Source organism: Arachis ipaensis, chromosome B4, assembly GCF_059453495.1.
Source record: "Arachis ipaensis isolate K30076 ecotype BB chromosome B4, ASM5945349v1, whole genome shotgun sequence".
NCBI classification, from domain to species: Eukaryota; Viridiplantae; Streptophyta; class Magnoliopsida; order Fabales; family Fabaceae; genus Arachis; species Arachis ipaensis.
Window position 1 is genome coordinate 66,394,247 of NC_142439.1, and position 67,949 is coordinate 66,462,195.

Here is a 67,949-nt window from a genome sequence, read left to right on the forward strand (position 1 = left end):
CAGCCAGCCAGGCTTCAACATGCTTCATGAAACTCTAGAATTCATTCTTAAAAATTCTGAAATAATTTTCAAAAATAGATGAGAAATTTTTGAAAGAATTTTGAAAAATGTTTGAAAATAAAACAAAAAGAAAATTACCTAATCTGAGCAACAAGATGGACCGTCAGTTGTCCAAACTCGAACAATCCCCGGCAACGGCGCCAAAAACTTGGTATGCGAAATTGTTACTCTGAGGTTGTAAAATTTGTTGTTCGTTCTCTCCCTAGCAATGGCGCCAATAACTGGTGCACAATACCATGGTCCAAACATAACTTTACAACTTCGCACAACTAACCAGCAAGTGCACTAGGTCGTCTAAGTAATAAAACCTTACGTGAGTAAGGGTCGATCCCACGGAGATTGTTGGTATGAAGCAAGCTATGGTCATCTAGTTAATCTCAGTCAGGCGGATATCAAATGGTTATGGAGTTTTCAAATAATAATAATAAATAAACAGAAAATAAAGATAGAAATACTTATGTAATTCATTGGTGAGAATTTCAGATAAGCGTATAGAGATGCTTTCGTTCCTCTGAATCTCTGCTTTCCCGCTGTCTTCATCCAATCAGTCTTACTCCTTTCCATGGCAAGCTTTCTATAAGGGCATCACCATTGTAAATGGCTACATCCCATCCTCTCTGTGAAAATGGTCCAAATGCTCTGTCACGGCATGGCTAATCATCTGGAGGTTCTCGATCATACTGGAATAGGATTTACTATCCTTTTGCGTCTGTCACTATGCCCAGCACTCGCGAGTTTGAAGTTCGTCATAGCCATCCCTTCCCAGATCCTACTCAGAATATCATAGACAAGGTTTAGACTTTCTGGATCTCAGGAATGGCCATCCATGGGTTCTAGCTTATACCACAAAGATACTAATAACTCGGACTCGGTCCCCTGTATTAGATATCTAAGAGATACTCATTCTAGCTTAGTTGCATGTAGAACGGAAGTGTTTGTCAGGCACGCGTTCATAAGTGAGAATGATGATGAGCGTCACATAATCATCACATTAATAATGTTCTTGGGTGTGAATGGATATCTTAGAAGCGGAATAAGTTGAATTGAATAGAAAATAGTTGTACTTTGCATTAAATCATGAGGAACAGCAGAGCTCCACACCTTAATCTATGGAGTGCAGAAACTCTACCGTTTGAAAATACATAAGTGATAATGGTCCAGGCATGGCCAAATGGCCAGCCCCCATGAAAGTCTAAGATAGCATAAAACTGATCAAAGGTCTCTAATACAATAGTAAAAAGTCCTATTTATACTAAACTAGTTACTAGGGTTTACAGAAGTAAGTAATTGATGCATAAATCCACTTCCAGGGCCCACTTGGTGTGTGCTTGGGCTGAGCTTGAAGTTTACACGTGGAGAGGTCATTCTTGGAGTTGAACGACAGTTTGTAACGTGTTTCTGGCGTTCAACTCTGGTTTGTAACGTGTTTCTGGCGTTTAACTCCAGACTGCAGCGTAGAACTGGCGTTCAATGCCCTTTTGCGTCATCTAAACTCGGCCAAAGTATGAACTATTATATATTGCTGGAAAGCCCTGGATATCTACTTTCTAACGCAATTTGAAGCGCGCCATTTTGAGTTTTGTAGCTCTAGAAAATCCAGTTTGAGTGCAGGGAGGTCAGAATCCAACAGCATCAGCAGTCCTTCTTCTACCTCTGAATCTGATTTTTGCTCAAGTCCCTCAATTTCAGCCAGAAAATACCTGAAATCACAGAAAAATACACAAACTCATAGTAAAGTCCAGAAATGTGAATTTAACATAAAAACTAATGAAAACATCCCTAAAAGTAACTAGATCCTACTAAAAACATACTAAAATCAATGCCAAAAAGCGTATAAATTATCCGCTCATCACATATATATAGGATTGCATTGCATTGCATGAGTTTCTGCATGTTCATACTTGTTTACTTTATCTCCTTCAATTAAGCATGAGGACATGCTAATGTTTAAGTGTGGGGAGGTTGATAAATCACTATTTTATGGTTTATATTGTGTTTAATTGTGTGGTTTTATCATGATCCTTACCCACTTATTCATTAAAATAGCATGCATTTATATTTCCTTCCTGAAATTATTACATGATTAAAAACTGCTTCCTAGAGACTTTTAATTATGCATTTTAATTCTCCTTTATTCCATTCGATGCCATGATCTGTGTGTTAAGCGTTTCAGGCTTTATAGGGCGTGAATGAGTTGGAGATTGGAAAGGAAGCTAGCCAAAAAATGGAAGGAACACAAGAAATTGAGGAGATAACCAGCGAGAAGTGACGCGGCCGCATGGCTCATGCGACCGCGCGAAAGAGGAGAAATCGCAGTGATGTGGCCGCATGGCTCACGCGACCACGCAGACTGAAAAAGCACGAGCGACGCGGAGGCGTGGACGACGCGAACGCGTGGCGAGGTAAAGCGCGAATGACGCGTCCGCATGGATGACGCGATCGCGTGGCATGCCCGATCTGCATAATTTGCAGAATCGCTGAGGGCGATTTTGGACCCTATTTTGACCCAATTTTCGGCCCAGAACAGCAGATTAGAGCCAGAGAACATGCAGAAACCAAGGACAACATTCATTCTACACAGTTTTTAGTTTTTAGATCTAGTTTTTTACTCCTCCTCTAGGTTTTCTCTCTACACATTCATAGTTCTTAGGATTTTAGTTTTTCTTATTTTTTTTGGCATTGGAACACTGAGAAGAGTTATTACCTCATCAAGACTTCGTCATTCTAGTTTGTTTTCTTTACTTGGTTACTTTTCCATGTTCTTTGCTCTGTTAATTTTACCATTGGAATATTCTTAGGATTATTTAATACAAGGATCACTTTTATTTTTAATTGACTATTTTAATTTTTATTTACAATGTCTTTCTTTAATTCCTTTTCATATGCTATGAATTTTACCTTTACAATGAGTGAGTAGTTCCCTAACTTGATGGGGAATTGATTGAAAGGAACCTTTGAGTTGGAAGGCTTGAAAGAAAAATTGTAATTGGGTTTATGGTTGGATTGCCTCCTAATCACTAACACCAATCCCTTTTAATTAAGTGGATTGCAACTTGTGAACGGACGTAGCATTCCAACTTGTTTGACTTTCCTTCACCTAGTGAAGGATAACTAAACAGGATAACCTTTAATTTTCAATTAATCCTGAGAGCATTCCAACAATAATAGGGATTCCAACTAATCAATTCCCAGTCAAGGCTTTTATTTACATTATTCAAATTCATCAATTTAAATTCCTGTTTGCCCAATTCAAATCTTTTTGAAAACCTCTGATTAATAGAATAGCACACTTTTCTGCAACTCGTTGGGAGACGACTTGGGATTCATACTCCCAGTATTTTAATTTCCATTTTCTGTGACACCTTTCTAAATTGATAGGCAGATTTCTGGCAAATTAAGAACTATACTTGCAACGTATATATTTTAACAATTTTTAATTTGCTAATTTCTGCTCGCATCAGGGCAGCAGCCTATCTACTTTGTCAACAAAGCCCTACAAGGGGCAGAGCTGAATTATCAAAAGATAGAGAAGTTCGCATATGCCCTTATCCTCACTTCTTGAAGGCTTCGACCTTATTTTCAAGCCTATACTATAAAGATCCGTAGAAACCAACCAATGAAACATATCTTGCAAAAGACGGATCTGGTAGGGTGGATGTTGTAATGGGTTGTAGAACTGTCTGAGTTCGACTTAAAGTATGAAACCTAGATAGCCAGCAAGTCCCAGTATCTCACCGATTTTGTTGCTGAATATACGGAAACTCAGGGAAGCCCAACTACATGGAGCCTATATGTAGACGGGTCATCAAATAAAGCTGGTACTGGGGCAGTAGTTATCCTGGAAAACGACCAAGGAACTCGGATAGAACTCTCATTAAGGCTCGAGTTCCAAGCTTCTAATAACCAAGTAGAATATGAAGTCTTACTTGCTAGCTTAAAGCTGGCCAAAGAAGTGGGGGTAGAAAAGCTGATAGTGTTTAGTGACTCTCAAGTGGTAACTTCACAAATCAATGGTACCTATCAAGCCAAAGACCGCACCATGAAGGAGTAGTCTGGCATATAACTCAAGAAACAAATGCCCGAGCTGATGCCGTCTCCAAACTAGCCAGCACCAAGTCAGGGGACCATAATAAAAGTCTCACTCAGGAAACTCTACGTGCACCGTCAGTATTAAAGGTAGACGACAACTCGAATATAATGACAATATCCAATCAAAATTTAGGATCGATGAACCACATAGTCAACTATCTTAAATTTGATGTCTTCCTTGAGAATGAAAAAGAGTCCCAAAGAATTACAAAGGAAGCACAAAACAACACGCTGGTCCACAATATTCTATACAAAAGAGGAATATCCATGCCCCCACCACAAGGGGGCGGAGAATATCGGCGGCTTTTTTTTATGATTAGCGATGGTTTTAAACCGCAGCAAAACTAAAGACCGGCGGCTTATTGGACCGCCATAGTTTTGGGCGCGGGCATTAGGTTTGACGGCGGTTTCCAGAAACCGCTGGTATAACCGCCGCTAAATAGGTATTTTGCGGCAATCGTACAGAAAACTGCCACCAAATGCGGGCGACACAATTTTCAGAATATTTACTGACATTTCTAAAACTGCCACTATTCACCTAGGCATTTTCAAGCTGACACATAATTTGCGGCGGTTTTAAAATCGCCGCAAATCTAAACTAACGTTTCGGACACAGTTACCGGCGGTTCCTAACCGCCGCAATATCAAACAGATTTTTAAATTTTGAGACACTTTGCGGCGGTTTAAGACCGCCGCTAAATTATGAAAAATTATAAAAAAAGGAAATTTGGGTTTTCTTAAAAAATCATATAATATTTTTAAATTATTATAGAACTATTTATTTTTTTTTATATTTTTTTATTATTTTAAGAGTTAATATTTTCAACCTTAGAATCTAAACTTGTAGCAAGAAAAAAAAATATCTACAAAACAAAATAATATATTCATGAAAATACGAAGAAAACAAATCTCTTGCAAAGAGTTGCAAAGTCTAATTTAAAAAAATGTTTGCTTCTATCCAAACTATCTCCAATCCTATTCTACTATTTTTCACTCTATCATTCTACAAAACTCATCCCTGTAGTGATGTCTGGTGGTAGCTCCTTACCCTGCCATTGAAATAGAAAAATCAGAGCACTCTCCATCGGCTTCATCTTTTTCTTCCCTGCTGCTGCCTCATCCTCCATCGCCTTCTTCTTCAACTTTTCGCCTTCCAGCTCTTCCTGCAGTTCAATAAGCTTCCTCTGCATCTCCTCTAATTGGACTCCGGTGCCCGGTGTATGTGAATTCGGACCAAAGAGTTGACTAGGAGTCAGTCTGAAACCCACACCACGTACTCTACTTGGTTTCTCTTTTCCGAAAATCTGAGCAATGGAACCATTTTGAGACAATACTCTAGAAGACTCATCCTGTTGCTCAATCTCCTAAAGTCTTTCCTACAGATACAAATTAGCAAATTTAATCATTTTGTTGATGAGTCCATCTCATGTCAAGAACACGCCAAACAGATTGATTAACTGTATCACTTTCATCACAGTAAAAAGACACACAAATATGAATGAAAAAATTGGTATTAAAAGGAAGCTGAATTGGAAATTGTAAAGTTCTTTTAGTCCATTTTGACTTGGGAGAGTAAACCATTCAGTAAAGAAATAAAAAACAAAATAATCGCTGAGGTAAACTATCATCCTATTTGAGATCATAATTTTATCCATCAATCATAATAAGTAGTACTTACACCAATTGCTCTTACTTCATCATTGATATAGGAGCCAACTTTTTTTTGTGCACTTTGATCCATAACTCTCCTCTTCCGACTGTCCTCCCTTGTTATTCCGACTGTAATAACAAAGTTTAAAAGAATACCGTATTCCATACAATCAAGGAAACTTAAGTCATAGAGATAGTCCATAGAGTGAATAAAAAGTTAAAGTACCTCTTCTTTTATCCGCCGTGCGAAGCTTTTTGAACAACCAGTGTGGGTATATAGTTTTGATCGATTAATCGCATTTTTCCTGCACTTCTCCTATTGGTCCATCAGAGACAATGGGAGATTAGAATCTGAGTTAAAAAGACACAATGCAACATAAAGGGTATTGTTGTGTACACCAATAATATACTATATTACCTTCGTCTCATCTTTGGCGCGATAGTCAAGGAACGATCTCCAATGCTCTCGATCAATTTTCAGTGGACGATGCTCAATATTTTGTTCAATCGTGAATATTGGCTTGTAAAAATCATTATACAACCTCAGCCTTGTTTCCTTCCAAGACCTCCCCATACTTTTCAAAATATTTTTCTTGATAGTTCCGTCACCGTCTTCATCAAAGTGGAAAATTTGCTACACAGATAATACAATTTGTCAATTATTATAAGAATAAGCACATTTAATTGAAAGGGGATATGAACTTTTACCTTGACACATTCGTTATAAACCTTGTCTTTAGTGGTAATCTTATGCAAACTTTCCCTACTAATAGAAAATTTTCCATAGTCAGATCCTAGCATATCAAGCACGCCACTCAACAGTCCAGCTTCGTTTCCGATTGCTTGCTTTGGGTTGTTGAACCTAAGCATGATCTTTCTACCATTAGGCCATTCCAGCCTCCCTCACTCTTAGTTTTGCTGGCTTGATTGTGCCGTCGAAATCTATAAGCCAGGTATAATACCTTATTTGTGTATCTATTGTGGACAGCATGCGAGAAAATTAATATATAACAGGGAGTCTAAATCATGTTGAACAAATAAAAATTATTAAATACATTACCGATGATCTCAACAAATGGGTCATCAGCTTCTTGATCAAGAGAATCTACATCATTTGCATTAGCTGCCAAGTTTACGTGGCCTGACTCTGAGTTCTGAACGCTATTTGTGCTTGTCTGTGGAGCAGGCATTGATACATTGCGCGGTAGAAGGAATGGGCGTGAAGTTGCAGGGACACTATCACCACTGTCCGGGAGAGTTTGAGACTCATCGCAGTGGGAAGCCGAAGCCGGAGGCAGAGCCATTTGAGATTGCTGACATCCTGGTCCTAATTTTGGTTTTTTCTTGTATAGACCTTTCCTAGCCATCTTAAAAGATAAACGTCACCTGTTTCCCAGAAAAAACGAAATAGAATCAAGAAGATTCAAAGCATGGTGTATTCTTTCGTAATTTATAATCTTGGAGGTATTCGACGAAGATGGCAAGAAATCAAATTCTTGAGCCCAAACAAGAAAATTGAGAAGCCTACTTAGTATAAATACAAATAAAAAAAAGAAAACTTGACATACTATTTATGTACTCATTCATCAAACTCTTTTTCTTTCTTATATATACCTTCTCTCTCAAACAAAAAAATACGTAATTATGGTGATTTAATGTGTGATTTGATGTAGTTTTGTTAGAAAAAAATCAAATAAATAATTATTAAATAGAAGAGATTAATAATAGATAAAGTTTTGAGAAAAATACTTTTATTATTGATAAATAAATAATACAAAAACTAAAAAAACGTGTGATGATAATAGAGTTAATTGTCAAAACGTTTATTAATGTCACAAAATGATGAATGAATATTTTAAACCAAAAGAAATTTAAGTATGGTAATATTCTAATTAAACACAAAGAAGATTAACTTTTTGAGTACTCTCTATATTAAATTATTTTAGTAAAGATGGTGAAAGAAGAGAAATTAATCTCCACGAGTTAAAGAAACAATTCTAATATTGTTCGACTATTCTTTTCAAGGAGTGTTCAACAAAAAAAAATGAGTACTTATAACATGTAATATTAGTTGAAAAGAAATCTAATGAGTACTTATATATAATGATTATTTCACACAATATCTTTATTTTGTTAGAGTACAATCAACGTGAAATGCAAATCATATGTGCAGACATCCAGTAATTAAATTGTTTAGTAATGTTATTAAATAAGTGGTATGTCTAATTAGTATAATACAGTTACATACAACACGTTGAGGTAAACGAGAACACTATAAAGAAGGATTGTTGCAGATAAACTAAGCATTCAATGAATACAATGCTAGCTAATAATAAAAATTAGATTTCCATGACATTGGATTCCATAGAAAATACTAACTTACATACACAAATGTCAATGTATATATAAGCATTATTGTGCACATACCTTTAGAAGAAATCAAAAGTAGTCCACTATAAAAGTCTGCAAGATATAAAACTATAAGTTTATATGATTAATGAACCACCTACAAAATTTTGAGCGAAGTCTCTAAACAAACATTAAAAACAATTATTATCTTCCATGGTCTAACAAAAAGAAATAAGTAAAAGAAAAAACCACTTGTCCCTACTTCTTCACGTATATAGCATATGCAAAAAAAATAGAAGGGGAAACCCATTCACAGTATTAACTGATAAACAATTAGACAGGTCCAAAACTTGTAATTCAAATAGTTAGCTATTGGAAATCTGAAGATATGATAAAAAAATATGAATTGACAATACATGCCTACAACAACAATATACTCCAATAAATCACATAATTCTATGGACATTGGACAGTAACCAACAAATAATATTATTTGTCTGGCATACCAAGGCCTCCACCTGTTTCACCTGGTTCCCTGTAAATGCACAGCATATTAGATTACTAGAGCATTAAGCCAGCAACAATAAGAAACGAAATAAAATACAACAAGTTTATAAAAATTCATAAGTACTTATTTTATAACAAGGGAAATTCATATTCAAAGTTACTTGCAATTGTGTACAATTCTTTCCTCAGAGATAAAAAAAAGTTTAGGGTGAAAGGAAACTCCTCTATTATTGGCATGTTTCAACAAAAAGTTGACAATAATTAGTGAGTTCTTTTTTTTTTCTTGGGGTAAAATAAATTTGAAATTTGGCATTTGAGAATGGAAATACCAACTTTTCTCCATTATTTACGGTGTTGATTGTTGCTGATCAAACCAACGACAACCATGCGGGCAGAGACAGTGAGGTGACACGCAACTTCAAGAGAGAGAGACTGCAATGCGAGTTGAGCAGTCCTCGTCGGCGAACGCAACGACAAGCCAGAGCGCGAGAGGAGAGTGCTTCTCTTAGTGGGTGGAGGCTTGGTTCAATGTATTTAGAGCTGTGAGGTAGGACTTGGTTAAATATATAAGGATGTTTAAGCATTAAGGATTTAGAAGTTGCGATTGGGGCGCGCATATTGCTTTTATAGCACAAAGGCGGTTCTTTCAAATTTTGATAAACCAAATTTTTAATTTTCTTTAATTCTGAATTAATAATAATAATAATAATAATAATAATAATAATAATAATAATAATAATAATAATAATAATAATAATAATAATAATTATGGATAGCGTACTAAAAAAAATAAGGGGTACCGGTATTGATAATATAGTAATCACAATGGCAATAATAACAAAGGGAACAATAATAAAAGTGAGTATAATAACTTTTATTATAATGAATTATCCTTTTCTAGTATCTCACCCAACCAGACGTCAATTACGGAAAAAATATACTTACCATGATTCATGTATACTTACTTAAATAAATTATTTGAAAATAAATGTGTGCTAAAAAATTAGCCAAAATTCCTAAGACATACCGGGTAAAAAAAACAAAGAATGGGGCTTTAGTGTACCTATTCATAGTTTCTTCTTTAGTATATCTTCCTTGTGAATTGAGTGTACAGTGCAACTAAAATATATATTAAGCAACTAAAGCAATCTATCGTTGTTCTCCCAACATACAGGAATGATGGGAAATACCAGCACGTTATTGGGAGGCCAATATTTAGACCAAGTCCAATGCTAGCCTTCATTTCAATTTCACTTTAAGTCCTACAAAATGCGACCTGGATATCATAAGTTCCTCCCAAGAGGATTTGTGATTCATGCCCTGTGATTCTAAATTTTACTATCCATCATTTATTTTTTAGTATTCACGAGCTCTAACACATATCAAACCAAAAAAGACTGGAATAACAGGTACGAAAAACCACAAGAAATCAAGTCCCAATGTTAAGATAGATCAGAAGTTAAAAGTGTTTTTTAACTGCAACTTTCAAAGGAGAAAATACTGTCACCTAGGTACCTAGAGATGGTTGGGAGAAGGAGAAAAAGGCCTCAAAATACGACAGGTTTCATAGAACAAAATCACAATGTGGAGTCGACTCATACTTCACATAATCCACCCTTCCAAGTTCACACTTCTATGCTGTAGCAATAAGAATCACCTACTTTATAGCCTAAGTAAAAAAAAAACTATTTAAATGTGATAAGACAGATTGAGGAAAACTACTATAAAACGATGTTCATATCATCTGTGTGATTCATTTAGCAAATGGGGCAGGTTGAACAGTCCTAAACTGAAGCACTGTCCTCAAGGATTCAAGTATTGTGTTAAACACGTAGCCAAGTGCCATGCATTCTTCTTCCCAAGAGACATTCCATTATAAGGATATTCATTCTCTTCTAGCATTTTATTGAGGTCATATGACAGCATGCCAACCTTTCGTCCAGCAGAATTAGCCTCATCAGATGTATTGAAGGAGACAACATCATCTTTTTCCATTGAATCTGGAACCACCTCCCCCGGTTCTTCAGATTCTCTTTGACACTTGTCTCGAGACATTCTTGAGAGTTGCGTCATAGCCAAACAAGCCCAGAATAGGAGGAATTAGTGTGTGAACATAATCAAATTACATAAACGTGCTAAAGGTCGAGTCTTTCTTACTTTCCGATAGTCATTCAAGGCCATGTTCTATGAGTTTGAATTCCTCCCATGCTGCAATATCCTATTCAACGACAAGAGAATTTTCATAGCGTGCCTGTATAACATACCAAAATTAATGATAATAAGAAGAAGGAAAACACACAGAGACCAATTACCAAATAAAAAGATATTACTCTTTTTTTTTGGCCCAAAGGATTAAGAAACTGCTTAGTGACAACTACATAGTTTTAGATGCCTTTAAGATACAAGAACAATGTTATACTCCAAGGCTAGATTGAATATGTAATTCTAGGCAGCTATGAAGGTCGAGTCACTGCTTGCTATGTTGAATAAACAAAAGATAAATAACAATAAACTTCAATAACGAAAAAAATGCACAACAATCAATCCACTAAAGCCCCTTAGCAAGGATATGTTGCTTATCTTTCACAATTCTTTATGATTAAAAAAGTCACCGTCAATGAAGAATGGGAAGTTTTCTTGAGCCTGGTCACAGCATGTCAATACAAGCAATTTAAATAGAGTATATTTAAAAACCCCCAGATTTGTAGAAGGTAGAGACAAGCAGGCACTTTAAAGGAGCACAGACCAACCATTTTTGAGTTCCACAAAAGGGTCTCTATTATATGCTATTAAGTTTCTTCTAGCAAACGTAAATAAAGTTTATCTTGCTCTACAAAATACAATTAAATTTTGTACCCTCAATGGTGATTCGGCTTGTTTTAGTATTATCAATATTTGTTGATCCTTTTGCACATAAACATAGATAAATGAATCTAATGTATTAATTTTACAAAACAAATAATAGAGTTTAGCTATCTAGATATAGAACTAATATAAACGTTAGATAAATACAAAAGTAAAACAAGAATATTTACCTCCACCTCGTCAAGTATTTTCTATGAGCACCATGTTTCCGTACTTGTTATAAACTCAAACCTAAATTTAGCCCGATACCTTCGGTCCCATTGAAGTAATTCCTAAGATTTTAACATAACTACCTGAAATGGGTTTCATCCATGAATATGAAAAGGATTTTGATAATTAAATTTGGCAGCAGCAAACAAACCCTCATGATTGAAGCCGGCGCATGACCAATGGCTTGATAGAGGTGACTGTGTCCAGAGAAGGCATCCTGCCATGATTGTATACGAGACTCTTTGAACCACAACTGCCTTGCAAAGGATGTTGCGTGGTCCAACGAAGAGAATGGAGATGCATCTATCATCTTCTCTATGAACCAACGGCTTCTGCAAATGAGAAAGAAGTCTCGGCTCTCCAATTTCCTTGATAGGCCATGGAAATAGAAAGAATGCACAAGGAAAACTTAAAAATGTGATATAAGAAGTCTTGAAGGAGAGGTAAGCATTGTAAAAACCAGTTAAATAAAAGAGCTTTATTTGAGAGGATAAGTTTTAAAAAATCTAGTTTGGAAACTCAATCAATTCAACCTATTATCTAATGATATGACTAAAATACAATCCACTATCTATCATAGGTGAATCATGACAGTAGTATATATCCAGAACTGCCATGAATATGAGCTACATGCATGATGGAGAAATGTATTTTAGGAATCGGTGGCCTCATCACAATCTTCAACCTTTTCATTAGTGGATTCCTCTAAATCTCTGTCTCTTGTCAACCGCAGGCCTTCGACATCAAATTCAGGCAATCTAGTCATACAAGACTGCGGATGAAGGTCGACCTCACAATGTTTATAATCTTCTCCCATGTCAAACAAATCTCTTGGCTTCACATGGACTACTACACTCCATTCATTGTCCACCTCATCCTCTATGTAGAACACAAGACGCGCCTCAGATGCTAGGATGTACGGCTCATCATCTTCTCGACAGTTGCAAAATTGACACAGGTGTGGCCCAAAACGTCTTGCCGTATGCCTCTGCCTGATGTGGTGTCTGCCCAAAGACACTTGAATAATACTACAGTGAATTGACCACTGTAATTTAGCTTGATGATGTCTACTAATCTCCCGTAATACGAGACACCGCCAATAGCAACATTGGCATCCTGTTTACTTGCATAACTTCTAGTATCCGAAGTGACATAAACCCCGCTATTCTGTGTTTTTATCCCTTCCTCCCTAGACATGGTTCTAAATTTAAATCCATTTACATTGTAATCCTGAAAGTGTCTGGCCTGAGCAAGGAGACTGCAGGCGAGCCACTGCAACTCGTTCGAATGATTGGTGCTTCCAAATGGGACCTGGCTTTAAACCATTAGAGGTAGGCAAGCATCAAAGGGTAGTAGGATCCTAAGATATTAAGGATTACCTCATGCTGGAACCAGTTAGGAAATTTTCTGTGCACAACACTATCTATGTGAGACTGAGACCTTGTTTTATTTCACAGTTTTCTCTTTGTGATGGCTCTGTACTCACTATGCATACAAAAAGTTTGTTCAAGTTCAATACTATCTTAAACATATTGGTCACTGTATAATTTTAGAACTCAGTTTTTATACTTACTCCAAGAATTTCTCTACGACAATGCAATTGACCAGTACATGACGATGTGCTTGAAGCTTTTCGGTTGCTGTTAGAGTAAAAAATGAAGCTGCCCTGACCGCCTTTCCAACCTTTGGGAACATGCTGGCAATCTCGCTCGACGGAGCATCGCTCGGCCGGTCATCAATGCGCATCGTTCGGTTGATCTTAGTCTCGACATTATCTAGGTATCTTGAACAGAATGTGAAAATCTCCTTGGATAAGTAGCCCTCTACAATCGATCCTTCCGGTTGTGCCCTGTTACGCACGTGTTGCTTAAGATGACATAGGTACCTTCGAGAACGTAACATATAAATTACTAGATGACAGCTATCCAAATAAAACAGGTCGAGAAAGCTTAAGTAGATCTTTACCTCTCATTTGGGTACATCCACCAGTAATGCACTGGGCCACCGAGACGTACCTCTTCGACCAAATGCACCGTTAGATGAACCATGGGTGTGAAGAAGGAAGGTGGAAATATCATCTCCATGTGGCACAAAGTATGGACTACACGATCCTGAAGGAGAGGAAGTTATTGAGGATCTATGGATTTACTGCATATTAGTCAAAAAAGGCTGATAACTCAGCCAAGACGACAGACACTGGGGTGGGCAATACGTGTTTTGAAGTAATTGGCAATAGATATTCTATTAGAATATGGCAGTCATGACTCTTCAAGTCGAATAACTTGCGCTGTTTTAGATCAACAGAGCGAGAGATATTGCTAGAGTACCCGTCTGGAAAGACCACATTCTTAATGGTCCTAAGGAAGACATTCTTCTGTTGATTCGACATGGTAAAGACTGCAGCGGGATACTTTCCACCTTCAAGTGGCCACATATCATGCCCGATTCCCATCAACTGGAGATCTTTTCGAGCTTTTAGGTGGTCTTTGGATTTACCGCTCTCGTTCAACAGGGTGAAGACAATATTGTCGCATACATTCTTTTCTATGTGCATCACGTCAAGGTTGTGATGTAATTCGTTGTTCTCCCAGTATGGCAGATCAAAGAATACCCTCCTCTTTTTCCAGGGAGAATCGTTTTGCACCATAGTCTACTGTCCGTGCCTTCTTTTACCGCCCACCACTTGCACCTTGCCCTGTGAGACGGGCACACCCTCCAATTGTCTCAAGACATCCCTGCCAGTCAATTTGGTAGGTGGGGATCTATCCTCTACCTTGCCATCAAATCTACCCCGGTCCTGTCTATATCTGTGATCGCCATTCAAGAAGCGATGATGACCCATATAACACCATTTTTGACTGAAGGTGAGTCGCCTAATCTCGGCGTCCAAATTGCACGTGGGGCAAGCTCTCCCGCCGTACGTATTCCAACCAGATAAATTGCCCAAGCCAGGAAAATCGCTGATAGTCCACATCAATGCAGCATGCATCTTGAATATTTTCTTCTCACTAGCGTCATACATATCAACACCAGCCCACACTGCTTCAAGTCATTGATCAGGGGCTGTAGGTAGACATCTATGTCATTGCCAGGCATTTTAGGACCAGGAATAATCATAGAGAGAATAAAGTTGGTTTGTTTCATGCAAATTCATGGGGGTAAGTTGTACAGAATAAGAATCACTGTCCATATTGAGTATTTTAAACTGAGGTTTCCATAAGGATTGAAGCCATCACTGGCCAGGGCCAAGCGAACATTGCGTGGATCGCCAGAAAAGTCAGTATTTCTCCTATCAAATGCTTTCCAACCTCGCCACCCCTGGGATGCCTCAAGGAACCGTCAGAGTTGGTTCTTCTCTTGGGCCAGAACATGTCCACGGATGTCTTACTGCACATGAATAATCGCTGCAACCGTGGAATCAGAGGAAAATAACGAAGAAATTTCGCCGCCTGAGGTTTCCTATTCTTCTTGACAATGGCGTTGATCCTTAATAAAGAATTCTTCCTAGTCTTTTTCTTCCACCTGGATGCTCCACACCATTTGCATCTAGACAGGTCTTGGTCAAAACCCTGGTATAGTATGCAGTCATTTGGACATGCATCTATCTTCTTGTACTCAATACCAAGCTTCCTTATGATCCTCTTGGCATCGTGCAAGGTCTTCGGAATTCGAGCATGCTCAAAGCCATCCCCCAATAGCTCTAGAATCAATCCGAAAGCCTTGTTGCTCACTCTACACATGAACTTTACATCGTGCAAGGTCTTCGGAATTCATGCATGCTCAAAGGCATCCCCCAATAGCTCTAGAATCAATCTGAAAGCCTTGTTGCTCACTCTGCACATGCACTTTATATGGTACAGCCTCACCAAGAAAGAGAGCTTCGAGAATCTTGAGGATCCCGGATATAATCCCTAGTCGCCGTCCTCAAGCAAGTCGTGAAAGGCACGAGCCTCGCGGCTAGGTTCATCAGATAAGTACGGTAACCCCTCCGCAACGTCTCCAACATGCCCATTCATCGAGTTTTCATCATCACTCTGCCGTCCCGGCAAGTTAAATGCGTCGTGGACAATGTCACGCATTTGATCTCCTGAATTTACAGTGGGTTCTAGTTCTTCCCTACCGCTAGATCTCTCATCTATGATCCTCTCACCGTGATGTAACCAAAAGGTATAGTTAGGGGGAAAGGGTTTCATCAGAAGATGATCGTAGCCATTGATGAGCGGATAATTTATACGCTTTTTGGCATTGTTTTTACATAGTTTTTAGTATATTTTTATTAGTTTTTAAATAAAAATCACATTTTTGGACTTTACTATGAGTTTGTGTGTTTTTCTGTGATTTCAGGTAATTTCTGGCTGAAATTGAGGACCTGAGCAAAATTCTGATTCAGAGGCTGAAAAAGGACTGCAGATGCTGTTGGATTCTGACCTCCCTGCACTCAAAGTGGATTTTCTGAAGCTACAGAAACCCAAATGGCGTGCTCTCAATTGCGTTGGAAAGTAGACATCCAAGGATTTCCAGAAATATATAATAGTCTATACTTTGCCAAAGTTTAGATGACGCAAACAGGCATTCAACGCCAGTTCCATGTTACATTCTGGCGTTAAACGCCAGAAACAGGTTACAAGTTGGAGTTAAACGCCCAAAACAGGCTACAACCTGGCGTTTAACTCCAGAAACAGCCTAGGCATGTGTAAAGCTCAAGTCTCAGCCCCAGCACACACCAAGTGGGCCCCGGAAGTGGATTTCTGCACTATCTGTCGTAGTTTACTCATTTTCTGTAAACCTAGGTTACTAGTTTAGTATTTAAACAAATTTTAGAGATTTATTTTGCACCTCATGACATTTTCACGTTTTACATTGTATCTCTACGGCATGAGTCTCTGATGAGATATTTTGGTGGAAAAATGAATTTCTCCCAAAACACACAAATCTAACCGGCAAGTGCACCGGGTCGCATCAAGTAATAATAACTCACGGGAGTGAGGTCGATCCCACAGGGATTGAAGGATTGAGCAATTTTTAGTTTAGTGGTTGATTTAGTCAAGCGAATCAAGATTTGGTTGAGTGATTTGTGATTTGCATAAATTAAATTGCATGGAAAGTAAAGGGAATGGGTAAATTGCATGAAGTTAAAGAGAACATGAAATTAAATTGCTGAATCTTAAAGAACAAGAAATGTAAATGGCTCGAAATGTAAAGGGGATTGGGAGTTGGATTTGCAGAAATTAAACAAAGAAAAGTAACTTGCATCAAACAAAAGAGTAAAAGAGGGTTTGGGTTGAATCGGATCTTGAAGCAGTAAAGTAAATGAACATTAAAAGCAAGAAACAAAATGTAAATTGGGAATTCAGATCTCAGGACCCAGAGACTAGAAAACCAGGTCTAGATCTCACTACCTTCCTTGATCCAACAAGAACAATTGCAAGGGAAAAGTAAATTGCAAAGAAAGTAGATGAAGAGCAATTAACAGAAATTAAATTCAATCAAGTAGTAAATAAAGAGAGAGATCCAAGGATGAGATTGAAACAGAATTTCTTCAATTCTCCAACCCAAGATCCAAGACAATTGTAATTGAAATTGAAAGCAATAAAACTAAGAGGAAGAGAAGTGAATTCTCTTTCCCCAAGACTAAGAAATTAAAGATCACTCAATATCCAAAGCTCTCCGAAAACTATTATGAAAATTCAAAAGGAAAGCTCCAAGCAAAACCGAAAAGAAAAGCTATTCTAAAAAACTAAAAGGGGAGCTCCTCGAAGAACTTGAATTCTATCCTATTTATACACTTTCTTCAAATGATCTTCAAGCCTTGAGTTGGGCCTTTGCTCTTGGTGGAATTGGGTTGAAAGAGGCCTTGGTTGATTGCTCTTGGAGTTTGGAGAAGAACCAAAGTGAACCAAATGAACCGGGTTGGAGTTTTGCAAAAGTTGGACCAAAAGTTGGAGCAAAAGTTAGGGTCTAACTTTTGGTCCAACTTTTCATATCAGCTCCCATATCTTGCTGATACTCACGTTGGTGCAAAAGTTAGGGGTCTAACTTTTGCACCAACGTTAGCCTTCCTTGGTGCACTTGTGGCGCCAACGTTAGCCCAAAAGTTAGGGGCTAACGTTGGCGCAAAATTTTGCTCCTCCCCTTGTAGTTTTCATGTGCCAACGTTAGCCTCAAAGTTAGGGGCTAACGTTGGCGCAAACTTTTGGTGCCCAGGGGTGATTTTCATGTGCCAACGTTAGCCTCAAAGTTAGGGGCTAACGTTGGCGCAAACTTTTGGTTCCCAGGGATTGATTTTCAAGTTCCAGCGTTAGCCCAAAAGTTAGGGGCTAACGTTGGGGCTAACTTTTCACCCAAAAGTTTGTGCAAAAGTTTGAGGCTAACTTTAGGTCCAGCTTTTTGTTTCCTGGTTCAATTTCACTTATTCCATTGTCTTCTCTTTACTCCTAGCTATTCCTTCTTGCTTCAACCTTTCTCCAAGCTTTCTTCACCTATCATTAATCAACCAAACACATCAAAGCTATGCTTAAAATCATGAGATATTCATTCTTTCATAATATGTGACAATTATAGTATAAAACCTCATGAAATAGCATGAATTCATACATGGTTGATTCAATCAAAGGAAGCATGAAAATCTACCCATATTAGCTTACTTGTAGCCAAAGAAAGTGCACAATTCAAGTGAAAACTAAAGAAAAGGGCTAGTGAAACTAGGCTAAGATGACTTGTCATCAGTCTCTAAACTCCATGAATGGGGGTGAGGAGCTCTGTTGTGTCTCGATGAATTAATGCAATTACTTCTGTTTTCTATTCAACACGCTTGTCTCTGTTCTAAGATATTCACTCGAACTTAACCATGATGAATGTGATGATCCGTGACACTCATCACCATTCTCAACCCATGAACGCGTGCCTGACAACTGATGCCAGGGTATTTTGGCCAGTTTCACTGACCTTTTCTTTACTGTTTTAGGGTAGTTTCATGCATTTTCTTAGGAAATAAGCAAGTTTTGGGTAGAATTTCACTTACATCTTGATTCAAGCAAACATTGTGCACTTTACATGATTTCATGAAAATTATGCATGAATTAAATGACAAATTAAATGATGCATGTCTCTTGACTTGGATTAGAACTTTGATGCACTCTACTGCTTAATTTCAGGACAAAGGAAGCAAGGAAGAACCACGTTAACAGCTACGTTAGTCTAACTAACGTGACCACTAACGTGGAAAGGGAGCTAGCTTGCAACGTTAATGAGAAAAGTAATTGCCAATAACGTCCTCGAAGCCATCATAGCCCACGTTAAGAGTCACGTTAACTAAGTTAACGTGAACTCTAACGTGGAAGAAGAAAATGAAGCCAACGTTAGTGACACTCACCTTTGTCACTAACGTTGGACCAAGCTCATATTGGCCACGTTAAGAGCCACGTTAACTCAGTTAACGTGGACTCTAACGTGGGGAAGCAAAAGAATGGCCAACGTTAGTGACACTCACCTTTGTCACTAATGTTGGACTAAGCCACTTTGAGCCACGTTAGTTGCCACGTTAACTTAGTTAACGTGGAAGCTAACGTGGAGGGAGCAAGAATCGCCAACGTTAGTGACACTCACCTTTGTCACTAACGTTGGAATGAGCCACTATGAGCAACGTTAACTCCCACGTTAACTTAGTTAACGTGGAAGCTAACGTGGATGAAAGAATGATGAGCCAACGTTAGTGACACTCACCTTTGTCACTAACGTTGGAGATGGCTATCACCACCACGTTAGAAGCCACGTTAACCTAGTTAACGTGAACTCTTACATGGGAAGTAGGGGCGTTTTGAAACGTTAGTGACAAAGGTAAGTGTCACTAACGTTTTCGAAGATTTGGCAAGCCTACGTTAAAGGTCACGTTAGCCACACTAACGTGAACTCTAACGTAGGGAAGGGAGGATTCTCAATGTTATTGGAAAAGGTAAGTCCCAATAACGTGTGCGAAGGATCAAGAGGCAACGTTAATGGTCACGTTGGTGCCACTAACGTTGAAGTTAACGTGGATCACCCTTGGGTTCGGAACGTTAGTGAAAAAGGTGACTGCCACAAACGTTCTCGAACCCACACTTTCACTTAATGTTAACGCCACTAACGTCCTAAGCTAAAAGTTCCTGCCTACTTCACACTTTCTCTCTGCAAGTAAAGCTAAGCCCACTGAAGAGGATAACTGCTTCAAACTAAAGATCCAAAGGCCCATATCCAAGATTTGAAGAACCAACTAGAAGATCAGAAGAGTAGTATATATAGGGGTAGTTTTGAATCAAAAAGGGGGGTTGGAAATTAGAGAACTACTCTCTGTATTTTACTTTCTCTGCAACTTTTAGTTTAATTCTGAGAATGTACTCTCCATCTATGCTTTTCATTCCCAGAGCTATGAACAACTAAACCCCTTTCATTGGGTTAGGGAGCTCTGTTGTAATTTGATGGATCAATATTAGTTTTCATTATTCTTCTTCTCTCTTTTCTCTTGATTTTACTAGAAAGCTTTCAATCTTCATTCAATTGCGTAGCTATCTTGGAAAAGAAGCTATTCATACTTGGATCTCTTCGGAACTTTGGAAGAGGAATGAAGAGACCATACTAGAAATGCTTTCTCATGTTGGACCAAATTGAGGTTTGGATGGATATAGTGACATATAATCCTACCAACACTTTGATTTAGAAATACATGTAGTATAATCAGTGACCATACTTCATCTCTTCTCATGAGTAATTGACCAAGAAATTGGCTATTGATCAAGATTTGAGAGATTGAATTACCAAGAAATTGGAATTCGATCACTTAAGATTGCCAAGGAGATCAATGAATGCATTGATTGAGGAAGAGATGAAAATGAACTTGATCCAGAGAATGCAACATCTCCTAAGCCCAATGAATTCCCCATTTCTGATCTTACACATTCTCTTTAAATGCTGCAATCTACTTTTATGAGCATCTTCTCCATTCCCATTTAAGATTCTGCAATTTACTTTCCGCTATTTACATTCAGCTCTTTATTTCCAGCATTTACGTTTTCTGCTATTTACTTTTCCGCCATTTAATTTTCTACAAATCTCAAATCTAATTCTGCTTAGTTCAACTAGAACATTCCTCTAATTAAAGTTGCTTGACCAATCAATCCCTGTGGGATTCGACCTCACTCTATTTTGAGTTTTACTTGACGACAATTCGGTATACTTGCCGAAGGAAAATTGTTGAGAGACAAGTTTCCGTGCATCAAGTTTATGGCGCCGTTGCCGGGGATTGATTTTGTATCAACAATGATTAAATTGGAGGATAACTAGATTGAGCATTTTTCTTTTGTTTGATTTAAAATTCTGTTTGAGTAATTTACTTTCAGTTTTAGTTATTTTCTGCCCTTTCCCCTACCCATTTTCTTAGTTGTTAACAATTCAGTCCACTAACCTACTAACTGTTTGATATATTGCATCACTCACACTAACAGCAATTCTAACGGAAATACTTTCTGCATCTATTTCCTTACTTGTGCCTTGTTGGTTGTATGACAGGTAGAAGAAGCGGGGCTTCAACTTCCTTTGATTCTAAACCTGAGAGGACCTTCCTTAGATTAAGGAGGGAAGCAAGAGGAAAGAGAGTAGTTGGTACGGAGGAAGAAGAGGAGTATTTTGAACCAAACATGGATGAAAATATGGAGAACCATCATGAAGAAGAGGCTCACAACCATGGCAGAGAAGGTCTAGCAAATCATGCTGGGCAGGAGAGAAGAGTTTTAGGCTCTTATATCAACCCAAACCCAGGAAGCTATGGGAGTAGCATTCAAAAGCCAACCATACATGCCAACAACTTTGAACTAAAGCCACAGCTCATCACCCTTGTTCAGAACAACTGTTCGTTTGGAGGAGGTTTCCAAGAAGACCCCAACCAACATTTAACCACCTTCCTGAGGATATGTGATACTGTGAAGTCTAACGGTGTTCATCCTGACACCTATAGACTACTCTTATTTCCCTTCTCACTCAAGGACAAGGCATCTAAATGGTTGGAGTCTTTTCCGAAGGAGAGCTTAACAACCTGGGAAGATGTGGTGAACAAATTCTTGGCAAGATTCTATCCTCCTCAAAGAATCAACAGGTTGAGGGCTGAGGTTTAAACTTTCAGGCAACAAGATGGTGAGACTCTCTATGAAGCATGGGAGAGGTTTAAGGACCTGACAAGAAGGTGTCCACTAGATATGTTCAATGAATGGGTGCAGCTACATATTTTCTATGAAGGCCTCTCCTATGAATCAAAGAAGGCAGTAGACCACTCATCCGGGGGATCTCTGAACAAAAAGAAGACCATTGAGGAGGCCATAGATGTCATTAAGACTGTAGCAGAGAATGACTACTTCTATGCTTCTAAGAAAGGCAACACTAAAGGAGTGATGGAGCTAAACAATGTGGATGCACTGCTGGCCCAAAACAAGCTTATTACCAAGCAGCTGGCTGACCTCACCAAGAAGATGGAGAGGAACCAAGTAGCAGCAATCACCACCTCATCAACAACCCAAGAGGGGGTGAATGCAGAGGCAGAAGGTGAGCATGAACAAGCCAACTACATTGGAAATTCACCCAGGCAGACCCATGATCCATACTCTAAGACCTACAACCCTGGTTGGAGGAATCACCCAAACTTTGGGTGGGGAAATCAACAAGATCAAGGCCAAGATCAGAGACGTCACAACCCCAACAACCATGCAGCTCACCAACATTCCACACAGAGATCATATCAATACCACCCTCATAACACCTCTCCACATCCATACCAAAACCAAGATAACCCTTTTCATCTATCCAATCCCAACCCACCATCATCTGATGATAGACTCTCAAGGATTGAGAAACTACATGAAGGCATATGCAAAGAGATTCAAGACAGTAAGGCATTCCGAGAAGAAGTGCGGTCCAATATGTAGAATTAAGATGCTGCCATCAAGAAACTTGAGACACAAATTGGCTACCTATTCAAGCAAATTCCCAGCCACAACCCTCGCAGCTATACTGACTCAAACCAAAGGGAGGAGTGTCAGGCTATCACCCTCAGGAGTGGGGAGGAACTGAAAGAAGCTTCCCAGAAACCACAAGAAAATGGCTCAAATGAAAAGGAAGAAGAGCAAGATGGAGTTCGAGTTTCCACTTCGAGTCCGCAAAAACAAGAAGAAATGATGAAGCCAGACGTCCCAAGAGTCCCATACCCTCAGCAATTGAAGAAGAAGGCGGATGACAATCAGTTCTTAAGATTTTTGGAAATCTTCAAGAAACTACAGATCAACATACCCTTTGCTGAAGCAATAGAGCAAATGCTGCTCTATGCCAAGTTCTTGAAGGAATTGATGACCAAAAAGAGAAGTTGGAAGAATAACGAAACGGTGATACTAACCGAGGAATGTAGTGCCATCATTCAGCACAAGCTACCCCAGAAATTAAAGGATCCTGGGAGCTTCCAGATCCCTTGTATTATAGGGGAGATCACAGTGGAGAAAGCTCTATATGACTTAGGAGCCAGCATAAATCTGATGTTAGTAGCTATGATGAGAAAAATGAAGATCGAGGAGGCTAAGCCAACAAAAATAGCCCTACAACTGGCAGACCGATCGTTCAAGTTTCCTCATGGTGTAGTAGAAGATTTGCTGGTGAAGGTGGGGGATTTCATCTTCCCAGCAGACTTTGTAGTGTTGGACATGTAGGAGGAAGCCAAGGCCTCCATCATCCTGGGAAGACCGTTCTTAGCTACTGCTGGAGCTGTCGTTGATATCCAAAAAGGTGACCTCACCCTGAGATTACACAATGAAAATATGACATTCAATGTGTTCAAGGCCATGAGTTACCCACCAGAACAATTGGGAGAGTGTATGAGGTTGGACTCACTGGAAGATGCAGTGCAGGAGAGCTTTGAAGAAGAAGAACCTGAAGGGTTGACCGAGGAGAAATCAACGTCTAGTGAAGAGGCCGCAACAGCAGAAATTCATATACAAGGCGCACCAAAGGAAGAGAATGAAAAGTTAGAAGCACCAAAACTTGAACTCAAAGCACTGCCACCCACTCTCAAATATGCATACTTAGGAGAGAATGAAAGCCACCCAGTGATCATAAACTCATCCCTCAGCCAAGATCAAGAGGATGAATTACTCCAAGTGTTGCGAAAGCATAAGGATGCCATTGGATGGACCCTCGCTGACCTGAAAGGAATCAGTTCGGCCATATGCATGCATAAAATACTGTTGGAAGATGATGCCAAGCCATCCATTCAATCCCAAAGGAGGCTGAACCCAATCATGAAGGAAGTAGTACAGAAAGAAGTTATGAAGTTATGGTAGGGAGGGGTAATCTACCGGATCTCAGACAGCCCCTGGGTCAGCCCCGTGCATGTCGTCCCAAAAAAAGGAGGAATCACTGTAGTCCCCAATGAGAAGAACGAACTAATCCCCACCAGGACCGTCACAGGATGGCGGATGTGCATAGACTACAGAAAACTGAATGAAGCTACAAGAAAATATCATTTCCCCCTTCCATTTATGGATCAGATGTTGGAAAGACTCCCAGGACACGCATATTATTGTTTTCTCGACGTTTATTCAGGATATAACCAAATAGTGGTTGATCCCAGAGACCAAGAAAAAACCTCATTCACTTGCCCATATGGAGTGTTTGCTTACAGGCGCATGCCATTTGGGCTATGTAATGCACCTGCAACTTTCCAACGCTGCATGCTTTCTATCTTCTCGGATATTATAGAGAAATTCATTGAAGTCTTTATGGATGATTTCTCGGTATTCGGAGAATCCTTTCCTAGTTGCTTAAATCACCTAGCCTTGGTATTGAAAAGATGCCAAGAGACCAATCTGGTCTTGAACTGGGAGAAATGTCACTTTATGGTGACTGAAGGAATAGTCCTTGGCCATAAAGTTTCTAACCAAGGTATTGAGGTGGACAAAGCTAAGGTGGAACTTATTGAAAAACTTCCTCCACCCAGTGATGTCAAGGCAATTAGGAGTTTTTTAGGGCATGCTGGCTTTTACAGAAGATTTATTAAAGATTTTTCAAAGATAGTCAAGCCCTTAAGCAATCTCCTTGTATCTGATACACCGTTTGTCTTCGATGAAAAATGCATGCTAGCATTCGAAAATTTGAAACAGAGGTTGTCCTCTGCCCCTATCATTTCCCCACCTAATTGGAACTTACCATTTGAATTGATGTGTGATGCATTTGATTTTGCAGTTGGGGCCGTGTTAGGGCAGAGGAAAGATAACTTAGTCCATGTGATATACTATGCTAGCAAAGTCCTCAAGTAAGGGAGGAATCGTCGAGCTAGCGACGCTAAAAGAGCGCTTTGTTGGGAGGCAACCCAACCTAAGGTAGTTTCTTTTTCATCATCATTTCAATAAAGATCACAAGTTGTTTCCCCTGTATTACGAGGAGCTAAGTTTGGTGTTCCACACTAAAACAATCCAAGAGTGAAAGTGTAATTCTAAGTTTGGTGTTCCACCAAAGATATTAGTTAGAATCACACTACACTCGAATGGCAAAATGCTAGCTCCAACCAATCAGGGGAACCACTTAGTAGTAGTTTAGTCTTTAGTTAATAGTTGTTTAGTTAATAACAACATATGAGGCTCTCTGCAAGTATGCAATCTGTCGTACTAGGCAAGGAACTAAGTTTGGTGTTCACACACCAAATTAAGTTCAGAAATTCAATAGCATACATGCAAGCTAACTATTTCTCAAGTGCTTTGGGAACAAGCAACTTCCAATAACTTTGCAGGAACCTTCTGAGGAAATGGTGCACCATCATCTAAGGAAGTGAAGGAGCAAAAACTATGGATGATGACAACAAAGGGACAGCTAAAAACCATCACCCAAAGGTTGTATTGTTACTTAATTCCATATACTTGAAATGCTAAAAATTGGAAGTCCCAAGGTGCCCTTGATTAATAGTTACTCATTAGTTTAAATCATTAGAATTTAATGTTTGTTTTTATTGCTTTTGTCATATATGTGCTGGTTTTAATGTCAATGCTGCATCTTCACCTTGTTTACATGTATGCTTGTCCTTTTAAGCCAAATAAAAAGAGAATGTTTGTTATAAAAGACCAGAGTGGAATCCATATTGTGGAGTAAGTTCCTAATTTTGTGGTGTGGTAATAGCTTAGCTAAGTTGGTTCACCAACAAGGTGGGAAGGCAACTATCTGTCCTAAATCATATGCTTGAAACACACCCTATGAGACTAGCTAAATAATAAGATCCTAATAAGAAAAAGAAAAATAACAATAAGAGTTGAAAAAGAAAGAAAAGATAATAAAGAATAAGGCTAGGCACCAAGGGCTTGAATCTTGAGTGATATGTCTGTGGTGCTCTTGTACCAAGGATCTGCTTGGATGAATAAGTTCTTAGGAGTGCTTCATCACTTGGTAACTTAGGTTAACTAACCCGGGATTATCAACTGAAAATCCACTATCAAGAGCAACCTTGCTACAGAACATTTAGTAACCCAAAGAGGTGCTGGACACCAAGACCTCAAGGAAAGAAAATAACAAACCATGTGCCTGTGGTGTGCATGTATGGGGGAGAGAGACTTGAGGGAGTAAGTCCTTAGGGGTGCTTCAACACCTAGCACCTTGAACCAACTGGTTCAGGAGTGTTGGCTGAAAGCTTATCTTAAAGAGTCGCCCCCTCACAGAGCACTTAGCCTAAGAGCACAATCAAACCTTGAAAACAATAAAAGGATCAATGAATAAAAGTCTCATAGGGTGCAATCAAGTGAGTATTCCAGGACATGATAAAGGTCTGAAAGCCAGTGAAGGAATGAACCTAAGTTGCTATGCATGAAACCACCATAAAACCAAGGGCATGACTTCCACAATAATGATTCATTCATCTTGTCATTTTATTCATCATTCTCTTGTTCCAGTACTTGCTTAGGGACAAGCAAGCTTTAAGTTTGGTGTTGTGATGCCAGGGCATTTTGGCCAGTTTCACTGACCTTTTCTTTACTGTTTTAGGGTAGTTTCATGCATTTTCTTAGGAAATAAGCAAGTTTTGGGTAGAATTTCACTTACATCTTGATTCAAGCAAACATTGTGCACTTTACATGATTTCATAAGAATTATGCATGAATTAAATGACAAATTGGATGATGCATGTCTCATGACTTGGATTAGAACTTTGATGCACTCTACTGCTTGATTTCCGGACAAAGGAAGCAAGGAAGAACCACGTTAACAGTCACGTTAGTCTGACTAACGTGATCACTAACGTGGAAAGGGAGCTAGCTTGCAACGTTAATGAGAAAAGTAATCGCCAATAACGTCCTCGAAGCCATCATAGCCCACGTCAAGAGTCACGTTAACTAAGTTAATGTGAACTCTAACGTGGAAGAAGAAAATGAAGCCAACGTTAGTGACACTCACCTTTGTCACTAACGTTGGACCAAGCTCATATTGGCCACATTAAGAGCCACGTTAACTCAGTTAATATGGACTCTAACGTGGGGAAGCAAAAGAATAGCCAACGTTAGTGACACTCACCTTTGTCACTAACGTTGGACTAAGCCACTTTGAGCCACGTTAGTTGCCACGTTAACTTAGTTAACGTGGAAGCTAACGTGGAGGGAGCAAGAATCACCAACATTAGTGACACTCACCTTTGTCACTAACATTGGAATGAGCCACTATGAGCAACGTTAACTCCCACGTTAACTTAGTTAACGTGGAAGCTAACGTGGATGAAAGAATGATGAGTCAATGTTAGTGACACTCACCTTTGTCACTAACGTTGGAGATGGCTATCACCACCACGTTAGAAGCCACGTTAACTTAGTTAACGTGAACTCTAACGTGGGAAGTAGGGGCATTTTGAAACGTTAGTGACAAAGGTAAGTGTCACTAACGTTTTCGAAGATTTGGCAAGCCTACGTTAAAGGTCACGTTAGCCACACTAACGTGAACTCTAACGTAGGGAAGGGAGGATTCTCAACGTTATTGGAAAAGGTAAGTCCCAATAACGTGTGCGAAGGATCAAGAGGCAACGTTAGTGGTCACGTTGGTGCCACTAACGTTGAAGTTAACGTGGATCACCCTTGGGTTAGGAACGTTAGTGAAAAAGGTGACTGCCACTAATGTTCTCGAACCCACACTTTCACTTAACGTTAAAGCCACTAACGTCCTAAGCTAAAAGTTCCTTCCTACTTCACACTTTCTCTCTGCAAGTAAAGCTAAGCCCACTGAAGAGGATAACTGCTTCAAACTCAAGATCCAAAGGCCCATATCCAAGATTTGAAGAACCAACTAGAAGATCAGAAGAGTAGTATATATAGGGATAGTTTTGAATCAAAAAGGGGGGTTGGAAATTAGAGAGCTACTCTCTGTATTTTACTTTCTCTGCAACTTTTAGTTTAATTCTGAGAATGTACTCTCCATCTATGCTTTTCATTCCCAGAGCTATGAACAACTAAACCCCTTTCATTGGGTTAGGGAGCTCTGTTGTAATTTGATGGATCAATATTAGTTTTCATTATTCTTCTTCTCTCTTTTCTCTTGATTTTACTAGAAAGCTTTCAATCTTCATTCAATTGGGTAGTTATCTTAGAAAAGAAGCTATTCATACTTGGATCTCTTCGGAACTTTGGAAGAGGAATGAAGAGACCATACTAGAAATGCTTTCTCATGTTGGACCAAATTGGGGTTTGGATGGATATAGTGACATATAATCCTACCAACACTTTGATTTAGAAATACATGTAGTATAATCAGTGACCATACTTCATCTCTTCTCATGAGTAATTGACCAAGGAATTGGCTATTGATCAAGATTTGAGAGATTGAATTACCAAGAAATTGGAATTCGATCACTTAAAATTGCCAAGGAGATCAATGAATGCATTGATTGAGGAAGAGATGAAAATGAACTTGATCCAGAGAATGCAACATCTCCTAAGCCCAATGAATTCCCCATTTCTGATCTTACCCATTCTCTTTAAATTCTGCAATCTACTTTTATGAGCATCTTCCCCATTCCCATTTAAGATTCTGCAATTTACTTTCCGCTATTTACATTCAGCTCTTTATTTTCAGCATTTACTTTCCTGCTATTTACTTTCCTGCCATTTAATTTTCTGCAAATCTCAAATCAAATTCTGCTTAGTTCAACTAGAACATTCCTCTAATTAAAGTTGCTTGACCAATCAATCCCTGTGGGATTCGACCTCACTCTATTGTGAGTTTTACTTGACGACAATTTGGTATACTTGCCGAAGGAAAATTATTGAGAGACAAGTTTCCGTGCATCAACAACCACTTCCATTCTACCTTAGATTAAGTGTGTATCTCTTATATTCCTGGTTCACGCATTTGATTGCATCTCCTGACGACAGAGCATTCGAATCCGTGAGATCAGAGTCTTCGTGGTATAAGCTAGAATTATTGGCGGCCATTCTTGAGATCCGGAAAGTCTAAACCTTGTCTGTGGTATTCCGAGTAGGATCTGAAATGGGATGACTGTGACGAGCTTCAAACTCACGAGTGCTGGGCATAGTGACAGACATAAAAGGATCAATGGATCCTATTCCGACATGAGTTAGAACCGACAGATGATTAGCCGTGCATTGACAGTGCATTTGGACCATTTTAACTGAGAGGACGGATGGTAGCCATTGACAACGGTGATCCACCAACATACAGCTTGCCATGGAAGGAGTCTTGCGTGCGTGAAGAAGAAGACAGTAGGAAAGCGGAGATTCAGAAGACAGAGCATCTCTAAAACCTCAATCTGTTCTCCATTACTGCATAACAAGTATTATTTAATTTATGCTATTTACTCCTCATAAACCCAATCACTTTTATTACAAATTTCCTGACTAAGAATTACAAAATAACTATAGCTTGCTTCAAGCCAACAATCTCCGTGGGATCGACCCTTACTCACGTAAGGTATTACTTGGACGACCCAGTGCACTTGCTGGTTAGTGGTACGAGTTGTGAAAAGTGTGATTCACAATTCGTGCACCAAGTTTTTGGCGCCGTTGCCAGGGATTGTTCGAGTTTGGACAACTGACGGTTTATTTTGTTGCTTAGATTAGGAAAAATTTATCTGTTTAGTTTAGAGTCACTAAAATTGCGTCTTCTATTATTGTTTTTGGTTGAAATTTTTTTTTAATCCTTATTTTCTCTTTTTAAATTTTTCGAAAATTTTTATAAACTAATAATTGAGTTTTTCTGTTTGAGTTTAGTTTCATATTTTAAGTTTGGTGTCAATTGCATGTTTTTATTTTCTTTTAAATTTTTGAAATTGTGTTCATTGCTTTCTTTATCTTCAAATTGTTCTTGCTATTTTTCTTGTTTGATCTTTAGTTTTTCCTGTTCTGTGTATTTTCTTGTTTTTCTTGTGCATTTTCAAATTATCAGCATTCAAAAAAAGAGATTAAAAAAAAAAAATTTATATACATTAAATACCTTTTTTAAAACACGTTAAATTTATAGCTCAGTTGGCTAGAGCGTTGTGCTTATGTTCTTGGTAATTGGGTATCTTCATTTTTAAAACTTTTTCAAAAATAATTTTTTTTGATTAAATCTTGTGTCAAACTTTTAAGTTTGGTGTTCTCTTGTTATTTTTTTTATTTTATTTATTTTCGAAAACTTATTTTTAGTTTTCTAAAAGTTTTAAGTTTGGTGTTCTGTTTATGTTCTTGTGAGTCTTCAAGGTGTTCTTGAGCCTTCTTTGTATTTTGATCTTAAAATTTTTAAGTTTGGTGTTCCTTGGTTTTTTCCCTCCAAAACTTTCGAAAAACAAAGAGCATTAGATCTAAAAATTTTAAGTCTTGTGTCATTTTATTGTTTTTCTCTTTCCTCGTTAAATTCAAAAATATCTTTTCTCTTTATTTTAAATTGAATTTTCGAAAATTACTTTTAAAAATTCAGATTTTTATTTTAAAAATCAAATCTTTTCAAAATTCAAAATCTTTTTCAAAAATCATATCCAAAGTTTTTCAAATCTTCTAAATTAAGCAATTATTTTCATTTTCAAATTTATTTTTCTCTTGGTTTTCGAAATTTACATTTTAATTTCTAATTATTTTATTTTATTTTATCTTATTATTTTTATTTAACTTAATAATTTGGTTTGTTCTACTTAAATAAAATAAAAACAAAAATATATTTTCTTTGCAATCCATATCAATTCCATTTTATCCATCATGGACCTAAGTGGAAATGAACAGTCCAGAAGGACTATGGGGTCATATGCTAATCCCATTACTGCTGCATATGGGAGTAGTATCTGTATACCTCCCATCAAAGCAGACAGTTTTGAGCTAAATTCTCAGCTCATTGTCATGGTGCAGCAAAACTACCAGTATTCTGGTCTTCCACAGGAAGAACCTATTGAGTTTCTGACACAATTCTTGTAAATTGCTGACACAGTACGTGACATGGAGGTAGATCAGGATATATACAGGCTGTTACTGTTTCTGTTTGCTGTAAAAGATCAAGCTAAAAGGTGGTTAAATAACCAACCCATAGCAAGCATAAGAACATGGAAACAGTTATCAGACAAATTCCTGAATCAATATTTCCCTCCAAAAAGGATGACACAGCTAAGGCTGGACATCCAAGGCTTTAAACAAGAGGATGATGAATCCCTTTATAATGCCTGGGAGAGGTACAGAGGGATGATAAGGAAATGCCCCTCTGAAATGTTTTCAGAGTGGGTGCAATCAGACATCTTCTACTATGGGCTTATAGAAAAAGCTCAGGTATCTCTAGACCACTCAGCTGGTGGATCTATACACATGAGAAAAACTATTGAAGAGGCTCAAGAGCTTATTGATATAGTTGCTAGAAATCAGCATCTGTACATAAGTAGTGGGTCTTCCATAAAGGAAGAAGCCAAAGCAGTATCTACTGAACCTGGTCCTCCAGAACAAGTTGCTGAACTCAATCAACAATTGTGTTTTCTAACAAAACAGCTAGCAAAATTCAAGGAGATGCTACAAGACACTAAAAATGCTAATAAAAATATGGGAGCACAATTGAATCAGACAAAATAGCAGATATCAAAGTAGATAACAGAAGAGTGCCAGGCAGTTTAATTAAGAAGTGGGAAAACATTAAATAACTCACTTCAGAGCAACAGAAAGCCAAGGAAAGAACAACTGATAGAGGATGAGCAAAATATCATCCAAAATCCCTCTGAGGATAGTAAGATCCCAGAGAGGAATAACTCTGGTGTTCAAACGCCAGAAAAGGATGCAAAGCTGGCATTAAACGCCCAACCCACGTGCAGTTCTGGCATTCAAATGCTAGAAACAGGCAAAGAGCTGACGTCAAATGCCCAATGGAAGCTCAGTTCTGACGTTTAAATGCCAGTGAGGGATCAGACACACACAAGTGCTGATAGTAACCCCTCTAAAAAGGCTTCTCCAACCACCTCTGTAGGAAATAAACCTACAGCAACTAAGGTTGAGGAATATAAAGCCAAGATGCCTTATCCTCAAAAACTCCGCAGAGGAGCAGGATAAGCAATTTGCCCGCTTCGCAGACTATCTCAGGACTCTTGAAATAAAGATTCCGTTTACAGAGGCACTTGAGCAAATACCCTCTTATGCCAAGTTCATAAAAGAGATCTTGAGTCATAAGAAGGATTGGAGAGAAACTGAAAGATTTCTCTTCACTGAAGAATGCAGTGCATTCATTCTGAAAAGCTTCTCAGAAAAGCTTAAAGATCCCGGGAGCTTTATGATACCATGCATATTAGAGGGTAATTGCACCAAGACAGCTTTATGTGATCTTGGAGCAAGTATCAACCTAATACCTGCATCTACTATCAGAAAGCTTGGTTTAACCGAAGAAGTCAAACCAACCCGGATATGTCTCCAACTTGCTGATGGCTCCATTAAATACCCATCAGGCGTGATTGAAGACATGATTGTCAGGGTTGGGCCATTCGCCTTTCCCACTGACTTTGTAGTGCTGGAAATGGAGGAGCACAAGAGTGCTACTCTCATTCTAGGAAGACCTTTCCTAGCAACTGGACGAACTCTCATTGATGTCCAAAAGGGGGAAGTAACCCTGAGAGTCAATGAGGATGAGTTCAAGTTGAATGCTGTCAAAGCCATGCAGCATCCAGACACACCAAAAGACTGCATGAAAGTTGATCTTATTGACTCTCTGGTAGAGGAGATCAACATGGCCGAGAGTCTCGAATCAGAGTTGGAAGACATCTTTAAAGATGTTCAGCCTGATCTGGTGGATTCAGAGGAATTGAAAGAGCCTCTGAAACTTCATCAGGAAGAGGAGAAACCTCCTAAACCCGAGCTCAAACCACTACCACCATCCCTGAAATATGCATTTATGGGAGAAGGTAACACTTTTCTGGTGATCATAAGCTTTGCTTTAAATCCACTGGAAGAGGAAGCACTACTTCAAGTGCTAAGGACACACAAGGCAGCTCTTGGGTGGTCCATAAGTGATCTTAAGGGCATCAGCCCAGCAAGATGCATGCACAAGATCCTATTGGAGGACGATGCTAAGCCAGTGGTTCAACCACAGAGGTGGCTAAATCCAGCCATGAAGGAGGTGGTGTAGAAAGAGGTCACCAAGTTACTGGAGGCTGGGATTATTTCGTGTGCTACATGTTATATGGGATGCAAGTAACTTTTTTTCCGTCTCCGTTTTGAGTTCTTTCATCGCTCTCTACGTGGTATTGCTTATAATATATTGTCGAGTTTATTACGTATGGTACTCTCCCATCTCATAATTGTGATAAACTATTATTGGTTCTCATGACACACACCCCATTTTTTAGTATTATGTATTTTTTTACTAATTATTTATTTGTTTGTGCTGTTTCATTTATTGAGACATTGATAAGAGCTAGATTTCAAAGCCACGAGGTAGGGTAGAATATAGGAATGGTCCGAATAGATTCCTTGACTTCTTATTTGTCAATGCATTATCTGATGGGATGGTACATTGTCCATGCCCTTTGTGTGGGTTCCGGTTTTTCCAAACTAGACAGGATGCCTGGTGCACGAATTGTGAATCACACTTTTCATAACTCGTACCACTAACCAGCAAGTGCACTGGGTCGTCCAAGTAATACCTTACGTGAGTAAGGGTCGATCCCACAGAGATTGTTGGATTGAAGCAAGCTATGGTTATTTTGTAATTCTTAGTCAGGAAATTAGTAATAAAAGTGATTGGGTTTATGAGGAGTAAATAGCATAAATTAAATAATACTTGTTATGCAATAATGGAGAACAGATTGAGGTTTTGGAGATGCTCTGTCTTCTGAATCTCCGCTTTCCTACTGTCTTCTTCTTCACGCACGCAAGACTCCTTCCATGGCAAGCTGTATGTTGGTGGATCACCGTTGTCAATGGCTACCGTCCGTCCTCTCAATTAAAATGGTCCAAATGCACTGTCACTGCACGGCTAATCATCTGTCGGTTCTAACTCATGTCGGAATAGGATCCATTGATCCTTTTATGTCTGTCACTATGCCCAGCACTCGTGAGTTTGAAGCTCGTCACAGTCATCCCATTTCAGATCCTACTCGGAATACCACAGACAAGGTTTAGACTTTTTGGATCTCAGGAATGGCCGCCAATAATTCTAGCCTATACCACGAAGACTCTGATCTCACAAATTCGAATGCTCTGTTATCAGGAGATGCAATCAAATGCGTGAACCAGGAATCTAAGAGATACACACTCAATCTAAGGTAGAACGGAAGTGGTTGTCAGGCACGCGTTCATGGGTTGAGAATGGTGATGAGTGTCACGGATCATCATATTCATCATGGTTAAGTGCGAGTGAATATCTTAGAACAGAGACAAGCGTGTTGAATAGAAAACAGAAGTAATTACATTAATTCATCGAGACACAGCAGAGCTCTGGTGCACGAAATTGTGATCATCAATGGTGCCAACAACTTGGTACGCACAATTTTAATCTCAACTCTTTATCAAAACTCCGCACAACTAACCAGCAAGTGCACTGGGTCGTCCAAGTAATAAACCTTACGTGTAACAACCCCGATTTTCGAGTACGCGAGATCTTTTCTGAAAGTACGAATTTCTCCAGAAGATCAGTAAGGGGAAAACCTTTGATATATCATCAAGAATCTCAATCCTCATTGTCATTATGTCATCTTTAAGTTAGAACCTTTTCCGAGATAAGCTCGATAACGCGGTCGCGAAGAACCTAGTTTTTGAACCGTATCGGTTAGGAGTTTTGATTCGGTTTTTCGTAAATAGTCTCAGTTTGACAAACCGGGCCCGATTTATGAGAGAAAAGAGATAATAGGATGATATTATCATTATATGAGTATTAGAAGCCTCTTGAATGATATTATAAGGTTACCTGATCAGTTTTAGTTAAAAACAGAAAACCGGTTTACCCGGGTTCACAATTTACTGGTGCAGCTTAGCACTAGCATTCTTTGATGACTTTAGCAATGCTAAGGCCTCATTATTCATGTTTTATTCTCATAATAAATATGTTACTAGTGTCATTTATGCTAGTAGCTCAGAAAATAATTTTTAGAAATGTTTTTGCAAGTGTTCCGATACATCTAGTTTTAGTAGTTATACACCTGAGATATTTTAATATTATTTTAATCCACCTCCAAGCCAACCAATCACAACTCACCCTACACCCCCAAAACCCCCAAGTCTGGCTCATTTTCACTTTGTGGCCGAAAATAGGTAGAGAGAAAAAGAGAGAAAAGTTCTTAGTTCCAAATCTTCAAAGCTTGATTTCTGCTGAACTAAAACTCAAATCAAAATTCCAATCCGACCAAAATGATTCTCTCTTCTTTCTCTACATGATCATATGACTTATCAAGGCTGGGATCAAGGTGAGTTGGCTGCACCATCTCTCTTTTGATTCGGTTTCAAGGAAACATGTCTAAATATGTGTTTTCTTGATGTGATTTAGGAGGAAAAAGTGCTTAAGGACCACCTGAAAGTTTGATTGAATTAGGAGCAGCAAGACCAGGTAGGGTGTCACGAAATTAATCTTGATTATTTGTGCTTGAGTTGTGTGAATGTTTTATTAATTGTCTGTGCTAAAAATTGGTTGCATATATGATTGATTCTTGGTGAAAATTTGGTGAAATTTTGATGAAATTTGATGAAATTCAAGCTTTAAAGTTCATGTTCTTGGGCAGCTGGAAAAACGAAACCCTAAGCATAAATTGAGGTTCAATTTATGTTAAAATCATGTAGAAAATATGGGGTTTTAGTGGCTGCAATTTTATTTTGAATATGGTAAAAATCGGTTGCTGAAAAGACTGAAAAACGGGTAAAAACAGAGAAAGAATCTGAAGAATTTATGAAGAACATGAAGAACACGTTGAGTGTGATGAAGAACAATGAAGAACAGGCCTTAGATCTTAAAAAGGGCAAGGAAGTAAAATTTTTGGTGTTTAAGGGGTTGTTTGGTAATTTCTGAAAGTTAGGGTGGTAAAAGTAGAAATATTAAAAGTTACGGGTGGTAAAAAGTAAATTTTAAAGGTTAAAAGTAAAAGTAAGTTTATTTTTGAAAATTTAATGATAAAATAATAAAAAATAATAAAATATTAAATAATAATATTTAATTAAAGATAATATTTTAATAAAAATAATAAAATAATGCGAAAAAGACAGTTTTCTGTAAAAGCTTTAGAAAGACAACTTTAAGCGCAGAATCTCATAATTACCTTCATAAAACACTTAGGGAGTGGTAAAAACATATTAGTGAGGCAAAGATAAATAAAAGATAAAAAGTTGAAGAAAAGATAAAAATCGAAGAAAAAGTCTGTAAAGTTTTAACGACAGAAAAACAGACAGAGACTAGTGAACGAACTAGGGCAACTTAGTTAGTCCTTGAATTGCGAATAGGGTTAGGCATTATATGAAAAGTTAAACTGTTTCAGTATAGACTTAATGAACCTATACTTGGGGCAGGCTAACTAATCATACCGAAATTTACATAAGCTTTAAATACACAAGTTAGACAGAGAAATCAGAACAGGGTAAAGAGACTAAGAGCAGAAGGCTTATTGAAAAGTTATTTGTTGCTTGAGGCAACCCAAGAGATAGTATATATTATATATATATATTTGTTGCCTAATGCAACCCAAGATATATATATATATATATATATATATATATATATATATATATATATATATATATATATATATATATATATATATATATTTGTTGCTTAATGCAACCCAAGAGATGTTTGTTTATTTATCTGTTGCCCTGAGGCAACCCAAGAGTAATTTTCCATTCCCAAGTGTATATATTTCCTGCGAGTAGAAAGCAGAGGCTGCCTCAATAGAGCTGCTAATGATTGTATGCGCATTTATTTGAACGAAAAATCGTATCCGGAAAATCGTGAACTCGTGACTGGATAAATGTCGGGAATGCAGGTGCTAACCGACACATGAGCTCATGGCCTGCGCTAGGGCTAGACATGCATCATTCTTGTCTGCGCATCATTCTCTGTTGCATTCTTTCTTGTGTGTGATCTATTTCTTTTTGTTTGTTTGTTTGAGTGCTATGTCTATGCTTTATCTTCTTGTATTCTTCTGCTTGTGTTCTGTTCTTTGTTTTTTTCTATCCATTTTTTTAACTTTTGTTTACTACATTACTGTATTCTATTATCCATCTGCTAATCGGAAACGAATAAATGAACGTAACTAACAACCCCGACCCTACTAAGAACTCCCCAGTTCTTACCCCTTCTCTCCCTTCCTCCCCCTCAGATGGAGACGGGCGTGATCTTCTATGAGTTCGAGGACCCTTACGTCTACGAGGATCCGATACATCACAATTACTTCATCATGGGATTGGAGCCTTGCATTAGACGATATGCGTTACCTAATTGAGCTTTTCAACATCCTCTGTCTAGCCCGCATTTTAACCCTGATGCTCCTTACGACTTTCCCTTATCCTGGGTACATCCTGATGCACCTGGACATCCTTTTCCTGATGATCCTGAGCACCCTATACCAGCTCAACCTTTGAATGAGGCGGTACCTGAGCCTATCATTCCTGATGAGCCTGAGTTAGCTGAAGACTATGTACCTGTGATACCACCAGAGTGGGATTTTCCCCCTGAGCCGATCCCCGACTTTCCACAGCCTGATGAGCTGGCACTACCGGACAGTGGGGTAGCCTCTATATACGTGAACGGACTTGTGCTCGCGAATGGTTTTGTACATAGTGACTGTAGTGCTTCTGGTGGATCTGAGGGTATAGCTGTAGCTGCAGACGATGAGGAGGAGGAGGATCCTGAGATAGAGATAGAGCAGGATGAGGAGATGGATGAGCCTCACAATGAATCTCCGAACGGCCACGTGTAGATATAGTTTGACTGCGGAAAGGGGCATTCTTTTGATGACACTCTAGTCTGACATTATCTGATAGTTAGTCTCTCACTTGTGTTAGTACACCCGAGAGCTAGGAGCTATATAGTGGTTAGGCTAGCCTGGGCGCCAGCTTAGTGGCTTTTTGTATGGGCCAGGCCCTGGGAGTGTCGTGTAAATATTAGCTACGTAGGATGACGAGGATGTAAACTGACTTGATCTTGTGTAAACGCTACATGTTTTGTTATAGTGTACATGATGTATATTATCAGCTGTATTTCTATGTTTCTTTATGCCGCTTTTCTATTACTCTCAATGTATGCTTGTTTATTTTACCTGAACATCCGCAACAAAAAAAAAAGTTACTCGTAAAACTGGCATCTCTCTAATAAGGAACAGGCTCCTATATTAAATAATAAATAATAATTAGGAAGGATAAGTTAGTAACACTTAGCTTCTTGTATGACCATGGCATACTGGGAGTTGGGTTGTTACATTACGTGAGTAAGGGTCGATCCCACGGAGACTGTCGGCTTGAAGCAATCTATGGTCATCTTGTAAATCTCAGTCAGGAAGATTCAAATGCTTATGGAGATTTGATAATTAAAAGATGGATAAAACATAAAATAAAGATAGAGATAGAGATACTTATGTAATTCATTGGTAAGAATTTCAGATAAGCGTATGAAGATGCTTTGTTCCTCTTGAACCTCTGCTTTCCTATTGCCTTCATCCAATTATTCATACTCCCTTCCATGGCAAGCTTTATGTTGGGCATCACCATTGTCAATGGCTACTTCCCGTCCTCTCAGTGAAAATGTTCCAAATGCGCTGTCACCACACGGCTAATCATCTGTCGGTTCTCGATCATGTTGGAATAGGATCCATTGATCCTTTTGCGTCTGTCACATGCCCAACACTCGCGAGTTTGATGCTCGTCACAGTCATCCCTTCCCGGATCCTACTCGGAATACCACAGACAAGGTTTAGACTTTCTGGATCTCAGGAATGGCCGCCAATTGATTCTAGCCTATACCACGAAGGTTCCAATCTTAGATTAGAAGCCCAAGAGATACGCATTCAAGCCATTGCTAGTAGAACAGAGGTGGTTGTCAGGAACATATTCATAGGTGAGAATGATGATGAGTGTTACAGATCATCACATTCATCAAGTTGAAGAATGAATGGATATCTTAGAGAAGAAGTAGGCGTGAATTGAATAGAAAATAGTAGTAATTGCATTAATTCATGAAGAACAGCAGAGCTCCACACCTTAATCTATGGTGTGTAGAAACTCCACCGTTGAAAATACATAAGAATAAAAGGGTTTAGGCATGGCCGTGAGGCCAGCCCCCAAACGTGAAAAGGTCTATCAAAGTGTATGAAAGTCTATGTAAAGCATCATAGCAAAAGGTCCTATTTATAGAAAACTAGTAGCCTAGGGTTACAGAAATAGGTAATTAATGCAGAAATCTTCTTCCGGGCCCACTTGGTGTATGCTTGGGCTGAGCATTGAAGCTTCCATGTGTAGAGACTTTTCTTGGAGTTAAACGCCAGCTTTTGTGCCAGTTTGGGCGTTTAACTCCAGCTTTTATGCCAGTTCTGGCATTTTGACGCCAGAATTTCTATGCTGACTTGGAACGCCGGTTTGGGCCATCAAATATTGGGCAAAGTGATGCACGGAAAACTTGTCTCATAACAAATTTCCTTCGGCAAGTGTACCAAATTTGTCGTCAAGTAAAAACTCACAATAGAGTGAGGTCGAATCCCACAGGGATTGATTGATCAAGCAACTTTAATTAGAGGAATGTTCTAGTTGAGCGAATCCAGAATTTGAGTTGAGAATTGCAGAAAATAAAATGGCGGGAAGGTAAATGACAGAAAAAGTAAATGCTAGAATTAAAGAACTGAAAGTAAATGACTGAAAGTAAATTGCAGAATTGTAAATGGGAATGGGGGAATTGCTCATAAAAGTAAATAACAGAAATTAAAGAGAACGGGTAAGATCAGAAATGGGGAGTTCATTGGGCTCAGGAGATGTTGCATTCTCCGAATCAATTTCATTTTCATCTCTTCCTCAATCAATGCACTCATTGATCTCTTTGGCAATCTTAAGTGATCGAATTACAATTTTTTGTAATCCAATCTCTCAAATCTTGATCAATAGCCAATTCCTTGGTCAATTGCTCATGAGAAGAGATGAAGTATGGTCACTGATTATACCACATGCATTTCCCAAATCAAGTGTTGAGAGGATTATAGTCACATATCCATCCAAACCCAATTTGGTCCAACATGAGAAAGCATTTCTAGCATGATCTCTTCATTCTTCTTTCAAGGTTCAGAAGAGATCCAAGTTTGAATAGCTTCTTTTCCAAGATAACTACCCAATTAGATGAAGATCGAAAGCTTTCAAGTAAAATCAAGAGAAAAGATAGAAGAAGAATAATGAAAACTAGTATTGATCCATCAAATTACAACAGAGCTCCCTAACCCAATGAAAGGGGTTTAGTTGTTCATAGCTCTGGAAAATGAAAACAAAGATGGAGAATACATCATGAAACTAGAAGTACAGAGAAAGTAAAATACAGAGAGTAGTTCTATGCCAAGAGGCTCCCTATAATTTCCAACTCCCAAAATAATTCAAAGCTACTCCTATATATACTACTCTTCTGTTCTTCTAGTTGATTATTCAAGTCTTGGGTATGGGCCTTTGGATCTTGAGTTTGAAGCAGTTCTCTTCTTCATTGGGCTTAGCTTTGTTTGCAGAGAGAAAGTGTGAAGTGGGTGATAAACCACTATTTCATGGTTTATCTTGTGCTCAATTGAGTGGATTTCATCAACTCTTTACCCACTTATTCATATTATTTGTATGGTTTTACATTTGCCTTCCTAATTATATGCTTTGATTGAAAACATGCTTCCTTGATCTTATATTTGCTTATTATTAATCCTCTCTTATTACCATTAGATGCCTTGATATGTGTGTTAAGTGTTTTCAGATATTATAAGGCAGGAATGGCTTGGAGGATGGGAAGAAAGCATGCAAAAGTGGTCCAAACGACGCGGTTCCAGTTGCGTTGGAAAGCTAACGTCCGGGGCTTCAATTTGATATATAATATGCTATAGTTCCCCTGACGCTAGGCGATGCGACCGCGTGATCCATTCGGCCGCGTTGCAGTGACGGAAATCCAGCGTGGCAAAATTCGAAACCAGCGAATTCTGGACTGTTTCTGACCCAGTTTGCGGCCCAGAAAACACAGATTAGAGGCTATAAAGTAGGGGACTGCATCCATTCATAGAAAGGCTCTCATAATTCACAATTTTAGGAGTAGATGTAGTTTTTAGAGAGAGAGGTTCTCTCATCTCTCTTAGGATTTAGGATTAGGATTCCTCTTAAAGGAATTAGGATGTATTATTATTTCAACTTTATTATTTCAACTTCTTCCCAGGTTCAATGTTCTTTTTATTTCTTTTCTCAATTTTGTTTATGACTCTCTATGTTTAGATTGATTTTCTATTTAATATATCTTGAGGTATTTCAGACTTATGATTGCTCCTTTTTATTATATAAATAATTTGGATTTTTCCCTTTTGGTTTTGGTTGAGTCATTGGAGACACTTGATTTATCAAACTCATTGTTGATTGAAAATTGGATTTCTTTATCTCATTAATTCAAGTTCCAATAACTCTAGCCTTTCTCAAGAAAAGACTAGGACCTGAGGAATCAGAATTAATTCATCCACTTAACTTACCTTCATAGTTAGAGGTTAACAAGTGGGAAAAAAATCCAATTCTCATTACAATTGATAAGGATAACCAGGATAGGACTTCCAGTTATAATACCTTGCCAAGAGTTTAGTTTACAGTCATTTATTTATTTTACTTGTCATTTAAATATATCTGTGCCCATTGCCCAAACTCAACATTCCCCAAAAACACACTTTTTCATAATCAATAATAAGAACACCTCCCTGCAATTCCTTGAGAAGACGACCCGAGGTTTAAATACTCGGTTATCAATTTTTTAAAGGGGTTTGTTACTTGTGACAACCAAAACATTTGTATGAAAGGACTTTTGAAGATTTAGAAACTATACTTGCAACGAGGATTTATCCGTAATTTTCTAGACCACGCAAAACTTCTCTCATCAGTGGGCAGAGACTTTAGCTCAGGACGTTAGTGGTGTTAACGTTTAAGTGGAAATGTGGGTTCGAGAACGTTAGTGACAATCACCTTTTTCACTAACGTTCCTCACCAAAGTAAGAGCCACGTTAACTTCAACGTTAGTGGCACAAACGTTGCCACTAATGTTGCCTCTTTGTCCTTCGCACACGTTATTGGGACTTACCTTTCCCAATAACGTTGAGGAATCTCCCCCTTCCCTACGTTAGAGTCCACGTTAACTTAGTTAACGTGGCTCTTTTAACGTGGGCTTGCCAACCGTCAAGAACGTTAGTGACACTTACCATTGTCACTAACATTCCAATGTGCCTGTATTTCTCACGTTAGAGTCCACGTTAACTAGGTTAACGTGGCTTCTAACGTGGCCATGCTAGCCATCTCCAACGTTAGTGACAAAGTTGAGTGTCACTAACGTTGGCTCATCATTCCCTTATCCACGTTAGCTTCCACGTCAACTAAGTTAACGTGGGAGTTAACGTGGCTCATAGTGGCTTGTGTGGGCTCATTCTAACGTTAGTGACAATGTTAGGTGTCACTAACGTTGACGATCTCCTCCTTTCTTCACGTTAACTTCCACGTTAACTAGGTTAACGTGGGAGTTAACCTGGCTTCCCCTTTCTTCACTAACGTTGGCTTCCCCTTTACTTCTTAACGTTAGAAGCCATGTTAACTAAGTTAACGTGGCAACTAACGTGGCCACTTATGAGCTTGGTCCAACGTTAGTGATAATGTTAAGTGTCACTAACATTGGCTCCATTTCCTTTCTTCCACGTTAGAGTTCACGTTAACTTAGTTAACGTGACTCTTAACGTGGGCAATGATGGCTTCGAGAGCGTTATTGGCAATTACTTTTCTCATTAACTTTGCAAGTTACTCCCATTCCACGTTAGTGTTAACGTTAGTGTAACTAACATAGCCACTAATGTGGTTCTTCTTTACTTCCTTTGTCCTGAAATCAATCAATAAAGTGCATCAAAGTTCTAGTCCAAGTCATGGGAAATGCAACATCCAATTTCTCATTAAATTCATGCAAAATCCTCATGAAATTATGTAAAGTGCACAATGTATGCTTGAATCAAGATGTAAGTGAATATCTACCCAAAACTAGCTTATTTCCTAAGGAAATGCATGAAACTACCCTAAAAACAGTAAAGAAAAGGTCAGTGAAACTGGCCAAAATACCCTGGCATCACAACACCAAACTTAAAGCTTGCTTGTCCCTAAGCAAGTACTGGAACAAGAGAATGATGAATGGAATGCCAAGAGAAATGAGTCATTCTTGTGGAAGTCATGTCCCTGGTTTTATGGTGGTTTCATGCATAGCAACTTAGGTTCATTCCTGGCTTTCAGACCTTTATCATGTCCTAGAATACTCACTGTGATTGCATCCCATGAGACTTTTATTCATTGATCCTTTTGTTGTCATTTCAGGGCTTATTTGTGTTCTTAGGCTAAGTTCTCTGTAAGGGGGCAACTCTTTAAAATAAGCTTTCAGCCAACACTCCCAAACCAGTTGGTTCAAGGTGCTAGGATTTGAAGCACCCCTAAGGACTTACTTGCTCAAGTCTCTCCCCCATACATACACACCACAGGCATATAGTTTATTTATTTTCTTTTTTTGAGACCTTGGTGTCCAGCACCTCTTTGGGTTACTAAATGCTCTGTAGTGAGGGTTACTCTTGATAGTGGACTTTCAGCTGATAATCCCGAGTTAGTTAACCCAAGTTACCAAGTGATAAGGCACCCCTAAGAGCTTATTCATCCAAGTAGATCCCTCACACAGTAGCACCACAGACACATGCCTCAAGATTAAAACCATTGGTGCCTAGCCTTATTGCTTACTCTTTTTCTTTTATTTTTCAACCTTTATTGTTCTTTCCCTTTTTCTTATTAGGATCTTATTTAGCTAGTCTCATGGGGTGTTCCTCAAGCATAGGATTCATGACAGATAGTTGTCCTCCCACCTTGTGGTTGAACCAACTTAGCTAACTTATGACCACACCATAAACTCATGAACTTAATACATAGTATGAACTCCTCTCTGGTCTTTTAAAACACTCATTCTCTTTTTATTTGATTTAAAGGGACAAACATACAAGTAAGCAAAGTAAGGGTGCAGTGACATAAGGACCAGCAAACATAGACCTCTTCAACAAAAACTTTAAAAGACAGAATTTAAAAAGGTTCAAACTAACGTTTAACTATTAATCAAGATTGCATTTGGACTTCCAATTTTTAACATTCTAAGTACATGGAATTAAGTGACAATACAACCTTTAGGGGATGGTTTCTAGTTGCCCCCTTTTTTTGTCATTATCCTGGTCTTTGCGACCTCACTTCCTTGGGTGAAGATGCACCATTTCCTCATAAGATTCCTGCAAAGTTATTGGAAGTTGCTTGTTCCCAAAGCACTTGAGAAATAGTTAGCTTGCATGTATGCTTGTGACTTCTGAACTTAATTTGTTGTGTCAACACCAAACTTAGTTCCTTGCCCAGTACAGAACCTTGCATATATGCAGAGAACCTCATATCTTGTTGTTTAACAAAACAATTATTAACTAAAATCTAACTAAATCTAAGTGGTTTCCATTGATTGATTGGAGCTAGCAATGTGCTTTGGGAATGGAGTGTGATTCTAACTAAATTCCCTTGGTGGAACACCAAACTTAGAATCACACTTTCACTCTTGAATTGTTTTGGAGTGGAACACCAAACTTAGCTCCTCGCAATACAGGGGAAACAACTTGTGATCCTTATTGAAATAAAGATGAAAAGGAAACTACCTGAGGTTGGGTTGCCTCCCAACAGAGCGCTCTTTTATCGTCGCTAGCTCGACGGTTCCTCCTTTACTTGAGATGGTAATTTACTCTGGGGTTTTCCCCCATGCTGCCCAGATAATGCTTGAGTCTTTGTCCGTTCACTGTGAAAGTCCTCTCTGAACCTTCATCCATGATTTCAATGTGTCCATATGGCGAAACTTTTGTGACAAGAAAAGGTCCAGACCACCTTGATTTGAGTTTTCCTGGGAATAGTCTCAACTTGGAATTGTAAAGGAGTACTGGCTGCCCCTTTTCGAAACTCCTGGGTGCAAGATGCATGTCATGTCTTCTCTTTGCCTTCTCTTTATACATCTTGGTATTTTTTTAGGCTTGTTACCTGAATTCCTCCATCTCTTGCAGCTGCAAGATCCTCTTTGCACCAGCAGCAATGCAGTCAAAATTTAGTATCTTGATAGCCCAGAGAGCTTTGTGTTCCAGCTCCAGTGGTAAATGACAAGCTTTCCCATACACTAGTTGATATGGGGACATTCCAAGTAGTGTTTTGAATGCTGTTCTGTATGCCCAAAGAGCATCATCCAGCTTCTTCGACCAATCCTTTCTTGATGCACCCACAGTCTTTTCCAGAATCCTTTTTAGCTCTCTGTTGGATATCTCAGTTTGTCCACTTGTGTGGGGATGGTAAGGTGTGGCTACCTTGTGTTTTACCCCATATCGTAGGATAAGAGCTTCTAGTGGTCTGTTACAAAAATGGCTCCATCCATCATTGATGAGTGCTCGTGGGACTCCAAACCGGCTAAAGATATTCTTCCTGAGGAAGTTCATGACTACCCTGTTATCATTCGTTGGGGTTGCTATAGCTTCTACCCACTTGGAAATATAATCCACTGCTACCAAGATGTACTTGTTTGCATATGAGGTTGGGAATGGTCCCATGAAATCGACTCCCCACACATCAAACAATTCCAGTTCCAAGATGAAATTTTGTGGCATCTCATTTCTTTTGGGCAAGTTTCCAGATCTTTGGCACTCATTGCAGCTCTTTACTAGTTCTTTGTCATCCTTGAAAAGAGTGGGCCAAAAGAATCCGCTTTGTAGCACCTTAGCTGCAGTTCTATCCCTCCAAAGTGGCCTCCATAGCATGAGCCGTGGTAATTCCATAGGACCTCTCGTCCTTCTTCTTCCGAAACACATCTTCTAAGGATTCTATCTGAACACTTCTTGAATAGATATGGCTCATCCCAGACAAAGTACTTTGCATCATTCATGAGCTTCCTTTTTTGATGTTTATTGATCTCTGGAGGCAATGCCCCAGTTGCCTTGAAGTTGGCAATGTCTGCGAACCATGGTGCTTTGTGAACTATCATCAACTGCTCATCAGGGAAGAACTCGTTTACACTTGTATCAGGTGTTCCACCTTTATCATGAGGAATCCTGGATAGGTGATCTGCTACCTTGTTCTCCACTCATTTCTTGTCTCTGATTTCAATATTGAATTCCTGCAACAATAAGATCCATCTTATTAGTCTTGGCTTTGATTCTTGCTTGGCAAACAAATATTTAAGTGCTGTGTGATCTGTAAAGACAATCACTTTAGCACCAATGAGGTATGATCTAAACTTGTCAAATGCAAAAACTATTGCTAGTAACTCCTTTTCAGTAGTGGTATAATTTCTTTGAGTATCATTAAGGACTTTGCTAGCATAGTATATCACATGGACTAAGTTGTCTTTCCTCTGTCCTAACACTGCCCCAACTGCAAAATCAGATGCATCACACATCAATTCAAACGGTAAATTCCAATCAGGTGGGGAAATGATAGGAGCAGAGGACAACCTCATTTTCAAATTTTCAAAGGCTAACATGCATGTTTCATCAAAGACAAATGGTGTATCAGATACAAGGAGATTTCTTAAGGGCTTGGCTATCTTTGAAAAATCTTTAATAAACCTTCTGTAAAAACCAGCATGCCCCAAAAAGCTCCTAATTGCCCTGACATCACTGGGTGGAGGCAGTTTTTCAATAAGTTCTACTTTAGCTCTGTCAACCTCAATGCCTTGGTTAGAAACTTTGTGACCAAGGACTATTCCTCCTGTCACCATAAAGTGACATTTCTCCCAGTTCAAGACCAGATTGGTCTCTTGGCATCTTTTCAATACCAAGGCGAGGTGATGTAGACAACTAGGGAAGGAATCTCCGAATACCGAGAAATCATCCATAAAAACTTCAATGAATTTTTCTATCATATCTGAAAAGATAGAAAGCATGCAGCGTTGGAAGGTCACAGGTGCATTACATAGCCCAAATGGCATGCGCCTGTAGGCAAACACTCCATATGGGCAAGTGAATGAGGTTTTCTCTTGATCTCTGGGATCAACCACTATTTGGTTATATCCTGAATAACTGTCGAGAAAACAATAATATGCGTGCCCTGCAAGTCTTTCCAACATCTGATCCATGAATGGAAGGGGAAAATGATCTTTTCGTGTAGCCTCGTTAAGCTTCCTGTAGTCTATGCACATCCGCCATCCTGTGACTGTCCTTGTAGGAATTAGTTCGTTCTTCTCATTGGGAACCACGGTAATTCCTCCTTTTTTTGGGACGACATGCACGAGGCTAACCCAGGGGCTGTCTGAGATTGGGTAAATTACCCCCCCTTGCCATAACTTCATAACTTCCTTTTATACCACTTCCTTCATGATTGGGTTCAACCTCCTTTGGGATTGAATGGATGGTTTGGCATCATCTTCCAGCAGTATCTTGTGCATGCATATGGCCAAACTTATCCCCTTCAGGTCAGCAAGTGTCCAACCAATGGCATCCTTGTGCTGTCGCAGTACTTTGATCAGTTCATCCTCTTGATCTTTGCTGAGGCATGAGCTTATGATCAATGGGTAATTTTCATTTTCTCCTAAGTATGCATATTTGAGAGTGGGTGGCAGTGCTTTGAGTTCAAGTTTAGGTGCTTCTGACTTTTCATTCTCTTCCTTTGGTGCAACATGTATGCCAATTTCTGTTGTTGCAACCTCTTCACTTGATGTACACTCTTCCTCTATTATTCTTTTGGGCTCTTCAGAATCTTCTTCTTCAAAACTCTCCTGCACCTCCTCTTCAAGTGAGTCCAACCTCATACATTCCCCTAGTTGTTCTTGTGGGTAACTCATGGCCTTGAACACATTGATTGTTATCTTTTCATTGTGTAATCTCAGGGTGAGATCACCTTTTTGGACATCAATGACAGCTCCAGCAGTGGCCAAGAACGGCCTTCCCAAGATAATGGAGGTCTTGGCTTCCTCCTGTATGTCCAGCACTACGAAGTCTGCCGGGAATATGAAGTCTCCCACTTTCACCAGCAAATCCTCTACTACGCCATGAGGGAACTTGAACGATCTGTCTGCCAACTGTAGGGCCATTTTTGTTGGTTTAGCCTCCTCTATCTTCATCTTCCTCATCATAGCTACTGACATCAAGTTGATGCTGGCTCCTAAGTCACAAAGAGCTTTCTCCACTGTGATTTCCCCTATAATGCAAGGGATTTGAAAACTCCCAGGATCCTTCAATTTCTGGGGCAGTTTGTGCTGAATGATAGCACTACATTCTTCGGTTAGTATCACAGTCTCGTTGTTCTTCCAGCTTCTCTTCTTAGTCATGAGCTCCTTCAAGAACTTGGCGTAGAGTGGCATTTGTTCTATTGCTTCAGCAAAAAGTATGTTGATTTGCAGTTTCTTGAAAATTTCCAAAAATCTCAAAAACTGATTGTCATCTCCCTTCTTCTTTAATTGCTGAGGGTATGGGACTCTTGGGACGTCTGGCTTTAGCACTCCTTCCCCTTTTTGTGAACTCAAAGTCAGAACTCGAGCTTCGTCCTGCTCTTTTTCCTCTTTATTTGAGTCCTCTTCTTGTGATTTCTGGGGGGTTTCCTTCAGTTCCTTCCCACTCCGAAGGGTGATAGCCTGACACTCCTCCCTTTTGGTTGAGTTAGTTTTACTGCGAAGGTTGTGGCTGGGAATTTGCTTAAATAAATAGCCAATTTGTGTCTCAAGTTTCTTGATGGTAGCATCCTGATTCTGTATATTGGACATCACTTCTTCTCGGAACGCTTTACTGTCTTGAATCTCTTTGCCTATGCCTTCAAGTAGATTCTTAATCCTTGAGAGTCTGTCATCAAATGATTGTAGATCGGGATTAGAGGTGGAAGGATGAGGTGAGTTATTTTGGTTTTGATATGGATGTAGAGAGGTGTTGTTATGGGGGTGTTGATATGGTCTAGATGTGAAGTGTTAGTGGGCTACATTGTTGGGATTTTGGCATCTTTGATCAAGTCTTTGGTCTTGTTGATTTCCCCACCCAAATTTTGGGTGATTCCTCCATCCAGGGTTGTAAGTCTTGGAGTATGGATCATGGTTTTGACTAGGTGAATTCCCAATGTAGTTGGCTTGCTCCTGACTTCCCTCTGCTTCTTCATTCACTCCTTCTTGGGTTGTTGATGAAGTGGAGATTGCTGCTACTTGGTTCCTCTCCATTTTCTTGGTTAGGTTAGCCAGCTGCTGGGTAATGAGCTTGTTCTGAGCCAGCAGAGCATCTACATTGTTTAGCTCCATCACTCCTCTGGTGTTCCCTCTTTCGGAAGCGTAGAAGTAGTTATTCTCTGCTACAGTTTCAATGACATCTATGGCTTCCTCAATGGTCTTCTTCCTGTTCAAAGATCCTCCGGATGAATGGTCTACTGCTTTCTTTGACTCATAAGAGAGCCCTTCATAGAAAATGTGCAGTTGCACCCATTCGTTGAACATATCTGGTGGGCACCTCCTTGTTAGGTCTTTAAACCTCTCCCATGCTTCATACAGAGTCTCACCATCTTGTTGCCTGAAAGTTTGGACCTCAGCTCTCAGCCTATTGATTCGTTGAGGGGGGTAGAATCTTGCTAAGAATTTGTTCACCACATCTTCCCAAGTTGTCAAGCTCTCCTTCGGAAAAGACTCCAGCCACTTGGCTGCCTTATTCTTGAGTGAGAATGGAAATAAGAGCAGTCTATAGGCGTCAGGATGAATACCATTAGACTTCACTGTGTCACATATTCTAAGGAAGGTGGTTAGATGTTGATTGGGGTCCTCTTGGACACTCCTTCCAAACGAACAGTTGTTCTGAACAAGGGTGATGAGTTGTGGCTTCAGTTCAAAATGGTTGGCATGGATGGTTGGCTTTTGAATGCTACTTCCACAGTTTCCTGGGTTTGGATTGATGTAAGAGCCTAAAACTCTTCTATCCTCCCCAGCATGATTTGCTCGACCTCCTCCGCCATGGTTGTGAGCCTCTTCTTTATGATGGTTTTCCATGTTTTCTTCCATGTTTGGTTCAAAGTATTCCTCAAAGTATTCCTCCTCTTCCTCAGCACCAACTACACGTTTTTCTCTTGCTTCCCTCCTTAATTAAGAAAGGTCCTCTCCGGTTCAGAATCAAAGGAAGTTGAAGCCCCGCTTCTTCTCCCTGTCATACAACCAACAAGTACAAGCAAGAAAAATAGATGCAGAAAGTATTTCTATCAGAATGACTGTTAGTGTGAGTGATGCAATATATCAAATAGTTAGTGGGTTAGTGAAATGAATTGTAAATAACAAAGAAAAAGTAGGGGGAAGGGAAGAGATTAACTAAAACAGAAAGTATATGACTCAATCAGAAAATTAAATCAAACAAAAACAAAATGCTCAATCTAGTTATCCTCCGATTTAATCATTGTTGATGCACAATCAATCCCGGGCAACGGCGCCATAAACTTGATGCACGGAAAACTTGTCTCATAACAAATTTCCTTCGGCAAGTGTACCGAATTTGTCGTCAAGTAAAAACTCACAATAGAGTGAGGTCGAATCCCACAGGGATTGATTAATCAAGCAACTTTAATTAGAGGAATGTTCTAGTTGAGCGAATCCAGAATTTGAGTTGAGAATTGCAGAAAATAAAATGGCGGGAAGGTAAATGACAGAAAAAGTAAATGCTAGAATTAAAGAACTGAAAGTAAATGACTGAAAGTAAATTGCAGAATTGTAAATGGGAATGGGGGAATTGCTCATAAAAGTAAATAACAGAAATTAAAGAGAATGGGTAAGATCAGAAATAGGGAGTTCATTGGGCTCAGGAGATGTTGCATTCTCCAGATTAATTTCATTTTCGTCTCTTCCTCAATCAATGCACTCATTGATCTCCTTGGCAATCTTAAGTGATCGAATTACAATTTCTTGTAATCCAATCTCTCAAATCTTGATCAATAGCTAATTCCTTGGTCAATTGCTCATGAGAAGAGATGAAGTATGGTCATTGATTATACCACATACATTTCCCAAATCAAGTGTTGAGAGGATTATAGTCACATATCCATCCAAACCCAATTTGGTCCAGCATGAGAAAGCATTTCTAGCATGATCTCTTCATTCCTCTTTCAAGGTTCAGAAGAGATCCAAGTTTGAATAGCTTCTTTTCCAAGATAACTACCCAATTAGATGAAGATCGAAAGCTTTCAAGTAAAATCAAGAGAAAAGATAGAAGAAGAATAATGAAAACTAGTATTGATCCATCAAATTACAACAGAGCTCCCTAACCCAATGAAAGGGGTTTAGTTGTTCATAGCTCTGGAAAATGAAAACAAAGATGGAAAATACATCATGAAACTAGAAGTGCAGAGAAAGTAAAATACAGAGAGTAGTTCTATGCCAAGAGGCTCCCTATAATTTCCAACTCCCAAAATAATTCAAAGCTACTCCTATATATACTACTCTTCTATTCTTCTAGTTGATTCTTCAAGTCTTGGGTATGGGCCTTTGGATCTTGAGTTTGAAGCAGTTCTCTTCTTCATTGGGCTTAACTTTGTTTGCAGAGAGAAAGTGTGAAGTGGGCAGAGACTTTAGCTCAGGACGTTAGTGGTGTTAACGTTTAAGTGGAAATGTGGGTTCGAGAACGTTAGTGACAATCACCTTTTTCACTAACGTTCCTCACCAAAGTAAGAGCCACGTTAACTTCAACGTTAGTGGCACAAACGTTGCCACTAACGTTGCCTCTTTGTCCTTCGCACACGTTATTGGGACTTACCTTTCCCAATAACGTTGAGGAATCTCCCCCTTCCCTACGTTAGAGTCCACGTTAACTAAGTTAACGTGGGCTTTCCAACCTTCGAGAATGTTAGTGACACTTACCATTGTCACTAACGTTCCAATGTGCCCCTATTTCTCACGTTAGAGTCCACGTTAACTAGGTTAACGTGGCTTCTAACGTGGCCATGCTAGCCATCTCCAACGTTAGTGACAAAGTTGAGTGTCACTAACGCTGGCTCATCATTCCCTTATCCATGTTAGCTTCCACGTTAACTAAGTTAACGTGGGAGTTAACGTGGCTCATAGTGGCTTGTGTGGGCTCATTCCAACGTTAGTGACAATGTTAGGTGTCACTAACGTTGGCGATCTCCTCCCTTTTTCACGTTAACTTCCACGTTAACTAGGTTAACGTGGGAGTTAACGTGGCTTATTGTGACTTGGCCAACGTTAGTGACAAAGTTGAATGTCACTAACGTTGGCTTCCCCTTTACTTCTTAACGTTAGAAGCCACGTTAACTAAGTTAACGTGGCAACTAACGTGGCCACTTATGAGCTTGGTCCAACGTTAGTGATAATGTTAAGTGTCACTAACGTTGGCTCCATTTCTTTTCTTCCACGTTAGAGTTCATGTTAACTTAGTTAACGTGACTCTTAACGTGGGCAATGATGGCTTCGAGAGCGTTATTGGCAATTACTTTTCTCATTAACTTTGCAAGTTACTCCCATTCCATGTTAGTGTTAACGTTAGTGTAACTAACGTAGCCACTAATGTGGTTCTTCTTTGCTTCCTTTGTCCTGAAATCAATCAATAAAGTGCATCAAAGTTCTAGTCCAAGTCATGGGAAATGCAACATCCAATTTGTCATTAAATTCATGCAAAATCCTCATGAAATCATGTAAAGTGCACAATGCATGCTTGAATCAAGATGTAAGTGAATATCTACCCAAAACTAGCTTATTTCCTAAGGAAATGCATGAAACTACCCTAAAAACAGTAAAGAAAAGGTCAGTAAAACTGGCCAAAATGCCCTGGCATCACAAAGTATGGACTATTATATATTGCTGGAAAGCCCAGGATGTCTACTTTCCAACGCAATTAAGAGCGCACCAATTGGGCTTCTGTAGCTCCAGAAAATCCACTTCGGGTGTAGGGAGGTCCGAATCCAACAACATCTGCAGTCCTTTTTCAGCCTCTGAATCAGATTTTTGCTCAGGTCCCTCAATTTCAGCCAGAAAATACCTGAAATCATAGAAAAACACACAAACTCATAGTAAAGTCCAGAAAAGTGAATTTTAAATAAAAATTAATAAAAATATAATAAAAACTAACTAAAATATACTAAAAACATACTAAAAACAATGCCAAAAAGCGTATAAATTATCCGCTCATCACAACACCAAACTTAAATTGTTGCTTGTCCCCAAGCAACTGAAAATCAAATAGGATAAAAAGAAGTGAATATACAATGAATTCCAAAAACATCTATGAAGATCAGTATTAGCTTTTAGCTTCTGAACAGTTTTGGCATCTCACTTTATCCTTTGAAGTTCAGAATGATTGGCTTCTATAGGAACTCAGAATCCAGATAGTGTTATTGATTCTCCTAGTTAAGTATGTTGATTCTTGAACACAGTTACTTTATGTCTTGGCTGTGACCCTAAGCATTTTGTTTTCCAGTATTACCACCGGATACATAAATGCCAAAGACACATAACTGGGTGAACCTTTTCAGATTGTGACTCAGCTTTGCTAGAGTCCCTAACTAGAGGTGTCCAGAGCTGTTAAGCACACTCTTTTTGCTTTGGACCACGACTTTAACCGCTCAGTCTCAAGTTTTCACTTGACACCTTCACGCCACAAGCACATGGTTAGGGACAGCTTGCTTTAGCCGCTTATGCCAGGATTTTATTCCTGTGGGCCCTCCTATCCACTGATGCTCAAAGCCTTGGATCCTTTTTACCCTTGCGTTTTGGTTTAAAGTGCTATTGGCTTTTTTTGCTTGCTTTTTTTTCTCTCTTTTTTTTTTCTCTTTTTTTTTCGCATATATTTTTTTTTGCATGACTTTTTTTTTAGTCACTGCTTTTTCTTGCTTCAAGAATCATTTTTATGATTTTTCAGATTATCAATAGCATTTCTCCTTTTTCTATCATTCTTTCAAGAGCCAACAATTTTAACATTCATGAATCAACAATATAAAAAATATGCACTGTTCAAGCATTCATTCAGAAAGACAAAAGTATTGCCACCACATCAAAATAATTAAACTGCTTTAAAATTCAAAATTCATGTAATTCTTTTTCTTTTTGCAATTAAAAACATTTTTCATTTAAGAAAGGTGATGGATTCATAGGACATTCATAACTTTAGGGCATAGAATCTAAGACACTAATGATCATGTAATAAAGACACAAACATAGATAAACATAAGCATGAAAATTCGAAAAACAGAAAATAAAGAACAAGAAAATTAAAGAACGGGTCCACCTTAGTGATGGCGGCTAGTTCTTCCTCTTTAAGATCTTATAGAGTGCTTGAGCTCCTCAATGTCTCTTCCTTGCCTTTGTTGCTCCTCTCTCATAACTCTTTGGTCTTTCTAATTTCATGGAGGAGGATAGAATGCTCTTGGTGCTCCACCCTTAGTTGTCCCATATTGGAACTCAATTCTTCTAGGGAGGTGTTGATTTGCTCCCAATAGTTTTGTGGAGGAAAATGTATCCCTTGAGGCACCTCAGGGATTTTATGATGAGGATTTTCCTCATGCTCTTGTCTATGAGTGGGATCTCTTGTTTGCTCCATCCTTTTCTTAGTGATGGGCTTGTCCTCATCAATGAGAATATCTTCCTCTATGTCAATTCCAGCCGAATTGCAAAGGTGACAAATGAGATGAGGGAAGGCTAACCTTGCCAAAGTGGAGGACTTATCCGCTACCTTGTAGAGTTCTTGGGATATAACCTCATGAACTTCTACTTCCTCTCCAATCATGATGCTATAGATCATGATCACCCGGTCTATAGTAACTTCAGACCGGTTGCAAGTGGGAATGATTGAGCATTGGATGAACTCCAACCATCCTCTAGCCACGGGCTTGGGGTCATGCCTTCTTAGTTGAACCGGCTTCCCTCTTGAATCTCTCTTCCATTGAGCGCCCTCTTCACAAATGTCTATGAGGATTTGGTCTAACCTTTGATCAAAGTTGACCCTTCTAGTGTAGGGGTGTGCATCTCCTTGCATCATTGGCAAGTTGAATGCCAACCTTACATTCTCCGGACTAAAATCTATGCATTTCCCCTGAACCATTGTAAGCCAATTCTTTGGGTCCGAGTTCACACTTTGATCATGGTTCTTGGTGATCTATGCATTGGCATTGAACTCTTGAACCATTAAGATTCCGACTTGTTGAATGGGGTTGGTGAGAACTTCCCAACCTCTTCTTCGAATCTCATGTCGGATCTCCGGATATTCACCCTTTTTGAGTTTGAAAGGGACCTCGGGGATCACCTTCTTCTTGGCCACGACATCATAGAAGTGGTCTTGATGCACCCTTGAGATGAATCTCTCCATCTCCCATGACTCGGAGGTGGAAGCTTTTGCCTTCCCTTTCCTCTTTCTAGAGGTTTCTCCGGCCTTAGGTGCCATAAATGGTTATGAAAAAATAAAAAGCAATGCTTTTACCACATCAAACTTAAAAGTGTTGCTCGTCCTCGAGCAAAAGAAGAAAGAAGAGAGTAGAAGAGAAAGAGATAGGGGAGATAGAGGGGGCTTAGTATTTCGGCCAAGGGAAGAAGTAATGTGTATGTTGTGTGAAAATGAAGGAGTGAATATGGGTTTATATAGGAGTGGAGAGGGGGGTATGGTTCGGCCATTATGGGTGGGTTTGGGAGGGAAAGTGGTTTGAATTTAAATGGAGAGGTAGGTGGGGTTTTATGAAGGATGGATGTGAGTGGTGAAGAGAATGGTGGGATTTAATAGGTGAGAGGTTTTTGGGGAAGAGGTATTGAGGTGATTGGTGAATGGGTGAAGAAGAGAGAGAGATGTGGGGTAGGTGGGGATCCTGTGGGGTCCACAGATCCTGAGGTGTCAAGGATTTCTCATCCCTGCACCAAGTGGCGTGCAAAATGCCCCTTTCTTCTAATCCTGGCGTTAAACGCTAGGTTGCTGCCCATTTTTGGCGTTTAACGCCAGCTTCTTGCCCTTTTCTGGCGTTAAACGCCAGTCTGGTGCCCATTTCTGGCGTTAAACGCCCAGAATGGTGCCAGACTGGGCATTTAACGCCCATTCTGCTACCCTTACTGGCGTTTAAACACCAGTAAGCTTCTCCTCCAGAGTGTTCTGTTTTTCATTCTGTTTTTGCTTTTTTAATTGTTTTTGTGACTTCACATGATCATCAACCTACAGAAAACATAAAATAACAAAAGAAACTAGAAATTTAACATAGATAAGTAAAATTGGGTTGCTTCCCAACAAGCACTTCTTTAATGTCAGTAGCTTGACAGTGGGCTCTCATGGAGCCTCACAGATACTCAGAGCATGATGATGGCCTCTCAACACCAAACTTAGAGTTTGGTTGTGGCCTCCCAACACCAAACTTAGAGTTTGAATGTGGGGATTTTGTTTGACTCTGCATTGAGAGAAGCTTTTCATGCTTTTTCTCCATGATTACAGAGGGAGATCCTTGAGCTTTAAACACAAGGGAGTCCTCATTCACTTGAAAGACCAATTCTCCTCTGTCAACATCAATCACAGCTTTTACTGTGGCTCTGAAGGGTCTACCAAGGATGATGGATTCATCCATACACTTCCCAGTCTCTAAGATTATGAAATCAGCAGGGATGTAATGGTCTTCAACCTTTACCAAGACATCCTCCACAAGTCCATAAGCTTGTTTCCTTGAATTGTCTGCCATCTCTAATGAGATTCTTGCAGCTTGTACCTCAAAAATTCTTAGTTTCTCCATTACAGAGAGAGGCATGAGGTTTATGCTTGACCCTAGGTCATACAGAGCCTTTTCAAAGGTCATGGTGCCTATGGTGCAAGGTATTGAGAACTTTTCAGGATCTTGTCTCTTTTGGGATAATCTCTGCCTAGTCAAGTCATCCAAATCCTTGGTGAGCAAGGGGGGTTCATCCTCCCAAGTCTCATTACCAAATAACTTGGCATTTAGTTTCATGATTGCTCTAAGGTACTTAGCAACTTGTTCTTCAGTAACATCTTCATCCTCTTCAGAGGAAGAATACTCATCAGAGCTCATGAATGGCAAAAGTAAATTCAATGGAATCTCTATGGCCTCAGTGTGAGCCTCAGATTCCCATGGTTCCTTATTAGGGAACTTCATGGGCAGTGGACGTCCATTGAGGTCTTCCTCAGTGACGATCACTGCCTCTTCCTCCTCTCCAGGTTCGGCCGTGTGGGTCATGGTGATGGCCTTGCACTCTCCTTTTGGATTCTCTTCTGTATTACTTGGAAGAGTACTAGGAGGGAGTTCAGTAACTTTCTTACTCAGCTGACCCACTTGTGCCTCCAAATTTCTAATGGAGCACCTTGTTTCAGTCATGAAACTTTGAGTAGTTTTAATTAGATCAGAGACTACAGTTGCTAATTCAGAGTGGCTCTGCTTAGAATTCTCTATCTGTTGCTGAGAAGATGATGGAAAAGGTTTGCTATTGCTGAACCTGTTTCTTCCACCATTATTGTTATTGAAGCCTTGTTGAGGCCTCTGTTGGTCCTTCCATGAGAGATTTGGATGATTTCTCCATGAAGGATTATAGGTGTTTCTATAGAGTTCTCCCATGTAATTCACCTCTTCCATTGCTGGTTTCTCAGGATCATAAGCTTTTTCTTCAGATGAAGCTTCCTTAGTACTGCCTGGTGCAGCTTGCATTCCAGACAGACTTTGAGAAATCATATTGACTTGCTGAGTCAATATTTTATTCTGAGCCAGTATGGCATTCAGAGTATCAATCTCAAGAACTCCTTTCTTCTGATTTGTCCCATTATTCACAGGGTTCCTTTCAGAAGTGTACATGAATTGGTTATTTGTAACCATCTCAATGAGTTCCTGAGCTTCTACAGGCATCTTCTTTAGATGAAGAGATCCTCCAGTAGAGCTGTCCAATGACATCTTGGACACTTCAGACAGACCATCATAGAAGATACCTATGATGCTCCATTCTGAAAGCATGTCAGAAGGGCACATTCTGATTAATTGCTTGTATCTTTCCCAAGCTTCATAGAGGGATTCACCTTCCTTCTGTCTGAAGGTTTGGACTTCCACTATAAGCTTACTCAATTTTTGAGGTGGAAAGAACTTTGCCAAGAAGGCATTGACTAGCTTTTCCCAAGAGTTCAGGCTTTCCTTAGGTTGTGAATCTAACCATATCCTAGCTCTGTCTCTTATAGCAAAAGGAAAGAGCATAAGCTTGTAGACCTCGGGATCAACCCCATTGGTCTTGACAGTGTCACAGATTTGTAGGAATTCAGCTAAGAACTGATGAGGATCTTCCATTGGAAGTCCATGAAACTTGCAATTCTGTTGCATCAGAGAAACTAATTAAGGCTTAAGCTCAAAGTTGTTTGCTCCAATGGCAGGGATTGAGATGCTTCTCCCATAGAAGTCGGGAGTAGGTGCAGTAAAGTCACTAAACACCTTCCTTGCATTTGTTGGCATTGTTGTTGTTTTCGGCTGCCATGGCTTCTTCTTGTTTGAAAATTTCTGTTAGGTCCTCTACAGAGAGTTGTACTTTAGCTTTTCTTAGCTTTCTCTTCAAGGTCCTTTCAAGTTCAGGATCAGCCTCAACAAGAATGCTTTTGTCCTTGCTCCTGCTCATATGAAAGAGAAGAGAACAAGAAAGTATGGAATCCTCTATGTCACAGTATAGAGATTCCTTGAAGTGTTAGAGGAAAAGAAGAATAGAAGGATAAGGTAGAAAGAGAAGAATTCGAACTTATCAAGAGGGATAGAGTTCGAATTGTTGATAGTGGAGGAGTGTTAGTCCTTTAAATAGAAGGACGTGAGAAGAGGGGAAGAATTTTCGAAATTAAAGTAAAAGATTTTGAAATAATTAAAAGAAATTTTGAAAATTTGATTGATGATTTTCGAGAATTAAAGTTGGGAAAGAAATTAAGTGATTTTTGAAAAAGATTTTTGAAATTAGAAATCAAAAAGATATGATTGAAAATCAATTTTAAAAAGATGTGATTGAAAAGATATGATTGAGAAGTTATGATTGAAAATCAAATTAAAAAGAAGAAAGTTTTTAAAACTAAAGTTGATTACTTGACTAACAAGAAATTAAAAGATATGATTCTAGAATTAAAATTTGATCCTTTCTTAATAGGCAAGTAATAACTTGAAAATTTTTTAATTAAATCATGAATTGGAGCAAGAATTTTCGAAAATAGTAAAACAAATAAAAATGGAAAGAAATTGATTTTGAAAAGATATGATTAAAAAGATATGATTTGAAAAATATTTGATTTTGAAAAATTATGAAAACTTGAAAAAAATTTGAATTAAAAACAAAATCTTCCCTCTTATGTCATCCTGGCATTAAACGCCCAGAATGGTATCCATTCTGGCATTTAACGACCAAAATGCTACCCTTTTGGGCGTTTAACGCCCTGCCAGGTACCCTGGCTGGCGTTGAAATGCCAGTTTTCCTTCTTTACTGGGCGTTTTGAACGCCCAGCTTTTTCTGTGTAATTCCTCTGCTGCATGTTCTGAATCTTTAATTCTCTGTATTATTGACATGAAAAGACATAATTTTGAAAAATTTTTGGATTTTTAATGATGAGGAACAATGAAAATGCAATTAAACATGGAAAACTAAGATCAAATACATAATGCATGCAAGGCACCAAACTTAAAAGTTTGTATACTAAAGACTATAACAATTTGAAAAATGCATGTGAGAAACAACTAAACACACAAAACAAGAGAATTTAAAGATTAGAGCAAGGAAATCATCAAGAACATCTTGAAGATCAATGACGAACATAATGCATGTAATTTTCGAAAATTAGAAGAATAAAGACATGCAATTAACACCAAACTTAAAATTAGACACTAGACTTAAACAAGAAACATAGAATATTTTTTATTTTTATGGTTTTTTAAAATTTTTTTTGTGATTTTTCGAAAATTGAGTGGAAAAGAAAATAAAGGGATTCAAAATTTTTAGTAAGAATTCCAGGAATCATTGCAATGCTAGTCTAAGACTTCGGTCCAGGAATTAGACATGGCTTACTAGCCAGCCAAGCTTTCAAAGAAAGCTCCGGTCCAAAACACTAGACATGGCCAATGGCCAGCCAAGCTTTAGCAGATCATTGCTCACAATAGCAAAATTGATAGAAATAAACAAGCTCTTGTGATGATAAGTTGAAACCTCGGTCCAAAAGATTAGACATGGCTTCACAGCCAGCCGGACTTCAACAAATCATCATGAAACTCTAGAATTCATTCTTAAAAACTCTGAAGAACAAAATAGAAAATTTTTTTTCGAAAATAAAAAGTAAAAAGCTTAAACATAAAATAAAATTACCTAATCTAAGCAACAAGATGAGCCGTCAGTTGTCCAAACTCGAACAATCCCCGGCAACGGCGCCAAAAACTTGGTGTTGTTGTCGGACCAAAAACTTGGCACTGTTGTTGCCGGAAACAAATGCGAAATTGTTGTTCGTTCCCTCCCCGGCAACGGCGCCAAAAACTTGGTGCACGAAATTGTGATCATCAATGGCGCCAACAACTAGGTACGCACAATTATAATCTCAACTCTTTATCACAACTCCGCACAACTAACCAGCAAGTGCACTAGGTCGTCCAAGTAATAAACCTTACGTGAGTAAGGGTCGATCCCACAGAGACTGTCGGCTTGAAGCAAGCTATGGTCATCTTTTAAATCTCAGTCAGGAAGATTCAAATGGTTATGGAGATTTGATGATTAAAAGATGGATAAAATATAAAATAAAGATAGAGATAGAGATACTTATGTAATTCATTGGTAGGAATTTCAGATAAGCGTATGAAGATGCTTTGTTCCTCTTGAACCTCTGCTTTCCTATTGCCTTCATCCAATCATTCATACTCCCTTCCATGGAAAGCTTTATATTGGGCATCACCGTTGTCAATGGCTACTTCCCTTCCTCTCAGTGAAAATGTTCCAAATGTGCTGTCATCGCATGGCTAATCATCTGTCGGTTCTCGATCATGTTGGAATAGGATCCATTGAACCTTTTGCGTCTGTCACACGCCCAATACTCGCGAGTTTGAAGCTTGTCATAGTCATCCCTTCCCAGATCCTACTCGGAATACCACAGACAAGGTTTAGACTTTCCGGATCTCAGGAATGGCCGCCAATTGATTCTAGCCTATACCACAAAGCTTCCAATCTTAGATTAGAAACCCAAGAGATATGCATTCAAGCCAATGCTAGTAGAACAGAGGTGGTTGTCAGGCACATGTTCATAGGTGAGAATGATGATGAGTGTCACGGATCATCACATTCATCAAGTTGAAGAACGAATGGATATCTTAGAGAAGAAGTAGGCATGAATTGAATAGAAAACAGTAGTAATTGCATTAATTCATGAAGAACAGCAGAGCTCCACACCTTAATCTATGGTGTGTAGAAACTCCACCGTTGAAAATACATAAGAACAAAAGGGTCTAGGCATGGCCGTGAGGCCAGCCCCCAAACGTGAAAAGGTCTATCAAAGTGTATGAAAGTCTATGTAAAGCATCATAGCAAAAGGTCCTATTTATAGAAAACTAGTAGCCTAGGGTTACAGAATTAGGTAATTAATGCAGAAATTTTCTTCCGGGCCCACTTGGTGTGTGCTTGGGCTGAGCATTGAAGCTTCCATGTGTAGAGACTTTTCTTGTAGTTAAACGTCAGCTTTTGTGCCAGTTTGGGCGTTTAACTCCAGCTTTTATGCTAGTTCTGGTGTTTTGACGCCAGAATTTCTATGCTGACTTAGAAAGCCGGTTTGGGCCATCAAATCTTGGGCAAAGTATGGACTATTATATATTTCTAGAAAGCCCAAGATGTCTACTTTTCAACACAATTGAGAGCGCACCAATTGGGCTTCTGTAGCTCCAGAAAATCCACTTCAAGTGCAGGGAGGTCAGAATCCAACAGCATCTGCAGTCCTTTTTCAGCCTCTGAATCAGATTTTTGCTCAAGTCCCTCAATTTTAGGCAGAAAATACCTAAAATCATAGAAAAATACACAAACTCATAGTAAAGTCCAAAAAAGTGAATTTTAAATAAAACTAATAAAAATATAATAAAAACTAACTAAAATATACTAAAAACATACTAAAAACAATGCCAAAAAGCATATAAATTATCCACTCATCAAGCTCCTCACCCCCAATCATGGAGTTTAGAGACTCATGCCATAGAGATACAATGTAAAACGTGAAAATGTCATGAGGTGCAAAATAAATCTCTAAAAGTTGTTTAAATACTAAACTAGTAACCTAGGTTTACAGAAAATGAGTAAACTACGACAGATAGTGCAGAAATCTACTTCCGGGGCCCACTTGGTGTGTGCTAGGGCTGAGACTTGAGCTTTACACGTGCCTAGGCTGTTTCTGGAGTTAAATGCCAGGTTGTAGCCTGTTTTGGGCGTTTAACTCCAACTTGTAAACTGTTTCTGGCGTTTAACGCCGGAATGTAACATGGAACTAGCGTTGAACGCCAGTTTGCGTCATCTAAACTTGGGCAAAGTATGGACTATTATATATTACTGCAAAGCCCTGGATGTCTACTTTCCAACGCAATTAAGAGCGCACCATTTGGGTTTCTGTAGCTCTAGAAAATCCACTTTAAGTGCAGGGAGCTCAGAATCCAACAGCATCTGCAGTCCTTTTTCAGCCTCTAAATCAGATTTTTGCTTAGGTCCCTCAATTTCAGCCAGAAATTACCTGAAATCACAGAAAAACACACAAACTCATAGAAAAGTCCAGAAATGTGATTTTTATTTAAAAACTAATAAAAATATACTAAAAACTAATTAAATCATACTAAAAACTATGTAAAAATAATGCCAAAAAGCGTATAAATTATCCGCTCATCACAACACCAAACTTAAATTGTTGTTTGTCCCCAAGCAACTGAAAATCAAATAGGATAAAAAGAAGAGAATATACTATAAATTCCAAAATATCAATGAAACTTAGCTCCAATCAGATGAGCGGGACTAGTAGCTTTTTGCCTCTGAACAGTTTTGGCATCTCACTTTATCCCTTGAAGTTCAGAATGATTGGCATCTATGGGAACTCAGAATTCAGATAGTGTTATTGATTCTCCTAGTTCAGTATGTTGAGTCTGGAACACAGCTACTTTATGAGTCTTGGCCGTGGCCCTAAGCACTTTGTTTTCCAGTATTACCACCGGATACATAAATGCCACAGACACATAATTGGGTGAACCTTTTCAGATTGTGACTCAGCTTTACTAGAGTCCCCAATTAGAGGTGTCCAGGGTTCTTAAGCACACTCTGTTTTTGCTTTGGACCTCGACTTTAACCGTCCAGTCTCAAGTTTTCACTTGACACCTTCACGCCACCAGCACATGGTTAGGGACAGCTTGGTTTAGCCGCTTAGGCCAGGATTTTTTTCCTTTAGGCCCTCCTATCCACTGATGCTCAAAACCTTGGATCCTTTTTACCCTTGCCTTTTAGTTTTAAGGGCTATTGGCTTTTTCTGCTTGCTTTTTATTTTTCTTTCTCTCTCTTTTTTTTTGCCAGCTTTTGTATTCACTGCTTTTTCTTGCTTCAAGAATCAATTTTATGATTTTTCATATTGTCAATAATATTTCTCCTTTTCATCATTCTTTCAAGAGCCAACAATTTTAACATTCATAAACAAAAAATTTCAAAAGACATATGCACTATTCAAGCATTCATTCAGAGAACAAAAAGTATTGTCACCACATCAAAATAATTAAACTAATTTCAAGGATGAATTCGAAATCATGTACCTCTTGTTCTTTTGTAATTAAAACATTTTTCATTTAAGAAAAGTGATGGATTCATAGGACATTCATAACTTTAAGGCATAGACTCTAATCTTTATTTATTATTTAATAGAAATAATATAAAATAGGCATAAGAGCAAACACTTAGTAATAAAAGAAAGGAAATTAAAGACATAAAGATAAATGACTTTAATTCTAATACTCATGTACTCTTAAAATGGATAAAAGGTTATCACAGAGTTAGGACTCAACAACCTTTATTTTGGGAGGTAGATGCCTCTTTAGTCTGTGGGGTGCTTGGCCCTTCAAAAGATAGCTTCTGGCGCTTCAGTTTCTTCAGTTCACGCCCTTGCTCTTCTTGTTCTCTAAGTAGTTTACAGAGCATGCTGTTTTGATTTTGCTGTTCTTCCTTCAGTTGATCCATAGCTTCTTGTAACTTGGTGATAGATGCTTCTAGGCACCCCCAATATTCAAACTGAGGAATTTCCAGGAGGAACTCCTGTGCTCTCCTCTTGATGGAGTTGTCCTGTACTTGTCCTTCTATTGACTTTTTGGTGATTGGTTGCTCAACTGAGATACACTCATCTACTCCCATTTTTACCCCAGCATCTTTACATAGCAGAGAGATTAAGCTTGGATAAGCCAATTTGGCATCTTTGGAGTTCTTATTTGCAATTGTGTAAAGCTCACAAGAAATCAGCTGATGAACTTCTACTTCTTTTTCCAACATAATACAATGAATCATCACTACTCTTTTGATGGTGACTTCAGAGCGGTTGCTAGTGGGCAGTATAGAACGCCCAATGAAGTCTAGTCAGCCTTTGGCGACTGGTTTGAGATCTCCTCTCTTGAGTTGGTTTGGGACACCCTTTGTGTTGGTTGTCCATTTGGCTCTAGGGAGGAATATGTCCTCTAGAATTTTGTCCAAGCCCTTATTTGGTCTCATCATTCTCCTATTAAAGGAGTCCAGGTCATCTTGTAGTTGAGGTAGCTTGAAGATCTCTCTTATTTTGTCAGGGTGGGTGTGAACAATCTTCCCTCTGACCAGAGTTCGATAGTCATAGAATGCGGTTCCAGCTATTCTCTGCCTGTCTGTCTGCCACAGATTAGAGTAGAATTCCTGAACCATGTTTTTTCCCACATTTGTCTCTGGATTAGCTAGGATTTCCCAGAAATCCACTTTTGGGGCCCACTTGATGTGTGCTTGGGCTGAGCATTGAAGCTTTCACGTGCATAGGCTATTCTTGGAGTAAAACGCCAGCTTGGGTGCCAGTTTGGGCGTTTAACTCCAGTTTTGGTGCCAGTTCTGGCGTTTTACGCCAGAAAGTTTTAGGCTGGCTTTGAACGCCAGTTTAGGCCATCAAATCTTAGGAAAAGTATGGACAATTATATATTGTTGAAAGCCCAAGATGTCTACTTTCCAACGCAATTGAGAGAGCGCCAATTGGGCTTCTGTAGCTCTAAAAAATTCACTTCGAGTGCAGGAGGGTCAGAATCCAACAGCATCTATAGTACTTTTTCAGCCTCTGAATCAGATTTTTGCTCAGGTCCCTCAATTTCAGCCAGAAAATACCTGAAATTACAGAAAAACACATAAACTTATAGTAAAGTCCAGAAATGTGATTTTTGAATAAAAACTAATAAAAATATAATAAAAATTAACTAAAACATACTAAATACTATATAAAAATAATGCCAAAAAGGATATAAATTATCCGCTCATCACAACACCAAACTTAAATTATTGCTTGTCCCCAAGCAACTAAAAAACAAAATAGGATAAAAAGAAGAAAAAATACAATAAGTTCCAAAATTATCAATGAAGATTAGTTTTAATTAGATGAGCGGGGCTAGTGGCTTTTTGCTTCTGAACAGTTTTGGCATCTCATTTTATCCCTTGAAGTTCAGAATGATTGGCATCCATAGGAACTCAGAACTCAGATAGTGTTATTGATTCTCCTTGTTCAGTATGTTGATTCTTGAACACAGCTACTTTATGAGTCTTGGCTGTGACCCTAAGCATTTTATTTTCCAGTATTACCACCGGATACATAAATGCCACAGACACATAACTGGGTGAACCTTTTCAGATTGTGACTCAGCTTTGCTAGAGTCCCTAGTTAGAGGTGCCCAGAGCTCTTGAGCACACTCTTTTTGCTTTGGACCACGACTTTAACCGCTCAGTCTTAAGCTTTTCACTTGACACCTTCACGCCACAAGTACATGGTTAGGGACAGCTTGATTTAGCTGCTTAGGCCAGGATTTTATTCCTTTGGGCCCTCCTATCCATTAATGCTCAAAGTCTTGGATCCTTTTTACCCTTGCCTTTTAGTTTAAAGGGCTATTGGCTTTTTCTACTTGCTTTTTCTTTTTCTTTCTTTTTTTCTTCTTTTTTTTCGCAAGCTTTGTTTTTCACTACTTTTTCTTGCTTCAAGAATCAATTTTATGATTTTTCAGATTATCAATAACATTTCTCTTTTTTCATTATTCTTTCAAGAGCCAACAATTTTAACATTCATAAACAACAATATCAAAAATATACACTGTTCAAGAATTCATTCAGAAAACAAAAAGTATTGCCACCACATCAAAATAATTAGATTATTTTCAAGATATAATTCGAAATTCAGGTACTTCTTTTTCTTTTTCAGAAAACATCTTTTTTTTTTCATTTAAGAAAGGTGAAGGATTTATAGGATATTCATAGCTTTAAGACATAGACACTAGACACTAATGATCATGTAATAAAGACACAAACATAGATAAAACATAAAGCATAGAAATCGAAAAACAGAAAAATAAGAACAAGGAAATTAAAGAACGGGTCCACCATAGTGATGGCGGCTAGTTCTTCCTCTTGAAGATCTTATGGAGTGCTTGAGCTCCTCAATATCTCTTCCTTGCCTTTGTTGCTCCTCTCTCTTGGCCTTTTGGTCCTCCCTTATTTCATGGAGGATGATGGAGTGCTCTTGGTGCTCCAATCTTAGTTACTCCATGTTGGAACTCAAATCTCCTAAAGAGGTGTTGAGTTGCTCCGAATAGTTATGTGGAGGAAAGTGCATCCCTTGAGGCATCTCAAGGATTTCATGATGAGGAATTCCCTCATGCTCTTGTCGAGGTCCATGAGTGGGCTCTCTTGTTTGCTCCATCCTCTTTTTAGTGATGGGCTTGTCCTCTTCAATGAGGATGTCTTCCTCTATGACAACTCCAGCTGAATTGCATAGGTGACAGATGAGATGAGGAAAGGCTAACCTTGCTAAAGTTGAAGACTTGTCCGCCACCTTGTATAGTTCTAGAGAAAAAAAAGGCAATCATGAATTGAAATACCTCAAATAACATTAATTAAGAAAATTATATGTAACATGGAAGAGTTCATAAATTAAATAAAAATAAAGAACCTGGGATTGAGAGTCACTCCTAAAACTAAGAGAAGTCCTAAATCCTAAGAGAGAAAGAGGAGAGAACCTCTCTCAAAACTAATCTAAATCATGAGAAGTGAATTATGAGAGCCTGTTTATGAATGGATGTATTTTCCCACTTTATAGCCTCTAATTTGTGTTTTCTGGACCGCAAACTGGGTCAGAAACAGCCCAGAAATCGCTGGAGAAGAATTCAAACACGCTGATTTCCGCCACTGCGTCATTTGGACCTATGTAGCTAAAGTTATAGCCGTTTGAGTGCGAAGAGGTCAGGCTGGACAGCTTAGCAATTTCTCCAACTTCTTGTATTCCTTCCACTTTTGCATGCTTCCTTTCTATCCTCCAAGCCATTCCTGCCTTATAATATCTGAAAACACTTAACACACATATC

The 67,949-nt window shown here is 38.9% G+C and overlaps 1 protein-coding gene, 3 non-coding genes and 1 pseudogene across 4 annotated transcripts; 3 read left to right on the forward strand and 2 right to left on the reverse strand.

The window, feature by feature from the left end:
* Positions 1 to 4,540: 4,540 nt before the first annotated feature.
* LOC110270648 (uncharacterized) lies at positions 4,541 to 6,669 on the reverse strand. Its single transcript, XM_088484615.1, has 6 exons — positions 6,508 to 6,669; positions 6,218 to 6,433; positions 6,026 to 6,115; positions 5,198 to 5,513; positions 4,753 to 4,844; positions 4,541 to 4,618 (listed from the first exon to the last, which is right to left on the reverse strand). Exons 1-6 carry the CDS (start codon positions 6,667 to 6,669, stop codon positions 4,541 to 4,543), a joined length of 954 nt encoding a protein of 317 aa, XP_088340741.1.
* Positions 6,670 to 21,851: 15,182 nt separating this feature from the next.
* On the reverse strand, positions 21,852 to 21,958 carry LOC148567754 (small nucleolar RNA R71). The gene has a single exon (XR_015882060.1). It is a non-coding gene; the product is annotated as a small nucleolar RNA R71 (small nucleolar RNA).
* Positions 21,959 to 37,510: 15,552 nt separating this feature from the next.
* LOC148567755 (uncharacterized) lies at positions 37,511 to 38,110 on the forward strand (annotated as a pseudogene).
* Positions 38,111 to 49,864: 11,754 nt separating this feature from the next.
* LOC148567756 (small nucleolar RNA R71) lies at positions 49,865 to 49,971 on the forward strand. Its single transcript, XR_015881917.1, has one exon. It is a non-coding gene; the product is annotated as a small nucleolar RNA R71 (small nucleolar RNA).
* An 8,363-nt stretch (positions 49,972 to 58,334) lies between these two features.
* On the forward strand, positions 58,335 to 58,442 carry LOC148567757 (small nucleolar RNA R71). Its single transcript, XR_015882450.1, has one exon. It is a non-coding gene; the product is annotated as a small nucleolar RNA R71 (small nucleolar RNA).
* Positions 58,443 to 67,949: the final 9,507 nt, after the last annotated feature.

Excerpts from the sequence above, each read along its gene's own strand:
- LOC110270648 (XM_088484615.1), bottom strand. The coding sequence starts at position 6,669 with ATGCTTAGGTTCAACAACCCAAAGCAAGCAATCGGAAACGAAGCTGGA. Across the intron at positions 6,434-6,507 it reads TTTATAACGAATGTGTCAAG|CAAATTTTCCACTTTGATGA; the intron begins GTAAAAGTTCAT and ends TTATCTGTGTAG. Across the intron at positions 6,116-6,217 it reads GCGCCAAAGATGAGACGAAG|GAGAAGTGCAGGAAAAATGC; the intron begins GTAATATAGTAT and ends ATGGACCAATAG.